Genomic DNA, 69626 nt, shown 5'->3' on the forward strand with positions numbered 1-69626 from the left:
TTTCCATCTTTTACATTTTAAGACAGCCAATCACCGTGGCCCTTTCCATCATTGCCGGAGCATGCGCATAAGTCCACCTCTTATCGCTCACAGCGAATCAATAAATACTATTTTTATTTATAGAGTTATTTTTGGAAATATATATATATATATATATTTTTTTTTAAATAAACTTTTAACTTAACGTTACATTGTTTAGGTAAGACGTTGACGGTGACACCGAGGTAAGATTTCTCTAATTAACCAGCTTTATAGTTTAAAAAAATAAAAATAAACTAGGTAAGACGACCTATGGGTAAGACGTTGACGGTGTCACCGAAGTAAGATTTCTCTATTTAATTAACTAGCTTTAATTCATAGTTATTGTTGTTGTTGTTGTTGTTTTTTAATAAACTTTTAACTACGTTACATTGTTTTAGGTAAGACGTTGACGGTGACACCGAGGTAAGATTTCTCTATTAATATTTAATTAATAGTTTTTTCTTAAATAAACTTGTACATTGTGTTAGGTAAGACGTCGACGTTGTTGCTTTGTTTAGTCTGCTAACTAACTTAACGTTAGCTAAGAATGAATGAATGAATGAATGAATGAATGAATGAAGGGAGTAACGTTAGCATTAGCTGAAACGTATTTTCGACAGAGAGAAACGAATGGTTTACATTGGTAACGTTACAACGTTGGTACAACAACTGATATTGTGTTCACTTTTAACACAGACAATGATTTAATATGAATTAATGAGTTTTGTATTGTATTCAGGTGTTGCACCTGTTATAACAGGAGACTTTGTGTTTACCAACTGATAATTTTGTGTTTACCAACTGATAATAATCTTAAAATGATTGTATTAAATTACTTCTATATCTGCTACTACTATGTATTAATATATTATACACTGAGGTACTATGTATTAATATATAATACACTGAGGTACTATGTATTAATATATAATACACTGAGGTACTATGTATTAATATATTATATGTATTACAGAAATATATAATACACTGAGGTACTATGTATTAATATATTATACACTGAGGTACTATGTATTAATATATAATACACTGAGGTACTATGTATTAATATATAATACACTGAGGTACTATGTATTAATATATTATATGTATTACAGAAATATATAATACACTGAGGTACTATGTATTAATATATTATACACTGAGGTACTATGTATTAATAAATTATACACTGAGGTACCATCTAATGCTATCTACATACAGGAGTTTTATAGTAGTTAGTTAAAACTAAACTACCCATGTTGATATGGTTAAACCATTTACTGAATAGTTACAAATTTAAAGTGAATAGTTACAATTTTATTTACTCTAGTAATAGAAGATGGCATCCAAACACAAAAAGCACAGGGCTATGAGCGAAGAGGAGTGGATGTCACGCCTGCGAAGGTTTGCTGCTGTAGGGGTCTGGCCTTCTGAGGCAGGAAACAGGCCGGCACCCCGCCAGAAAAAGTGGCATGACCTGTATCTGAAGGTAAATTTAGATAAAGTGTTATGTGTACAATAATAAAACATAAAGCTATGTCACATTCTTCACATTCTTATGATTCACTGCCAAACAATATTACAGATTGGAAAATGTCCAGTGCAGTTTAGGGGACAAATGCCTTTGTTTGGAGGGACACAGACATGTAGTTGTGGATTTCATATAGCAAAGGTATCCACAATCTTTTCCTAAAATTATGAAATGTTGGTGTTGTTGTCTCTATTATTAAATTTAATTTTCTTTTCTCTTAACCTGTAGCTGACACCAGGTCCCTCATCTGCATCATCTGTCGCTACAGCGGGTCAGACGGCAACACCTGCTCTCACGGCAACACCTGGTCTAACGGCAACATCTGGGCAGATGGCAACACCTGCTCTCACGGCAACACCTGCTCTAACGGCAACACCTGGTCTAACGGCAACATCTGGGCAGATGGCAACACCTGCTCTCACGGCAACACCTGCTCTAACGGCAACATCTGGGCAGATGGCAACACCTGCTCTCACGGCAACACCTGCTCTCACGGCAACATCTGGGCAGATGGCAACACCTGCTCTCACGGCAACATCTGGGCAGATGGCAACACCTGCTCTCACAACCCGCAAGCCAACTTTGACTATGGCATCAGTAAGTAATGAGTATTTACTGATACTGATATTTAAATTTTTAGCATATTCAAATATATGCATTTTAATTTACAAGGCTCCACTTAAGATGACTTTTTAAAAAACATTTTTTCAGTTTATAAAGCCACGGTTCGGTGGGTCCCACGGTGCCGCTTTAAAGCCAAACTTAGATTTGGGCAGGAAGCATGCAACCAAGGTATTGTAAAGAGAATGACAGTTTGAATTTGATTTTACAATCATACAATAAAATCGTGGTTATATTCTCTCAGCCCATCAGTTGCACTTCCGACTCTTCTGCCATGTCCAGCACTGTCACAAGTGCCATGACAAGGAGGACACCATCGCCTGCCTGCAGTTCCAGGATGTTCATTCAGACTGTCTCTCCTCTGTCTATTCCTCCCTCTCCTGTGTCCACAACCACATCTTCGATACCATCGGTAGCTGCTAGAGCTGTGAGAAACTCTTAATTTAAGTGGTTTTCTTCACAATGACACTTCACTTCAAATAATCATCCTTCATTATTTGCCTTTTTTATTTTTAAAGGAAGTGTCAGCTGCCGCCTCCTTCACTGGTACCTCCTCTGCTCCTCTTGCCACTGCACCCTCTGGATCTGCCACTGCCACCCCTTTTTTTGTCAACTCTGCTGCTCCATCTGTGGTTGGTCGGTCAGCTCACCCCACTGCTGACATGGAGACTGCTCCTGGTTCAGAGCCTGGCTGGCTGCCTGCAAAGCTGATAGGGACCATACCACCTCAGGATCAGAAGTGGATTTCATCTGCTCTGTGGAGGAACCACCGGCTGCGCACTGACCTTAAGCTGTGGTATGATCCACCAGAGCCAGCGCTTATTTATCATCAGGCCCCCACTCCAGAGCATTTTTTTACACACCGGCTTCTCTTGTGGATGCCATACCACCTTTGGAAGGTCAGGCTGTGCTGTCCTGAGTGTGGAAAACAGCTCACAGGTTATGGAGCCCACAAGAGAGCCCGCCAGGTTTTGGATGTCGATAGGTACTACCTGATGATCACGGAGACCCTCTGGTGCAGTGCCACTGGTTGTAAGACGAGTTACATTTCCAGTAGCAAGACCATCTTGGACCAGCTGGATTTGGCACACAGAATGGAGTTCCGACTGATCCTGACACGAAGGTGAGTATACTGAAATTATTTAGCCTGTGTCACAAATGTTTGTCATTCAAACACATTAGAAATTAGCTTGTTTTAATGTTTGCCATTTTTTCACTTTGTTTCTTAATACAGATACGCTTGTGACATGCGTGTGATCCGTTTTCTGAGGGAGAGGACCTTGGGTAATAGCCCCAGCCGCTTGGTCAGGCAGGTGAGGGAAAATCACAGCGAGGAGTGGCTGAAGCGTGTTTGTCGCTACCTTGGCACATGCTCAGACTTTGTTGCCCAGCCAAGCCTGCTCCCTGTCCACGACCCTCCGAAGCCAGTGGCTATTCCTTCTCACAGGTGGATGCTGGCTGTTTATGGCCGAGACATCTTAAGCAGACTGGATCACATCAAAGCCAGCATAACTTCAACCTTTGGCAATATATTAAAAATGGATTCCACAAAAAAGGTCAATATTTTTTACTCTTACTACTGTAGAATCACACCTTACAAACAAAAGTCTAAAATACAACATTAGCATTAAAGACCTGTGAAAAATGTAATTATTGCTTTGTGTAAAAAACAGTATTATTTCAGTGTTTTACATATAAAATAAAAAGTTTATTTGGGCTTTAGGCACTCATTGTCTTTTGTGTTATCACAGATCACCAAGAAGCTATCAGGCTTTGCCAAGGGGACCGCCTTGTGGCTTACATCTGTGAGCAATGAGGTGGGCCAAATCCTCATCAGTGTCCTGACTGCTCAGGAGGGTCCTGCTCTTGACACCATGGCTGCTGATCTCATCCGCAGGTACAGCAATGCTGGTGTGGCTCCTCCTCGGCTTCTCTATGTGGATTGTGAATGTTGTCGGGAGGGCACTGGACAGACAAAACTCAAACAAAGATTTGGTGGGTGGCCAGACCTGGTTGTAAAGCTTGACATATACCACTACATGCGGCGACTGGCATCTGGGTGTACAAAGGATGCACATCCTCTGTACCCCATCTTCATGTCCAGACTGTCAAGCTGCATTTTTGAGTGGGACAGTGGAGATGTTGCCTTGCTGTGTCAAGCTAAGAGGGAACAGCTGAAAGGAGAAGGTGTTCCTGGGATCACTGAAAAATTAGTGGACCAGCAGATAACCAAGGAGGAACTGGGGTTGCACTGCAGGAGGCGGACAAGAGGGGAGCCGCAGACTATCATAATGATTGAACTGCTTCTCAATGAGCTCATGGGGGTAAAGGGCAGAGACCTTCTTGGTGTCCCTCTCTTGGACCACGAGAGGATGCAGCACATCTGGCAAACCCAGAAGAAGCACGTGAAGTGCATTCAAGATGAACCAGGTGTCCTTCTGTACACTGTAACTGGCACCACTACAAAGGGGGGCATTGTCTTGCCAAACTACAGATGTGCGAGAGGGTCCACATCACTTGAATCCTTCCACTTACATCTGAACAGGTTCATTCCAGGTCAGTAGGAATCATTTTTTATTCATCAGCAAGATGAGTACATATTTGGAGTTAAACATTTTATTATTAGTAGTAGTAGTAGTAGCAGTAGTATTGTTATTGTTATCATTATAATTATTGTTATTATCCTGGGAACACTGACACAGTTAATGTCTGTCAATGAACCAAATACAACAAGTTAACCTAACAATATTGCTCATATTTGTACTGTCTTAAGGAACCAGTGCCAACAGCCTGAATTTCCAGCTGTACCTCCTGGAAGGCCTTAACAGATGGAATCAGGACCGTGAAGCTGCATCCCTGGCAGTCAAGCCTCCATCACTGCTCAGCTACTCAGGCGACCTTGTTCAATGTGTTAACAACTACAGTGTCAAGGTGCTTGGAAGGAAACTTGTCCCCTCTTTTCAGCCACCTGCGGTTTACACTGGTTAGTTTAAGCTTTCCATCATGAGGCTATTTTCTATAAAATAGAATTACCTTTTTATGAATTTTATGAAAAGTAAATTTTCCTTCTTGTCTGTCCCAGGGGAGCTAATAGGTATAGATTACCTATACCGCCAGACAGGGAGGGCCTTGCAGGATGTCCAACCTGACTCAGAGGAGACTGAGCAGATGCTGGAAGATGTAGGCACAGAGGAAGAGTTGGAAGATGAGGGCTTTGAAGATGCTGGTTTGGACCCAACCGTTGGGCTACTGGACCCATCCTCTGGTCCATCACCTGCCACCACCAGCTCAGCCGTCATTCCAACTCCCACCTCTCTCCAGGCTACTTCTGGACCTGCTGGACCTTCAGGGCCTGCATCTGTTGCACTTGAGCAACGACTGGTAATTATGCCTGTCACATTTTGTTTTTATCATACCGTGTACTGATAATTTAGACTTTTATTGTATTGTGATATTTATTATTATTGATGTGTAATAATAATAATAATAATAATAATCATTATTGTATAATAATAATTAGAAAATGTATTTGTATATCACTTTTACAAAACATTTTCAAATCACAAAAAAATACACAATGCAATCATGAAATAGACAGAGATGTAAGACAATGAATAGAAATCTGAAGAATACATAAATGAATAAAAGCATAATGCTCTAATTAAAATCCATTTTATAATAATGTGTTTTTAAAAGAGTATTACATTTTGCAGATTGTGAATGCTTGTACCGGCTCTGCTGCTGCTAGTCCCTCCTCTTCACTGCCATCACCCATCACCCCTGCAGCCCCACAACAACTGGCAAGTGTTTTGAGACATGTATCAGTGGCGTTATTGTCTTGCTTGTAATTGTATTATTTTGATACTTATTTGATTATTATTATTTATTTTTATTATTACATTTAACAGGTTTCAAATGAGGATACCACTGCACCCTTTGGCCCAACAGCTGTCCCCACCAGCCTAGCCTCTGCTCCTCCGTACTTTCCCATCGTCCCAGCCTCTCTTCCCACTACTACAACTACAAGTCCCTCTGGGACACCTGCCATGACTCCAGCAGCACCACAGCAAGAGCTGGTAGGTCTTTTGTGACATGTAAAAAGTGTGTAAGATGTGTTATTTTTCTGCCTGTGATGTTGTTATTTTATTTGTATATATTCATATATTTACCAGGCTGTTGATGAGCGCAGTATCCCAGGGATGGACAGAGTGGACAGCCTGGCAGAGTACTTGGTGGGACTGAGGAATGAAATTGGACAAACACTTAACTCCCAGCAGGCCAGTACCATCATAGCTCTGTGGCAGAACCTTCTACCATATGACCAGCAGCGTGTGACGTACTCTGCACGCTACCAGCCGCGCCTGGCAACCGGACGCTTCAGGTGCTCTAAAAAGAAACCTGAATTTACGCCAGGTGTGGAGAGCATGACACGTTGCGTCCTAGGATCGACAGGTTCCCCTGCCCAGTGGCCAGACTGTTGTCGTCTGGTAGAGTGCATTTTTGTTAAACTCTGTGACATCCATAAAAGTCCAAAAAAACAGGGTAAATATGCACTGACTAGATGGACTCTAATTCTCAGAGACTACAGCAAGATCAGACAGCTGGTCCTGGGTAATGGTGCAGTCATGCAGAGCTCTACTCTGCAGTTGTTTGATGTTAATCAAACAACTCTCATTCAGTGGCACAACAAGCGACTGAAGAGGCAGGAATGTAATATTCTGCTGCAAGGGGTCAACTTGCCTGCCTACATTCCTGTTGCTCCCGTACCTCTCCCACCAGTGCAGGTACGCCCCACTGCTGCACCACCACAGCCTGGCCCTCAACATCAGTACCACTTGCCTCAAAGTACAGCAGGACAAGCAGTGGTCAAGAGGAAGTCTGCAGCTCCGGCCCAACGCACAGATTCTCTGCAGTCTGTCTGCACAAGGTTGCCAGCTCAGAGCCAATTGTTCCCTCAGCAGACATCTCCACCTACCCCTGCCCCTTTGCCTACTGTCTCCGGCCCCAGCCCTGCCAGTGACCCTCTTGTGTATGTGTTTTCAACCCCACAAGCCTATGCATCCAAACGGATTACTCCTGCTGGCCCCCTTTCCTCACCACCACCTGCCCGGAGGACTTACAATCGGAAAGTTGATAAAAATAAATGCAGTCAGTGCCAACAGCCCCGCAACAAAGAAAGTGGCCACAGCCAGTATTATGGGTACATATACTGTCCCCAAAATGCTGGTATTACACTTGACCAGTGGATGGAGGAGATGCGGAGGAAGAGGGCAGATAAGAAATAAACTGTTCAATATTAATCCCACATAACAGGTCTGGCATTTCAAAAATAATTAACATAACAGAAATAACATACTGTATATTGCAGTTTTGTGAGCCATGTAAGGAGTGTTGATTTTGTCTTTTGTATATTTTTTACCAGTTGACCAGAATCTTCTACCTTTAGTACTTTTTTATTTGGTTTATTTATTTATTTATTTTATATTTGTGTTTTATATTTAATATTTAATTATTCAATTCATTTGTATCTGTGCCATGCTTACTGTGTGTATATTTTGTAATAAATTGTTAATATATTTAAACAGCAAGGCCTTTATTTATTGTCAACATTCACTCAGAGAAGACAATTACATTGTGGCAGTACTTTCAATTCTCATTTCTTTCATGTTTAAATTAGATTGTATTAATGAATTGGGTGTTTTTTTCTGAAGCAAATATGTAACATACATACATACATACAAACAACACATATGAATATAGTAATAACTTTTTATACATTTAAGTTGAAACATATGGTAATATTTCAGTTAGGGTTTTTGGTTAGAGATATTTCTATCTTTGTGTGTTTACTGCAATCATAATTTATCATCAGACATTTTGTCGTCTTTTATAAATCATTCTGTGAGCCTAAGTCAAAACATTATTATAATAATAATTATTATTATTATTATTATAGACCTATATATATAATATGTATAGTACGTTTCAAGGAACTCCATATTCATATAGGTAATAAATATAAACATGTATCCATACAATGAGAAAAACATTAATAAAATTAACATATGAAACATTTTAAATTCCAGTGAAATATCACTCGCTATCATAATATTATATCACAAAGGCATTGACCTTGGATTCACAATCACCGTAGAACGAATCAGATTTCAGATCGTTAATCGTTATATATATAAGTGCTTATTAATTTACAATTTACTTGATTTATCTTGACCTCTGATTTATCCATAATGTCAGCGTGATGTCAGTGCTCCGTTTATTAATTTACTCAAAAAATAAATATAGTTCAGTTAGAAAAGAGAGTAATTTAAAAAAGATTTATTATATTCAATGGTGAAATGATAAAATAAATAATACATTTCAATAAACCACATATTCATATAATAAATACATTTTAACATGTATCCATACAATGAGAAATACGTTTTTTATAAAATAAGTGTTAAGGCATAAAAGCACATGAAATTTATTCATATGTGTTCATTCATTAAGAAAAGATTAGAAAAGATATTGGGTGATTTCAACCTTGTCCGAGGTGGGACTCGAACCGACGTCGTTCACGTCAGTGATTTTGCCCATGAAATATATAAAAAGGCAATTTTCTATAAAATATGAATACCAATCTACCAAGAATCACACAGCAGTGTGAAGGGTCGGTTTACCTTTTCCCTTTCCTTTAATTTTTTTCTTCAATTTTTCTCATTTTTCCTTCTCTTTTCCCTCTTTTTCCTTCTTCCCCTTCTTTTTCCTTCTCCCCTTCCTCAAACAGACTATTGTTCCCCAGCTTTAGCGGAGTCGGTAGAGCATCAGACTTTTAATCTGAGGGTCCAGGGTTCAAGTCCCTGTTCGGGCGATCAAGCCTCTTTTTTTGTGGAGCGCTACGTTTTGCTGTCGAGTTCTTGCTGACCTGCGCTGGCCTCGGATGCCTTTGAAATTGAGCTCCACGTTACAACCTCTCCTCACCCCGTGCTTCAGACCACTTTCTTTTTTTTTTTTGCACGGTGCGCCCTTGACGTGCTCTGGATGTTTGAGTGAATTGCCACTGGGACCTTCTTTGAGAGCACGAGCTCTCAGGTTTGAACCCTTATGGCGCTTTTCCACTACACAGTACCAGCTCGCCTCGGCTCGACTCGACTCGGCTCTGTTTGGTTTTCCACTGTGTAAAAGTTGTACCTGTACCGGCTTCCAGGTACTTTTTTTCGTACCACCTCCGGCGAGGTTCTAAGCGAGCTGAGACGAGCTGAGGCGATACTAAAATGTGACGTGAAAACACGGCAGACTGCTGATTGGTCAGAGAGAATCGTCACTATTCACTGCGTCATCATTGCACGCGCCAGACGGAGTATCCTGAATAAAAAACAGCAAAAACAAAAATAAAAACATCCAAAAACAGCATACACTCGATTTCCTCCATTGTCCTGTGTGTGTGGGTAGCGGGTGTGTCTTGCGTAAAAGATTAAGTCACGGCAGTTTCCTGCGGCGTCGCTATGACGACCAGGTACTATTGTGGAGGTACTATCTGCAATGGAAAACGGAGCGAAAAGCGAGCCGAGCCGAGTCGAGGCGAGGCGAGTCGAGTCGAGTCGAGTCGAGTTGAGCTGGTACTGGTAATGGAAAAGCGCCATTAGAGAAAAGACTGAAAACGAAACGCTCCCATTTAGTTTGGAAGAATCTTGCTTCAGAGAGAATATATATATATATATATATATATATATATATATATATATATATATATATATATATATAAATTCAAAAATATGTGTGTGTGTATTTATTCTATGTACCCCTGATAGTAAAATAAGCCACAATAAACCTATTTACAGTATACCAGCTCTGTCTGAATACAGGATTCTGATTGGCTGGAAGGTGTTCAATAAACCCATTTAATGTGCAGGTAGTTCCAAGTCATTTTAATCACCGTTCTATAATCAAGTTCCAGTCATGAAAATAAATAATACAGTGATACAGAATGTGTTGGCGCACTTCAGAGTAAGCAAGCTCTGATCTTTCCCTGTCCTCATTGTTTTGGTATGGCACATAATATCTTTTTCCCTCACTTGATTAAGATGCTTAATCAGTTATTGTAATTGTTTATGCTGAGATACGGTTTTATTTTGGCACATATATAGCAGAATTTGTGCCACAATCTTACCAATCTAGTTTAACTGACTAGTGCAATGGATTGATAATTATTAGTGATGAATTCATCTGTCCAGTCATGGTATCAATATTACTTACTCTCCCTGCAGGTTCTGTCTTATTCTGAAAAAAAAAATACACGATGTCAACATATACTTGTTCTAACTGGAGGAGAAAATAGATATTGTTCATTGAAATGTATCCTTTCACATTTCCCTGGGATGCCATTATTATGTGACGCTCATTACCAAATAAAAAAGCACGGGATCCCTTGCAAAACTGCCCCTGCGTAACGTATCGAATCACATCCGGCTATCTTCAGATTCCAATAGGCCATTAACGTTATACTAGCAACTAATTAAAAAAAACTGAGGCCTAGCTAGAGTTATACATACACTAATTGGAAGCCCTTCTGCTGGCGGAGTTCTCGCCACCTTTTGAACGCTTTTCAGATGTAAATTCTGGACTTCTGGACTCCATCCGTTCCTTCTCCTTTTCCCTATTCTTTGTTATTTGTTCATCGGAACATCGTCTCTTTGGTCGTGTGTCGGCCATATCAAAATTCTCAAGAATATACAATTTTAACGTTAGTCGTTGTCAGGACATCTCTCCTGTAGCTAACTTCCCTCTTCATGCTTCTCTCTCCTCCACTCCACACACACCCCCCTTCATGTGCACGTGCACTTACCCCCCAACCCCCACCCCCAAGTCATTCTTGTCGGTTATTGGCTGGAACACTATTTGTTATGTTTCGCGGTCCAGGCTAGGCGCGTTTTTTTTTTTTTTTTTGCCATTTGTGTAGCCTGGGCTGTCTACAGAGATCACGTTTTTTACAGTGTGTTCAGGGGACAGGCAGCGAGTGGATAGTGTTTGCTGGATGTGACAAAAAAAGTTTGGGCCTAAAAAACGTGTGACATCGCTTAGAGCACCTTTAAACGAGTTGACGGGACAGTTAAGGCGTAGTCTGGCAATGTTTCTAAGATAAAAAAATATGTTTTGACTTTCTTTTGGCGTACTTTCATGTCTCGATTCTACCTCAACACAGGCCGTTATTTTGCTTTGCGTTCGAGGGTCAAGCATATCAGTACAAAGTCCTCCCCTTCGGGCTGTCCCTGTCTCCCCGCGTCTTCACGAAAATCGTGGAGGCGGCCCTTGTTCCCCTAAGAGAACGTGTTGTTCTCATTCTCAACTACCTCGACGACTGGCTTATACTGGCCAGTCACGAGAACAGTTGTGCGAACACAGGGACATGGTGTTCAGTCACCTCAGCCAGTTGGGACTTCAGTCAACTGGGAAAAAAGCAAACTCTCCCCTGTGCAGAGGAGCTCTTTTCACGGTAAGGAGCTGGACTCGGTCGACCAGACTGCACGCCTCACAGAGGCACGTGTCCGGTCAGTGTTGAACTGCTTGAATTTGTTCAAAGGCAGGACAGCGGCCCACTGAAATTGTTTCAGAGGCTCCTGGGACATATGGCAGCCGCAGTAACGCAGCACGGTTTGCTTCATATGAGGCTGCTTCAGCACTGGCTTCACAGCAGAGTCCCTAGATGGGCGCGGCAACGCGGCACGCACAAACCTTCCGTCTGTGGTCGGACCCTTCATTTCTACGGGCAGGAGTGCCCCTAGAACAGGCGTCCAGGCATGCTGCTGTCTACAGATGCCTCTATCACCGTCTGGGGGTCCATGTACAACGGGCATGCAGTTTCAGGGATTTGGACGCTTCCACAACTGCATTGGCACATCAACTGCCTCGAGTTGCAAGCAATACATCTTGCACTGGGCAGCCTAAAAAAGCAGCTACAGGGCAAACGCGTATTGGTCCGTATGGACAACACTACGACCGTTGCGTACATCAACTGGCAAACTGGTCTACGTTCTTGTTGCATATCGCAACTGACAGATATCTGACAGATAGAGCTGTTGGCTGGGCGACACCTAACAGGTTCACTAGATTATAGCCTTCGTGTAGAACCGGTATCCTCCTGTGTTCTCACCTCAATCGGGTAGAAACATAGAGAGGCCCCTGCTTAGTGTTGGCTTGCTGCACCAATACATGCACTTATATTGCTCCAGAGCGTTCCCTACAGGCAAACCCTGTTGAGTTCCTCCATCACCCTCATAAGCATTACTGAAACCAGTGCTAGGCTGGGTGCCCATATGTAGAGACCCCGAGGGGATCCCATATGTGTATTCTTCCATGGTATAGCTCCTAATCGGAAGCCTGTGTCTTTCCCTTGGCACAGTCTGCTCTGCCGTCTCTGCCAGGTGTAGCCTCCTCCCTAACTAGGCTGCAGCCTCCCAAGAGACATTCTAAATGTAGCACAGCCCTAGCGGGTAAGTCCATGTATGTAAAATCCACATAATACCTCCCTGCGGGCAGGATGTGGCTTTCGCAGCATTCCTTTTCCAGTGGAAAGGGCACAGTTTCCAAGTGTTATTCAATGTCATCCGAGTCTCACTGAGTGGGTCATGCGGAACAGCAGTGATCGACCATCTTTGCGTAAGCCCTGTCCCATCTTCCGCCCCAATAGGCGTGGAGGGATCCCTGAAGAAGGGAACGGAGATGTCCCGTCCTGTCACCACGGGTGCTGTACCACTGCTGGCTGGCCGGGGTCTCTGGCTCAACTCCTCAGCGAAAACCTGAAGTGCGATAACACATGCTTCCGGATTCATACCTGCGCCATATTTACACTCAAAGTAGATTGGTCTCTCTAGCAATATTGTCTTGATGCTAGATATGTTTTGAAATCCACAAATGTGCGCAGTGATCCTCAAATGCACAAGAAGCGATCCACAAATGTACAGGAAGCGATTCACAAATGAATGCCAGGCAGAGTTCTGTTTGTGACAAAACACATATTTGTTAATCTCTTTACATTCATTTGTGGATCATAATTTGTTTGGAATAAAGGAGCAATTATAACCTCATATTCAGGGCCTGATGATGGTCCTGCATCCAGCCTCCTTGCACTCAACAGCAAGATTTGCGTACTTCTGCCTCTTCCTCTCTTCTGCTCCTCCTACCATGGAACAGTTGACTCAATAAGGAGAGCGGTCTTGACACCACTGGACCACGTCACTATTTCAGGACATAGACTTGAACTGATAATCAATCCTTGCCAGGATTGGCAAGAGAGCTGGTTCAACACGCCTCTCCCCATGTTCCTATCAGAGAGCTCCGCTGTGTACAGTCAGTCTCCCAAGACATCTATGGACTGGTCAGCCAGCAGTGGAATTTTCTCACCACCCACAACAAGGAGATCAGGATGAACCATCAGACACGATGCAAGGAAGCACATAGTAGGCAGAGAGGCACATTATATACAGCCTGTAAAGTTTGTGAGACAAAAAAGGACATTAAGTTGTTTCAAAGGCAGTAAGTTAAATAAGCCTACAAATGACCACAGACATTGAGTCTTGGGTTCCATGTCAGCAACTGAGAAAAGCCTGAGAGAAATTCAAACAAAGATGAAAAAAGATGAGATTCACACACTGATGTTTTTTACTGAACACACTGAAGTTCTCAGTTGAAAAAAAACTTTTCAAACTTTGTTAGAAACAACAAAATGGCCTGTGCTTCCCTCAAAGCTGTGCTTGTTTTCGGTTTCTCTGTCATCTCTACAAATGATCAAATACAACCTTTAAGCATTTTTAATAAAATATTTATTATCAATGATATTTTTATATATTTTTAAAATACCCATTACACAGTAAATTAAACAATCTTAAACATAACAAATGATTCAGAGTCATGTTTTATTTTTATTAAATAAGCATGTCTCACCAATTGTCATAATTGATAAACACATGCACAGGAATAACATCAGTAAAAGGAGCCTGATTTTCAGAAGCTTCGTAACATTATTTGATGATGCTTTTGAAGCTTCTAAAAGTCAGGCTCCATTGACTGATATTGCATCACCTTGTGTTAATATTTAATATAAACATTCATTTTGTTATTCTTCGTCTCAGAGAGACATCAATATGTAAAATAATACATTGACAATTGACATGAACCTCCGGACACTGTAAACACAAATTCTGGACAACACAACACTTCTGGCAAATAAATTCATGATAGAAAGAGAAATAAAATAAGTTTGTTCATTAAAATAACGCAACATATTTGGATTAAAATCTTCCAATGATCATACTGAGTCAAGTCAAGGCTTGTGAAAGTCAGATATACCTGAAATATGTTTTAGTAAAGTAGTTTGGTAACACTTTATTTTACAGTGTCCTTATTACATGTAGTCACTGTAGTAACGACTATAAATTATGCATAATTACATGCGATTAACCAAAACCCTAATCCTACCCTAACCCTATAGTAAGAACATGTTGTTAATTCAAATTACTCATTTATTAATAACTATAATTACACTGTAATAAAGACACCTTTAAATAAAGTGTAACAGTAGTGTGCTGATGTGCTGAACAATCATCACGTCCACATCTGACAGTTATAGGCATAAACAAGTGAAACTTTTGCTTGGTATAAATGTCTTCATATTAACAGAAAACGCCTTCCAACAGAACTAGGCACACGACACTTCAGCGCCTGTTAAATATGACCATTTCTGTAACTTATTAGTTTGGAATGAAGAATCGACTGATGACATGAGGTCAACAGAGGAAGTCACATGTTGCTTTGTGTGAGAAACAGACCCACTTTCACGTCTTTATTCCCCCCTCCGCCAAAGGGAAAACTTCAGAAAATGTTCAGATTCGGACAAGGTTTGTTTGTGCACTGAATGTGTGCTGCACCAGTTCAAAGAAGAGGAATGAACATTTATTCTTCTTTACATGTGTGTGTATATCTGTATTATTATATATTCAAGTGTACATGGATTTGCTATGGTATGGAAGCTTGTTTCCATCACAGAATAAAACATTTTAAAAGATAATTGTGACTTTATTTTTCAGAATTGCGAGATATAAAGTCAGAATTGCGTGATATGTCGCAATTGCATGTTATAGAGTTTAAATTTCAAATAGAAACATGCAATTGTGAGAAAAAAAAGTCAGAATTATGAGATAAAAAGTTGCACTTAGTTTTTATTTATTTATTTGTGGCAGAAACCAACTTCCATCATATGGGGTAAAGAGTGCATTCAGCAGAAAAGTTTGCATTAGCACAGAAATGAAGTGAGCATGTATTTGCATGCATTTGAGAGCTCTAGCAGAGGTTTTCAGGCAGTTCCTTGATACTTTAGAGCTTGACAGACATGGTCACTATCACAGTTTACCTGTTTCTCCATGATTCATGATTTACACACTGTACGTGTTGGCTGGGTTATTTCTTAAGGCAAACCTACTGTTAATTATTGAAAATATTATATGCAATAACCAGGGAAATTAAAACCAACATGACAGATAAAAACAGATCAAAGTGAGGGATAATGATAATATTTGAACAGATTTATATGAGAGAACTGTGTAAATATTCTTCAGAAATTCCTCGGGGGAGCTATACCTTTAATGAAGAAGTGATTGCTTAAATCTGTACCATTCAATTTAAATACAAAGCGTTGCTTCTCCAAAAAATACAGCCTTTTAACATTTTTATCTAATGCTAAAGTTATGCATAATGATAATCGCTCATCCAGTCACTCAGATATCAGTTTGCAGTCCATGGTCACATGTGAAAGCAGATCCGTCTTCACTAGCCAGCAGCTTTGGAGCCTCTCTTTCTGAACTTGATCACCATCACGGTGATGTTGTCCGGACAGCCGCGGTAGAAGGACTGCAGGACGATGCTCTTCGCACCGAAGTGCGGCTCATCCAGACGCTCTTTGATGAAGTGCACGGCTTCCTCGCTGCTGAAGGCGTCCCAGAGTCCATCTGAGGCCAGAATCATGAACTGAGGCTGTAGTTTGTCCAGGTCAAAGTTCAGCACATCAGGGTCAGGGATCAGCACCTTCAGCTTCTTTAGCGGATAGTCGCCGAGTGAACGGGACATGGCAAGAACGCCTTGCACACGCCAGGAGCCGTTGAAACTGATGAAGCCACCTAAATCAGAGAAGCTGATTACTGCTGGATTAAAGCAGGCCAGTCATTCAATATGATAAATCAAGGTGTTTCAAAAAATAACATTTTGTTTTGTTTTGTAGGAAGTCATGAGACCATGTATTTCAGACGCACACACAATGACAGTTCTGCTAATAAATCTATAACAGTTGCAGAACACATTTAACTCATTCCCTGCCACTGATGGAATTTTCCAGCTTTCAGTGTTTCCACTGTTATACAGTAGGCGGCGCTATTACACATCTTTTGAAAGAGTATAGCATCTCCTGATCACAACACAGGTGAAGAAGCAGCAGAAACAAGCAATATCATATGTAATCATATGCATATGTAAAATAACAAGATCATCAAAAATAAACAGCATATAAATAAAAACTAATGTTACTGAATGAAATGTCAACCCAGGACTGAAGCTTTGAGGGTGTTGATGGACTCGATCTACTCCATCTGTGTTTTCATCATCGCTCTGAATCTGATCCAGATGTAGTCTTTGACAAAAACATGATTTTCTCAGCTTTTTGCTCAAAGTGTTAATTTTTTAATGAAACTTATTCAAATGTTGATAATAAAAGGCATGAAGCTCTGTTCTTTCTTTTGCTATATTGCATGTTCAGATATTCATTCAACAAAATATTCTGAGGGCCATGAAACGTTTGTGAAAATGATCAGAAATGCTGGCGGTGGAAAGCAACTTCTTTAGAAAACTGTGGCGAGGAATGAGTTAAACTGCAATTTAATGTCAGCTTCAAAGATGTTTGGCAGAATGTCATGAAGCCAAATTTAACACCTAAATTAAAAAATTGTCATTTGTTTCATGTCAGAACCAGAAATGGTGATTGTATTTTCCTCCCTATTGTGATGTACATTAGAGTGAAACTGCTTCAGGAAAAGTAAAAACAAAACATGTAGGGCGGGGCTTGATTGACACAATCTCATGTGATTGACAGGTTAATGGAGGGGAGGGAAGACTGTGCACATCATCAGAGAAAAAAAATTATGAGGGGGAGGAGACTGAAATATTTCATTACATTATTATTTTTTTTTTTTTGACAATTATTCACTTTTCGGGCCACCTTGATAGCCACCTTGTATGTATATAGCAGGTCTCCTCTCACTTTGAGAGTTGTTGAAATGAGACTATAGCTCACTTCAGACAGATGATGTTCATCTCAATTTCTGGCTTAGGCATATGTGTACTAGGAATTTTGCTTGAAGCATCCTCGCCTTGAGCCCCTCAGTATCTGAGTGTAGGTTCTTTAGAGCTAGAGCCCATCAGTTCATCTTCTGTAATGTCTAGTTTCCCTGGTACTGGCCTCCTCTTATTACAAGAGTCGTCTAGCCTAGGCCCGTCTTTGCACTATCCAGCTAGGCCTTAAGTTGGTTTTCCTCTAGGCTCCTTGAATTAAAACTCAAGTCACAAGGCTGAATGTAGTTGGCCTCATAGTTGAGGCCTCAATTTTCCTTGGGCTTAGCAGTGAAACAAGGAAACTTGTCCTTTAATACAAGATAAATAGGCCTCGACCCAGAATTTGCTGATAGTACTCCCCTTGTTAGGGTCATTGTTAGAGTGCTTTGCTACCCACAGCTCTAGTTTATTCAGCCTTCACCACTGGGGCTCAGGTAGAGACACATCAAGTACTTCCTCCCATTTGGGTCGGTTTTGAGTACACCCCCTTAGAGCCTAAAGCATTGCCATGGGCTGACGCTCTTGATATTCGAAGCTGCAGGCCTTTCAGTAGGCCTCCTTCATAGTCCTGTAGCGTAAGATTGTACTCTCCTTGTTTAAAGGGTCGATAGCACTTCTGCTTAGTACACTGCCTGTTGGCGATGTAAACTAAGTATAACCAGGCCCACAGAAATGTCTGTGAGAGCACCTAAGACATCTGAGGCTAGCTCTGCTAACAAGTATCGCTATCAAGTAGTTAGGCCTTCACAGGCCTCCTTGAAGGCAAATCCCCAATGAGTTGGATGTTTAGCATTAATTATCACGTTGCAGGCTCCCTTGGAGCCTCCCTGATTCTAGCCCAGAGCCTGGTCAATATATATCAGGTTGAGCAAAGTGTTTCAGATACTATCTGAGGTTCGCTCTGTATGAATACTTAGCTCCCTAAAGTCTGGTTGGAAGGTCGAAGGACTCTCATGAGGCCTCCCTATTAGATCAGCCCTAGAGCTGGAGGCGCTCCCCTTATTAGAGTCCCTTTTTTAGAGTGCCCAGCATCCACAGGGCCTTGAAGCACTGTGTAGATCCAGGATTGAGTAGAGTTACTCCCCACGTTTGCAAGGGTTATAAAGTGCTATGCGGAGTTCTACTCTCCAGGATGCCCGTCTCTATGATCCGGTCTGTGAGTGACTACTGTCACTATCTGCAGTCCTCCCTATCGGATGCCTCCACAGGTTAGGCAGATAATGTGAGAGACTCTGTTTAGGAAACAGACAGGTTGTTGGCAACAGTAGGTCATTAAATTAGACCAGGTCAGCCTCCCTGGTGGTATGTGGGGCTGACTTTATGTTCCCCTCAGAAAGTGACTGGACGAGACTCCTTTCGGACCCCCTGTCCATATTCTCTTAAAGGAACCCCTTCCATTGAAGCTGTTGGTACCAAGCCTTTGAGCGGCCTTGGTTGGCCTTCATTGTTTGGAGGCCTCTTTAAGGCTCATAGCTTGGGCAGTGGCTGTAGGGAAGCCTGCATGTGACCCGAAGGGGGAGTGTTTTGGCATTTCAGTGAAACTGCCATTTTTTGTCACAGCCATAATTTGGCATGCACTCCCCTCAGCATGGTGGTGTTAGTATATCATTCCCCAAAGCATCATCTACCCAGTGCGAGTTCCCTTTCGAAAGGGAACGTCTCATGTTACGGGATGCCTGCTGATGGATGTGGAAGTGGATGACATGTATTCTAGGCACCCTTTTTATACTTCTGGGTCGCACCAGTAGTGTCGTCATAGGCTGTCGCCGGTCAATAACGATTGCCGTGATTGGATAAGATTTCAGACACCGGTTCACGTGGAGGCATTCCCTATAGCGTCATCGATGCAGTGCGAAAAGGGAACCCTTTCGAAAAGGGAACCCTTTTGCTGTTTTGCTGCCCTGCTGCAAACGAGATGTATAACCAGACAGCAGCTTCTGGCAGCGTTTCTGATGAATCTGAGCCCATTCCTCATGAGCAATGGCCTCCAGTTCAGTAATATTCTTGGGTTTGCGTCCTGCAACCACCTTCTTCAAATCCCACCTGAGATTTTCCATGGGGTTCAAGTCAGGTGACTGTGATGCCACTGTAGACTCTTCCATGATTTCTTCTGCAACCAAGCCTTGTTGGAATTTGAGGTATACTTGGAATCACTGTCCTGTTGGAAGGTCCAAGCTTAAGCTTCCTCACTGATGGCATGACGTTTTCTCCTAGGATTTCCTGATACTTCAATGAATCCACTTGCCTTTCCAGTGCCAGAGGATGCAAACATGACACTCAACAAACCTAGCCAGTTCAGATATTTCATGTGTTCTAGCTCAAGCACACCTGGTGCAACTAATGAAGCCCTTGATTAGTGAGACAACACCTGTTTGCAGATTTGTGCTGTTGTGAGGGATTATATTCAGGGGATTGAATAATTTTGAGACTGCAGAAGTCATTAAAAGTTGCATTTTCAGTTGAATTTGGGGAAACAATTTAAAAGTGAATTTTGCATAATAGACCATTTAAATCAGTGTAAAGGAAGTATAACTACTACCCTAATGTATAAATACTTTACAATTATCACATTACAGTAATGGGGTAAAATGTTTTTAATTGACAATGTGACGATGCAAAAAAACAATCCTAAACATAATTTAATATATACATGCATGACTGCAGTGGGCTGCTACTCACCTGCTTTCTTGATTCTCTTTCGCTCTTTGACCTGGTAGGGTTTGTGGTCATGTGACAGCGGGACGGCATTACCGTCTTTATCGCACAGCACTGCCCTGGAATCGCCAACATTAGCTACAGTCAAGTCCTTCTCAGACAGCAGAGCCACCAGACACGTGGTACCTGAGCGAGACACAAACCGGATGCGAGTGAGGCTCTGGGCTGAACTTACCCGTTTACAAGACTGAAAAACTTCATAAAAGGGAACTCTGAGCCAGTTATCAATGGAAACCCAGGCCGGTTTCATGCGTGTCTGGTATTATTCTCAGTGCCGGTCAGCATGCATGTGTCATGTATGTATTTCAGCGTGTAGGTGGTGTTGCCAGAAGCGGATTCTCCAATCCTCTAAAGTGGAGTGGCATCATCTGGGACAGTGGTGTAGTCTACGTGATACGCAGGTATACGCCGTATACCCACTAGAAAAGGCCAAGGATTTCCGTATACCCACTTAAAAAATCGTGAGGATGCGTAACAACTTCGTTTTGTGTCAGAACTTTCACTTTCATTCATAAATTCACCCCGTCTGTGTTTGCGAAGCGACACCGAATCGCGGAATCCAGTCACAAATGGAGCTTGCTAAGCAGAACGTCACCGAATTTGGCTATTTTTGAATGAATAAATCAAAAGTAGGGCTGTACAATGAATCAAATCTCGATATGGACTAGTGTCTGTGAATATTAAAGTTGCAATTGTTCTACGCGTCTCTGGGAATGAATGAGCGCTCAATGTGTGCTCCACTACACACACACACACACACACACACACACACTGAAGCACGCGTGATCACGCTCGTGGTGTTTTCAGCGTTTCACTGTATTGAGACATGAGCTACTACATGTGCACTTCATCGCAGAGCTGCTATGAGAGTCACTTCACGAGAATTTCACCATTTCATTTGATAAAAGTCATTCATTCGTTTCATATACAAACACATAGAAACTGTAATGTCTTTACGACAACCTGTCAAAATAAAAGTTCGGTATAACTTGAAGAAATTATAACAGAAATATATTACTATTGCACAGTAGAGTATACTTCAAGTAGGCCTAATAATAATAATAATAGTTTATTAAAACACACAGAAACTCAAATGTCTACAACCCACCAAAATAAAAGTTCGGTCTAACTCAAAGAAATTAAAAAGAAGTAAAAATGATTTTTAAAATAATAATAATAATAATAAAATCTATTAAAACGTTATTTTAAGGGACTATCACACAAGTTTTCATACATGTTTTAATTTAAAGAGTAGCCTAAACTTGTCAAAACAATAACACCATTTTTTTTTTCAAAAACACCATTTCTAAAAGTAAAAAAGGGTGGAGTTGGGGGGGTATATTACAGTATACTCACTACAAAAAACTAGACTACACCACTGATCTGGGATCTCTACTATAAACGCACCAATGGCATTAATGGTCTCTCCCTCTCTCTGTTAGTCTGGTCTTGTTCGCCTCATGCAAGATCCTTCACCGCCTCTCTCCTCTTTACTGGAGCAATCCAGCTCTTGGCCCGATTTACAGTTGAACTTTGTATTTTCGTTAGCCTTCTACCTCTATTGTAATTATTATTATTTTGTCCTTAAATTGGTAATAGGTAGGGGTGTCACAATATATCACAATACAAAAATGCAACAATATTTATCGTGGATAGTGACAGAATGTATTGTGTAGTTCACCCAAAATAAATATTTCTCTGTAAGAAAAAATTCAAGTTTTCAGAGTTATAGGGCCCTATTTTAACGATCTGAAACGCAAGTGTCAAGCGCAAAGCGCAAGTAACTTTGTGGGCGGGTCTTGGCGCTGTTGCTATTTTCCCGGCGGGATCAATGACTCTTGCGCCAGGCGCAAATCTAAAAGGGGTTGGTCTGAAGTAGCTTCATTATTCATAGGTGTGGTTTGGGCGTAACGTGAAATAAACCAATCAGAGCGTCATCTCACATTCCCTTTAAGAGCAGACGTGCTTGTTCTAAAGCGAATTGCTATTATAACGGCGGATTTGCCAGGCACACGCCAGGAGCGGTTCACAGCCGAGGAGACCGACGTTCTCGTCAGGGCCGTAAAACACAGAGAAGTGACGTTGGGGATGGAGAAACACACCCAAATTAGCTTCGGTTAAACAGGCGTATGATAATTTGGGTAAATGTATAAGCTAGATGTATGCTTTTATAATAAACTATCTATCTATCTATCTATCTATCTATCTATCTATCTATCTATCGTAATAATGTATGATTTGCAAAAATGAAAACTGCTGCTTCTGTGTAGATGAGAGAATCAAAGTGTATGCGCGTTGTGCACACGCTACATTGATTATGGCCAAGCATGCGCCCTTAAAATAGCATATGAATAACATGCGCAACGCGCCACTGACTTTAAACTATTTTTTCCTGGTTAGTGGCGGAATTGTTTTCTAAACCCGCAAAATAGCATGAAGGAACGTTTGCGCCAGAACACGCCTCCTTTTTTGCGCTGAACCGCCCAGGGAGCGCAAGTTCATTCCCAAGTTTAGCGACGTGCTTCTGTGGAGGGAAAAGCGCGCTTTGCGCGGGTGCAAAATAGGAATGAAACATGCGTCAGTGTACAAAGTCAATTGCGCTGGGTGCAAGATAGGGCCCTTAATGTCAGTACTACATTAAACTACTATATATAATGTCTTAAACTCAAATAAGAAATGAGAAACACCCACTAATTTATCCAGTAATGAAACAAGTGAAGTATTTATAAGAGAGTCATTGAATCATTAATTTAACCAATTACATTTTTTAAAAAAAAATCAAATTCATTATTTTTTAAACAGACTGCAGCAATGAACATTTTGTCAGAACCTCTAGTAAATCACATGATATTTTGTTTAGTAGTATATTCAGAATCTACTGAATACTGTCAGGTACTTTTTTTAAAGCAGCACAGAGTATGACACGACAGTGCAGAATGACCTCATCACATGTCATTTTTGATTCTCAGGTCAAAGGTCAAATTGTCGTAGACTTGCACTTAGTATATTGTGATTCTGAGCCATCCATCGGACTGTGAGCTCTCACCTGCTTCATCATAGGAGGCCGACAGTTTCTCCAGCATCTCTTTGTCCATGTTGAGGATCTGCTGCCTGAGGATGGACTGAGGAGTACGAGCGCTGTTTTCTTTCTGAAGCTGCTGGCGCAACATGACGGGAAGACGAGACTTGGCGTACTCTGCAGCTGCCTGAGAGACAAACACAGATGACATTTCTCATTCTGGAGCAATACGTCAGGGGATTCACATCAATTTATGAACACACTCTTCTGCGCATGACTGTGGTCATATTGTGCTCATCATACAGTGCATCCGGAAAGTATTCACAGCGCTTCACTTTTTCCACAGCCTGTTATGTTACAGCCTTATTCCAAAATTGATTAAATTAATTACAATTCTACAAACAATACCCCATAATGACAACGTGAAAGAAGTTTGTTTGAAATATTTGCAAATTTATTAAAAATGAAAGACAAAAAAAATCACACGTACATAAGTATTCACAGCCTTTGCCGAGTCCACCTGTGGTAAACTCAGTTGATTGGACATGATTTGATAAGGTCCCACAGTAAACAGTGCATGTCAGAGCACAAACCAAGCTATGAAGTCCAAGGAATTATCTTTAGACCGCCGAGACAGGATTGCAATGAGGCACAGAGCTGGGGAAGGGTACACAAATATTTCTGCAGCATTGAAGCTCCCAATAGTGATGGCAAAATGAGGCTTCCTGAACCACTGAGACCTCGCAGCCCATTGCTTCAGCCAAAGGTTCATTACTCGAAGCTTCATTCAGCATTGCTCACTAGTGACTCCTAGCTACTGTGCAAAGACATAGCAGACAAATTAATTCATTCTGAACCTAATTTCCATGTCTGTAACCTTTCATTTACAATAATAAAAAGACCTGAGCAGACATTTGTCCATGTCTGTTGTCCAACACCGTTGAACAAAATCAACACTATCCAATAACATCATAAGAGAAATCCCAAAATGTTTTCCAACCAGTCAGCATATAATCAAAACTGACCCTTTTCTTCTTCTTCATGCTTGTTACTGTTATTACTGTGAATGAATCATCTGTGCATTTAATTTTCTGGACCTTGTTTGACTCCTTCACTGATACTACTGTCTACTTGATAAACTAACTGGAGGAAAACATAGTTGGCTGGGGTGGAAATGATGCCACAACTGAGGCCGAAGCCGTCTAAAACTGAACAGAAATCATTTATGCTTTAAATATCAAAATGTTTTATAGTTATCTGGTGTTGTATTTGTTCCTTGCACTGGCAGTCAAGTTTTAAGGCTTGCAATGGATTTATCTCTCTTATTCTTGAACTTGTCACTGCTAAATGATCTTTGATAGAAGCAACAAAACTATTCATTAACTGCTTTTTAATCCTGCGCTGGTCTTTTTCATCCATGACCTTCAGCCTGAATGAGAGTAAGGGATGTTCTGATCCTTCCTACCAAACACTGATTATCCGGGGAATGTTGATGTTTTTGTGGACGATACGTGTCTATTTAGGACGGCGTGACCCAGCGGGTGAATAACTCCTGTTTCAAACAAACCCCCAGTGAGAAAACAAGACAAAAACTTTGTTTGCAATGTGACTACAATTACTTCATTATCTCATATTTCACACTTATGAGTATACTTATGAACACATTATATCTACCACTAAAATAAAACATTTTTTACTTACCTTTTTACTTTTCTATTCGTTTGCACGGTTGCCTGCACCTTTTAAAGTTTGATTTCTCTGATTGCATTATGCACTAATAAAGACATACTTTACCTCAAGGAGAAAAAAATAATTTTTAACATCGTACGTATTGTTTATTACAGCACTAACTTGTTTACTAATAGTTTCAAGAGGAATTGAGTTTAATGAAAGCATAAATATGATGTATGAAACGTATGAAATTGCTCACCCAGACTTTGAAGAGTGCCTTCATCAACATTACAAACAGCGTTTCTGTGAACACTGTAATCTTTTTTAATCTAACAGAAGCATACATTACTAGTGAAGGATTCGTGAGGGTGATGATGACTGAAGTCTGAACTATTCTCTTAAATGTTTTCCAACCCAGCACTTCAACTCCCTTCACATGTTATTGATCTTGATCAAAGGATGTCCATCCTCTCTGAACTGAAAATATTCTGCCCATATGATTGTGTTTATCAGCGCTGGAGTAATTCCTGCTGCCTTTCCTTTTAATTCATTTCCTTAGTGATTTCCTTTCACAAGCTACATTTACATGCACAACTTTTGTTTCAATCGGACTGAATCTCTGAACGTAATGTTTATGTGATGCTAAACGTGATCGTCTTGATGTGCGCGTTTATATGTCACAACCTTCGGATCGAGCTCATTCGGATCGATTAAGGTGTTTACATGAAGGCTTTTCAGTCCGATTGAGCCGTCAATCTGAATAACGGATTATTTGGTTGCATGTAAACAATTATTAGCCACTGTCTGACAGTCCGACTGAAAACTGACAGAGAATTTTTTGTAAATATCAACTGTAATCAGAAGCACTCACACACACACACACACACACACACACACTAACTACTACACAAGATCTTCATGTACTGGAGAAAGCTTAACTAATCTCCTCTGATCTGAGTTATCACCACTTAGCACAAAATTTAATTTAATTTAAATTAGCACAAGTTAATTCTTTTTCATTTTAAGTTTAATTTTACAGTCTGTTGGAAAAATTTCCGTCGATGGATGAAATGCAGCTGTGCATCAACTTTCCATCAGACGGCAGCGTCCAAACATGTGCTCAGCAGAACAGACCTTCCTCTTCAGCGAAACACAGATGTGTGGAGGGAAAATAAGACAGAATAACAGTGCATGTCTTAGTTTAGTCCAGAGTAAACGAGAGCCTCAGTGTTGAACACTACACATACTCAAGCATGTGTGATGTGTGTGTTTGGGCTAACAAAAGGTGCTCGCCTATAACTTGACATACTTGCAACCTAAAAACTTTAACCTAGAGCAACAACTCTCATACATCGCTGGCTATGTGTGCGATCCCTGCAGAGGTTCATCAGTGAATCTGACTCACACAAAGTACCCATGGGTGATCCATAGTAAAATGTGGTCTGTTCTTCATTTAAATCACAATCACAGATATGTGAAGCATGCCTCAATCCCAAAAGCATTCACAGGACCTTAAAAACACATTACAGAGCTGGAACAGGCTACAAAAGCACTTCTCGAGACCTGGTGTTCATGAATCCACAGTATTTACAGATTTAGGAGATTCTGGATCATTCTGCATCATACAGAGATCACTATAGGAGCACAACACACAATCCTGAAGCAGACGAGGAACAACACAAGAATAACAGCACCTCCAGAAGACTGAAAGTCTTTGTTCATGCATCTACTATCATGAAAACACTGAACCAGAATGACGTTCACGAAAGGACAACAGGCAGGAAAACACTGCCGACAAAAATATATTGAGGCATCAGGCATATCAGCTGTTTTCCCAAAAAGCAGAAACACAGATATTCTCAAATGCAATGACAGTACAGGCATCAACAAGCACCAACAATTTGAGTATTGGTATCACACTTGCTCTGGAAGAAAGTGATATAGGAAAACATTCCCAATAGCACTGGTGTACTGTGCAACAGCACGTGAAAAACACTCTGGCAATGGCTAAATACTGTCACGCCAATATACCATGCAACACTTTCACATACACACACATTTGCCCACACATCAATCAAAGGCTCACACACAAACACTCACACAAACACGCATGCACACACACACACACATATATAGACACACAAACTCACACACACAGTTCACAAAAATGCTCACACATGCTCAAACACTCACAAGAGATGTGTGACGGTTCTCGGAAAAAAAACGAGCCATGCCAAAATATAATCTGGCCACTCATCCCACCAAACCTGTCCAAACCTTTACCAGTCTCCACCTCAGTAACAAGTGCTTTACACTACAACATCAACAAGTACACCATACCTAACATTTTATTTTACGTGAGTACATAGTAGTTAAAGACACCTAATATAAAGTGTGACCGATTTTTCTTTACTTGATAGTGGCATCTAAAATTATTGAAAAAAAATTAAATATAATTGAAACATCTTTAACTTAAAACTAATATTTTACAATAAATACACAATCTTTGCTTAAATTAATTATTTATTTATCTTAAATAATATAATTTTTTCATGAGTGCTTTGGTTTGGTGAGCATAATTGTATGAATTATATGGGAAAATAATAATTTTAACCTAAATTTACCTTTTGTGAGAATCACCTTTCAGTCTGATGGTTTACTTTGCTGGATATAGCAAATGATAAGAAAATAAACACGTTAAACAAGATAAAGGACGTACGCTTAATTTAATGATAAGTAAGCAATTACAATTTTTAGCTACTGACAGCCCTAAAAATAATATTTATTATAATATTAATATTTATTGAATATACTGAAAACTAAAAGCTCGTATTATTATTTCAACTGCAAATCCTGCCATTTCTACTTGCTTTTCCGGGTCAGTCCGTCTAGTTGTATCGTGTAAATGCATATCGGATATGAAAAAGATGTAAGCTGGTTGTCAAAAAAATCAGATACTCAACACATGTGAATTGGGCATCAAGATCTGCAGTGTAAATGCGGCTCAAATGCTCACACAGACACACACACACACACACACACACACACACAAACACTTACTCGCCCACATCATTCTCCTCCACACGCTCGCCCACACCTCACACATGCTCATCTAAACACATACACTCTTCACACGTACACACACACACACACACACACACACACACACACACACACACACACGGCCTAAACAGCTGTGTTTATAATGGGGTAAGGGTTAGGGTCCATAAACTGTAACAATTCATCATAGGGGTGGGCGATATGGCAAAAATATCATATCACGATTTTTTTTCAGGAAAATCACGATTCACGATTTTATCACGATTCTTTTTCATGTTGGTTTTACAATTTTGCAGGTGACTGAGCATCACAGCCAAACTAATGTCCCTATTTTAAAAACAAAGCCTTAGGTAACAAAATATAAAATAGAAAAGAAGTGCAGACATTTAGGCCAACGTGGCGAAGATATAAAAAAATATTCTGTCATTATTTTCTGTTATTAAAGGAGAACTCCGGTCAATTTTAACATTGAGATCATTTTTTTGTAAATGTGGAGTGCTGTCAGTACAGAGAACAACGACAAAAATCGGTGTTGCCTACACCATGTTATCCTCTTTTTAAAATTTGCACCCTGTTGACTTCAATGGGGCAAGTTTTAATCCTGCTTTTAGCCTCTTAACATCCTTGATGTGTCATTACAAGTGCACAGGTCATGTGAGTGATTCCTTCAGCGTGAACACGGGTGAATCTGACTGCAGTAGATGTTAATTCAGCCAGCGCACATACCTGTATTTACATCCTGTTTTCGGTCGAAGTCCACAGTAGTCGATTGTCGAGTTCACGCGCGTGATCATAGGTAACTAACTAACTGCGTGAACTCGACAATCGACTACTGTGGACTTCGACCGAAAACAGGATGTAAATACAGGTATGAGCGCTGGCCGAATTAACTTCATTTTTATTAATATCTTTCACATCTACTGCAGTCAGATTGACTTCCAGAGCGACGGGTCATCACGTAACTCATAGCCTTTGCACGCTTCGGCGCTTCAAAGAAACGCTCCGTGACTGACTCCACGGCGTCGCCAAAGAGGCCGGAGGGAGTGATTGGAGCATTAAGGAGCGTCTTGCGGTCCGCGTCCTTCATGTCAGCTAGTGTTAACCACAGGTGCCTGTTAAATACGACCACGAAGCCCATGGAGCGACCAATGGCCTGTGCGGAGTGCTTAGTAGCCATGAGTGTGAAGTCCGTTGCCGCAGGCAGGTCTTTTACGACGTCCACGTCCACGATGCCGCCATCCAGGGACTGCAGAAGCTTTGCCTGAAACTCCTGCAGTACAGCCATGGCATGCCAAGTGGATGCCGCTTCGCCTGCAGATGCGTAGGCCTTGTCAGCCAGATGAGCCGTGAATCTGTAGGCTTGGACGGCAAGCTGAGGTCCATGCTCAGAGAAGAAGAGGACGGGCACAGGTGTGCGGCGACGGTCTCCTCGACGGGGGGCATGCGCATATAGCCATGGGCTTCCGCCCGGTCCACGTGGGAGAACATAGCCTGTGTGGCAGAGTGGGTGCGCGCCGATTGGGGTGCAGACCACGACTTCATCACGTGTTCCTGGACGTCGGGGATGAACGTCGGAGTCCTCCTCCTCGAAGCAGCCTGGTATCGGCGGCCCGACTGGAGAAACCAGGAATCCAGCTTACTCTTGGTAGGCTCATCCGGAGTATTCCATGTCAAGTCCAGTTTCTTGACAGCCTTGCTGTCAAGCTCGCGTCCGCGAAAAAGACCGGTGAACGTTGCGGCGGCCCCATGCGGATTTCTCTCGTATTATCTCTTGCAGATTCCTCTTGGATTTCATAAAAAAATATCTTAATTTGTGTTCTGAAGATGAATGAATGCCTTATGGGTTTGGAATGACATGAGGGTAAGTAATTAATGTTTTTTTTAATTAATTAATGAATTTTTATTTTAGGTTGAACAGACCCTTTAATTAAATTTTCCAATAAACACAGAGTATTCAGCAACAAAGCTGTCGTTGAATCCATTAAAATCAAATGTGTCAAAAGTCATAGTACATTAGTGATGATTAGTGAATTAATGATTCAATTCATAATTTACTAATGATTAGTAAATTATAATATCATAAGACGCTACTGAATGAGACATTTGCATGTAACAAGCTGCTTCAAAGGCTAAGATATTTTCTTGGACACCCATGTCCAAACAAAATGTCACTAGAAAGAAAGAGAAATATGCATGCATGCACACACACACAAACACACACAGACACACACAGAGATGCATGCACAGACAGACAGGCACACAAATGCATGCACACACACAGAGAGAGATGCATGCACAGACAGACAGACAGACAGACAGATGCATGGACACATACACAGATGCATGCATGCGCACACACACACACACACACACACACAGAGAGATGCATGCACACACACACACACACACACACAGAGAGAGATGCATGCACAGACAGACAGACAGACAGACAGATGTATGCACACACACACAGAGAGAGAGAGATGCATGCACACACACACACACAGAGAGAGAGAGAGAGAGATGCATGCGCACAAACACACACAGCGAGAGAGAGAGAGAGAGAGAGAGAGAGAGAGAGAGAGAGAGAGAGAGAGAGAGAGAGAGATGCATGCACAGACAGACAGGCTGACAGATGCATGCACACACACATACAAATAGATGCATGCACACAGACACACACACACACACACACAGAGAGAGAGAGAGAGAGAGATGTTTACCTTTCCCCCATGCCCGTCGAAGATGCCGAAGATGTCCGGATGGCTGTTGTTGAGTGTGTCCGTGAGGATGAGGAACCGGTCCTCCATGTGATCTCTCCTGCCCTGGATCGAGTACACCGCGGCAGAGCTGCTCCTGAACTGCCATGTCCTGGAGAAGGAGATCTGCTCCTCCAGCATCATCTCCCTCACCCTGCCCTTCATCATGTTCATCTGCTCATCCAGCATCATCTCCCTCACCTTGCCCTTCATCATGTGCACCGTGTCTCGGCTGGACCGCACGATGGTCTTCACCTCCTCCGTGTGGAAGAAGAAGAAGCTCCAGAGAGCCAGAGACACACACAGCAGGAGCAGGAGGAGGAGAGTCTTGGGCCGCAGCAGCAGAGAGCGCATGATCCGGGCCAGCAGAGACAGCACACTCATGCTCTCACACACACACACACACACTCACACTAATGCACATCAGAGGCTCATGCTCTCCTCCTCCAGCGAGCATGCGCGCACACACATACACTCATGCTCTCCTCCAGAACACACTCACTCTGCGCTAATGACAGCAGAACGACTGCACACATCAAACATCTGTTAATCTTAAGACTTTCCCTTCGAAAAAATAATAAGCAGATGCAACGCTCTTTCCTTTAAAAATGGTACATAAATGGCGTGTTTGTTTAGTCCTCTGGCTCTGTGCAGGTGTTCTGCATACTGTGTGCTCGCAGCTCAGTGCTCGTGTGTGTTTCACAACCAGATGCCAGACAGACAGACAGACAGGCAGGCCTTCGTCGTCAGTACTACTGCTGATTGTTGTCCATGAGACAGACACACGACGATGATCAGTTTCACCAATGTTTATTTTTAATTCTGCTACAGCACTCTTACAAAATACACTAAACCAAACTGCCTGTCAAAATAAAAGTCAGAACTTTGTGCTAGAATAGTTGTCAAAGTTTACCTGGTGGTAAAATTGCCATGTGAGAAAAAATGGATTACTACTTCATCTCTATTATTATTCACCTACCTACAAAATAAATAGGCTAAATTAACAAAATATTAATTTGATTTGTAACTATTTAACTATGTGAGAAATGGGTGCAAATAAGAGAGAAATGAAAGAACTATTTAGGAAATCACTAACCTGGGACTGGAACAGTCAACTGCCCTGTTTACATTTGGTTTATGTGTCTTGAGTGATGATTCAATCACTAGTAGCCAGGTCAGATACACTGATGAGCCAAAACATTATTTCCAATCACAGGTGAAGCAAATATGTTGATCCTCTCCTAACAAGGCCACATATTAATGTTTGGGTAGATTAGATGGTAATCAGTTCTCATAATGTTGGATGCAGGAGAAATGGGCAGGAATAAAGAGCAGGGCTGCATTTCCCCAAAGCATCGTAAGCCTAAGTTGATCAATGCTTTTGGGAAACGCAGCCTTGAGTGACTTTGACAAGGGCCAGATTGTTATGGCAAGGCGACTGAGTCAAAGTATCTCTGAAACTCAATGCTTGTGTGTCGCTTCCGGAGGATCAAACCACAAACCGGAGACAGGGTCGATGCACAAGGGCAATGAAGGCTATACCGTCTGTCTACTGTGGCACAACAAGTCACGCAAAATGTTAATGCTGTTAATGGGAGGAATGTGTCAACACACAGTACATCACAGTCTGCTGCAAATGGCACAATCAGAGAGCTATGATGACCCCTGTCCACCTACAATGGGCACACGGGCATCAGATAGGGTGACGGGACAGTCCAGAAATTGGGAGCTTTAGTAGTGTCCCGCATTTCAGTTATGTCTTTATTATTAAAAAAGCTGCCAAAATTGATGATTCAAAGCATGTAAAGCAAATATTTCCAACTAACATAACAGCGTCACCTACAGAAACGGGAATCTAGAATTATCTTCTCTCCAGGATTTAATGTTGCCAGTGTAGCAAATTAGCTCAAAATAAATATTAATAATCAATCATAACTTGTTATAATTAATTATGAATATTTGTATCAGTTAATAGAATTAATTTAATGTAGTAAAATTAATATAACAGTCAATTAACCTGTTCATCCCATGAACACTCAGTGTTAATTGTTTATTAATTCTAAGAAATGTTCATTTCCGGGGGAGGAAAACAATAGGTTACTGTCATAACCCCAGTTCTCTGAAACTTTGAGTGGAGAGATCCACCTATGGGAAGGGTATCCGTACCTGACCTCTGCAGAAGCATCCAATTGCACCAAGTCTGGCTAGACAGACAGAAGCGCGCAGCCAATGCCAGGTAAGGCCCCGCCCCCTTACCTATGGGCATATAACGCCGGCAAGCGCTGCTATTCTCCAATAAGTATATTCGCTTCTCGTGCCGCAAGCGGGGCAAAGCTGGTGGATCTCTCGACTCGATGTAGAACCGGGGTTACGACAGTAACCTATTGTTCTCTTTCATCATCTCGTGTTTGAGATCCACCTATGGGAGAGACATAGACAGCTCCCCGATTGCCCAATACACTCACAGTGAGGTTCTGAAAGCCAGAGAAGGACGGTCGCCCCAGGGAGGCGGTGCCTGACAAGTCCCATAATCATGAACCTGCAATCCTGACGCACACACATGACTGCTGTGCACATGCAGGACATGAAACATGTATGCAGCACACACATGATAATAACCCCAGCAACACCAATGTGCATATATATACACCCAGAAAATCAATGGAAATGCATGCTTGGTGACAGGAATGTGCATGGCCTGCTGGCCCATTCACTCCTTATTCGTTACTTCCAACGGGGTTGCAGGGAAGATGACCCCACCCCTAAAACCGAATGTGCTACTGAGATTCTGGTGACATCCAGCCGGTAGTAACGCACAAAGGTATGAGGAGAAGTCCAACTGGCAGCGGAGCAGATGTCCTGCAGTGACACTCCCCTAAACAAAGCCCAAGAGGCGGCTAAGCCCCTCGTGGAATGAGCTCTGATGTCCCCTGGGGGCTGCACTCCCTTTGATTCATAAGCCAAAGCTATAGCATTCACAAGCCAATGTGTCTCCTTCCACAATGGTAGAAAAGGAGTTCCCTTTTCCAACTGTTGCCCTAATTCGTCCACAATCTCCGCCTGGTAAGTGGAGAGGAGTGAAGAGACGTTCAGGGCCCTGACAGCCAAGACCGAGGACTTGTATGCGGTCTGAAAAAGGCAGAAAAACGGTCCATCTTGTTGGGCAAGACCGGTTTAGGGGGAGCGAGCAGCCCGCCCTGAGCGGGGTTAAGGCGATGGAAGGCTCGATAGCGGGGGGGGGGGGTCACCCATACCATGAGCTGCCATATCCTTCACCTCAAGGCCCGTGAGACCGTGTTTGAAGTCGAGCGGGTCACTCCAATTGTGCCTCATGTGCTTCGCGCATGCTGGAAGGACGGGGAAAAGTTGTTTCCTCGGACCGGTAGGGGGTCCCAACACTTTCCCGCCGTAAATACCCTCCCCTGGTCGGTGGCGCTCTGTGGAGCCGGCCACTCAATGTTAAGGCGAGCAGCCGCTCGCTCACAAACTTCCAGGAGGATGGACTGAGGCAAGGCCGCGTGGGCGCTAGCCTGGGGAACGCCAGAGGGCGGGATGGCCTCTGAGACCCCAAGAAGGGCCGCGTCATCCTCATCGCCGGAACCGGCCGGTTCGTCGACGAGCGTGAGGTTGCCCGCGAAGATGTCCTCTTCGGGGAATGCGGGATTGGGCTGGTCAGCCCAAATAAGTGAGGTGGCGCCCCGGAAGTCCCCCGGTAGCGCGTCGTCGTCACCGTGTCCCCCATCCGAGTCAAAAAGGCCGAGCTCGGAGCACTGGGTCGCTGCAACTTTAAGATGGCGTCGTAAAAGCTTCTTGTTTGAGGCCCAAGCAGACCACGCAGAACGTCCTTAGCGACGATGAGTGCACCACACGCGGCCGGGCAGGCCCGTGATAGGCTGTTCCCCGGAGAAACGGCAGATTTAGACAGCGACATTCCGGTGAAGAACTCGGAAAAATCTGTGGTGGGCAGCTGTGGAAGGAGGAGCAGGTGAGAAGCTCCGGATGCAGAACACAGCAGAAAGGCTGAAAAGACGACTGTCACATCTGGCGGAGGCTGATCAGGCGATATGTCCTCCTGAAGACATGCAAGTGAGCAGTGTAGATACAACCGAACTGTGTCAGTGCAGAGATCGCGAGAAGCGAATGTCAACTGGAGAATAGCAGCGCTTGCAGGCGTTATATGCCCCTAGGTAAGGGGGCGGGGCCTTACCTGGCATTGGCTGTGCGCTTCTGTCTGTCTAGCCAGACTTGGTGCAATTGGATGCTTCTGCAGAGGTCAGGTACGGATGCCCTTCCCATAGGTGGATCTCGAACACGAGATGATGAAAGAGACCATCTTTCTTACTGTACAGTACTACTAAGAGCCTGTAGTCAAAATCTAAATCATAAAATAAACTTTGTTGCAAGCAGAGAATCAGAACCAAATACGTATTGTGCACAAGTTTTATTACGTAAATCACAAACATAACTAATCTAAACATTTACAGATTTGCACAATCACACATACATGGGTAAAATAGAAAGTGACAGGATGAAACCGTAAACAGGGAATGAAGCTATGGAAAATATTAATCTTAACTATGAAAAGAACCATCATCATATTATTTTCAGAGCACCTCATTAAATGTATACTTTCATGGCCTTTGCAGTGAAAGTATTTCATGAAGTTCCTGAAGAAGGATTTTGATGGTTCCATGAGTTTCAAACGATTTCTTCTGCATTGAAGGAAGAAATGGTGATGAACTCGAATTATTTGTTTGACTCATCAGGTTTTCTCATCAACCCGAAGAAGCAGCAGTAGAAGCCAGAAGAAGAAGAGGAAGAGTCACTGTGAATTTGGCTCTGATAAAGCTTGAGAAAAGTCCTGTCTCTCCGGGTTTGCTTGACCAATGAGAAGGGTGGGATTTCCAATTTATGACTCTGTCTCAAGTGTGGTTAGACATGGGCCTTGCCGTTTGTGTCCTTTTACAAACACACACTGCATTATATGAGAAGGACATGTACACTAAAGTGTGAGTCATTAAATGAGGATTAATTAGATAGGAGACACGATATAGGTGGGGTTACATTAACTAGTAGTTCTCTCATAAAGCATGCATGAAATAAATACAAACGCAAGAGACAGTATACAAGTCTTAAAATTCTCACACACAATGTTTTAAAGATTATTTGTTAATTATAACAAATAATTGTGTCTGATTTGTCTCAGTCGTTACACCAGAAGTGCAACATAGTGTGAGCACCAACCGGCAGAAACATTAATCAGTGCATATGCCAAGTTTGGCAATGAATGTAAATCAATATTTATATAGCATAATTGTCATGACAACCACCACCGATGTTCAGCATCCACCTGGATGATGCGACGGCAGCCTTACTGCGCCAGAACGCCCACCACACACCAGCTTATTGGTGGAGAGGAGACCGAGTGATGAAGCCAATCAGTATATGGGGATGATTAGGAGGCCATGATGGACAGAGGCCAATGGGCAAATTTGCCCGGTATGCTGGGGTTAAACCCCTACTCTTTTCGAAGGACATCCTGGGATTTTTATTGACCACAGAGAGTCAGGACCTCGGTTTAACATCTCCTCCTAAGGACGGTGCTCTTTGACAGTACAGTGTCCCCATCCCTTTACTAGGGCGTTAGGACCCACACAGACCACAGGGTGAGCGCCCCCTACTGGCCTCACTAACACCTCCTCCAGCAGCAACCTGGTTTTCCCAGGAGGTCTCCCATCCAGGTACTGACCAGGCTCAACCCAGCTTAGCTTCAGTTGGCAACCAGTCTTGGGCTATAGGGTGACATGGCTCTGGCTGCTCTTGCTGTAGGGTCCTCTCTCCGATCCTTGGCCAACTATGGACCCAGCAGAGGAAACGCCAATCCGCTCTGCGGTCGAGATGCAAGGAGCCTTGCTGGGCAGACATGAAGAGGAGCTTTCTGTCACCAGACACACATTGGAGAGTCTGTCAGCCCAGGTATCCGATTTAACGAGCCAGCTGTATCATCTTCGTCAGAAGCATGTCGCGCTGTCCATGCCTCGTAGCTCTGTGGAACCCAGGATTAACAATCCTCCTTGTTATGCGGCGTGGGCTAAAGAGCATGGCATCCATCTTAAGGAACTGTGTGATCTTCCTTCTCTCAAATATTCATCTAGTCACCGTAGATGTGAGCCTCACCATCTCTGTTAACAACCCAGAGACTATTTTTATTTTTCATTCTCCTCTGATTCCTATTCTTTTGGGTCATCCGTGGTTAGTGCAGCACAATCCTCAGATTAATTGGGCACAGGGGTCTATTTATTCTTGGAGTTTACCTTGTCATGTCAAATGTCTTGTGTCTGCTATCCCTGATGTCTCTTCTGTCCCTGTTTTTTAGGAGGAGTCCATTGATCTGTCTAATGTCCCAGAGGAGTACCATGATCTGTGAGCGGTGTTCTGTCGTTCGCGGGCGCCCTCTCTTCCTCCCCATCATCCATTCGACTGTGGCATCGACCTTCTCCCGGGCACGACACCACCCTGCGGGAGGCTATTTTCCCTGTCCACGCCTGAGCGCCAGGCGCTTGAGCAGTATTTGTCCGAGTCGTTAGCTGCCAGTACCATTGTCCAGTTCCCCTCTCCCGCCGGGGCAGGTTTCTTGTTCGTGAAAAACCGTCTCCATTGACTTTGCATTGCGAGAGGCTGCCTCCTTGTTATTTATGACTTATAACAAAAGACAGAAAAATGCCTAAAAGCTGCTGTGTGACAAGAAGTACAGCAATCAATCTAAAAAACCCAGAAATAAATTTTTATACGCTTCCGACCGTAAAAGCCAATCTTTAAGGAGACAAAAGTGAATACAGGCAATACGACGTGAAGCATCAGCAGGAAGAATGGGTAAATTGTGGGATGCTGACACTCAGTATGTCTACGTGTGCAGTAAACATTTTGTCACTGGTAAGTCAAATATCCAAATGTCAGTTTTATATATTATATTTATCTAAGCTAAGCTGTAGCATTTTGACAGTATGCAACTTTTAGAATGTGGATAAAGCAGAAAGCTATGCAGTAACGGTTATGTTTGCGAGTGCCTTAGCTACAGTAGTAGGGTTACGTTACTAAGAATAATGTATATATTATAATATACGTTAATAATATAATAGGGTATATAATTACCCATATTAATATTTTCATTAATTATTACTAAGTGCCTTAGTTACAGTAATTGTTAGGTTTGCAAGTGCCAAGCTAACGCATAACTAACACTAGCTTGCTAACTTATTTTAGTTACCGATATCAACTGCACCCCAACTTCCCTAAATATCTGGCTTTATTTTTTGTCCATAAATAATTTATAATTCGTCTACACTAGAGAATCTTGAAAAAATATTATACAAAGAATACATCATTCCAATAAAATGTCCCTTTCTCTGTGTGAGCGAGGCAGAGAGGGGTGATAAACAAGCTTTATTTACCACAGTAGATTGACAATAATCGATGTCAACCTATTAATTTTTTGTTTTAAATTAAGATACTGTTACCTAGATGATTATTGTTGTTTCAGGCTCTAAAAGTGATGATGAGTCTCATCCAGACTACATTCCAACCTTACTGCCTCACAAAAGTGTAAACAAAGCCACTTCACTACTGAGGCTGCAAAACAGAAACAAGCGAAATCTAGGTGTCACCACCACAGCTCTGCCCACAACTGAAAACCCTCCTGAACCCACCCCAGATTTACCCGACCAGCCTACAACAGAACAACTTCACCAAGAGATTAAACTTTTAAGAGAGGAAAGGGATGATGCTAGGAGAGAGAGGGATGACGCACAACAGAGGGGTAAAGCAAGCTTTTTGAAAGAGAATGATGAGAAGTGCAAATTAATGACCGGTGTTTCCTGGACAGTTTTTGTTGTAATTCATAAATTTCTTTCTCCGTTCATTCCATTGACCTCAGAAGACCAGTTATTTGTCACACTGCTAAAGCTGCGCCAAAACCCAACAACACCTGTACTGGCTGAAATGTCTGGGCTTAATAGAACAACAGTTTTACGTGTGTTCACAAAGTGGGTAGATGTCATGTATGCCAAAATGGCATTCCTAATACGCTGGCCTGATAGAGAGTTCATTCGAGATTCAATACCATCAGAAATGCGATTCCAGTTTCCCCACCTGACAAGAATCATTGATTGTTTCGAAATAAGGATCGAGCGTCCAAAGAAACTGAAAGCTCGGTTAAGTAGAACGACTTTTCAATCTATCACTACACCACAATCTGAATTTCTTGCAAAAATGCATGTCTGTTATACAACTTACAAATTTTTCTATGATTTTTGTGTTTCAGTGCCAAGACCTACTCAAATTATAAGAAGTGGACAACAGCTAAATATTTCATCGCCTGTCATCTATCTGAATGCATCACATTCCTTTCAAAAGGCTGGGGGGGTCGGGCATCTGATGTCCATATTGTGAGGCAGTCTGGCTTTTTATCTTCCAGCTACCACAAGCCAGGAGACCAGGTATGTACTAGTTTGTGCAGATGTAGCTGGGAACATTACTTGTGAAAATACCCCTGACCTTTTTTAATAAATGAATTGTTTGTATGTTTGAATTCACTATTACAGATACTGGCTGACAGGGGTTTTACTCTTGTGGAAAATTTTGCTGTTCTCGGTGCCCATTTGGTCACTCATGGCCGGAAACAACTTCCTGGGAAAGAAGTTGAGGAGTCACGTGTGAAATCGAATATCAGAATTCACATAGGTAAGAATTTTTATTTGAGATAATTAATTTTAATTACAAGAACAATAAAATACAACAACAACAAAAAAAGATGAGATATGTCTCTTTTTTTTATTCTTTTTTTTTAAGAAAGAGTGATTGGGGTCCTCAAGGGACGGTTCCACATCCTGGATGGTCCGATTCCGATGCGTTTGGTGAAGAGACTAATGGATGAAAGGCAAAACAAAGAAGAGGCAACAATTGACAAGATTGTTCATGTGTGTGCAGCTTTAGTCAACATGTCCAGCAGTGTGGTAAGTTAACAATAACAATCCCAGATGACAATCCACATACCTGTTGAAGGCAATATTGCTCATTTACAGCTCATTTTCAATTAACTATTGCACCTATATCATGAACTTTAGCATGAAATGTCTGGCTTTACAGGTCTAACTGTCCTATTGGGAAGTACCATCACTCTGCTCCTGCCCTGCTCTGCTGGTCCCTGTCATGATGCCTTCACTGCCACCACTTCCTTTTCTGCTGCCCTTTCTCTTGCCTTTGACTGCACTCTTGTCATTTGCTCCACTACTCCCTGCCTCAGTGCCTGCGATAGTGCCACTACTACAACTGGCAGGGTTGTGCTCCAGTTCCTAATCATAGGGAAAGTACTTATATAAAAAAGCAATGATAGAATTGAAATGAAATGATAGATTAATTGTACATCATAAAATTTGTACAGTGAGACTGATGATAATGTAGAAATAATTTTGTTTTATTGCCAATTTGATTGTTTGTTTTTGAATGGTGTTTAAAGGGATTATAATAATCAAGAAACTTTGCTGCATCATATCATTACGCCTGCTGGACTCATGGTACGGCAGCAAAGTTTCTTGATTATTACGTAGGAATGAGAGTATAGTTCCTAGCCATATCAGCCTAGAAAATCGCAACTTTACATTTTCCGTCGGTCTTAGTACACGATGTAACTACAGAAGAGTCTAGTTTTAAATAGGAAAAATATCGAAACTCTTTGGTCATTTTTTTGAGGGAGATGGTAATGGTCTTGTCCGATTCAATGGTCTATGCTAAGCTATGCTAAAAGTGGTACCGCCAGACCCGGAGATCGGCTGAATGGATTCGAAAATGGTAAGACTCAACTGTTTAACTCTGGGGGAGTTGTAAAATGAGCCTAGTTCCAAAAAAAAGCGAAGTATCCCTTTAAATTAAAGTCCAATGTTAAAACATACTATGTGTATTTGCGGTTTCATAATCTGGCAAGTTCATGCAGATGATAGTACACCGTGCGGTGGACCTGAGTGTTCAGGGTCAGTCTTGGTAGAATGTGGCAGGTCCAAAAGTCGGTGATGTTTCCCACAGCAGAGCAGATGAAGTCTTCACTTCTGGGTACCCGAAAGTTGACGCACAACTGTGTCCATGTTATGAAATCACAGTAGTAACTCTTTGTCACAAACATCTCCATCTGTGCCTACAAAATAATGACACATACTGTACCCATCCATACTGTAAAGAACTTGCCCTTTCCCGCCTCTCTTCAGCCTTCAACATCGGGGAAATATTTTAGAGCATACCTGGGTAAAGTAGGGGTGATGTTTTTCAAAACGGTTGCGCTCTGCAGGTGTCCTCTGAGGTCGTGGAGCCACTGATCTAGACTGCTGCCCATGTCTTGGCCCCAGTTGAAGGGACACTTGGCCTCAACAACTCCTGGCCCACAACAGTCACACATTACATAGCCATCACAAGATGCCCCAATGAATGGTTTGTCCTGTGAGACACAGAACCCAGCCCTCTTCACCTGCAAGTTGACATGTGATGTTCCCACTTGGTCATGCAGATAAATCTGGTTAGAAGTTCCTTGTTTTGGTTGGCCAATCCCTAATGCTATCTTATATGTTTCAAGGGCGTCACTCTCATGATTCCTACCCCAGAGGATACATGGGGTCTTAATGGCTCTGTTCTTAGGTTGACATATGGTATTAATGAGTGATGGAGCAGGAGTGGTGGGAGATGAACAAATGATCCTGTGACTCTGCCAACTCTATGTCTGTTCCATAAGGCACTGCTCGCCTGGTTTACAGTTTCTCTATCAATGCTCAATATATCATCCTCTGATATGCCATCAAGATTGTGGAACCACAGCTTTGCTGATCTTGTAAATTTTCTGTGTGTTTTAAGGCCCACTGCACTGGTTCCTGTGGAGGACAACATCTCCAATAGTTGCATTTGCTGGGCATCTGTAGCTGGAGGTACAGGTCCTTTCTGTTTGCATCTCTTGGCAGGTGGTTTTGCCTTGGCTGAGTCACTATAGAAATCAATGTCTTTAATTAAGCCTGGCTCTACTTTTTTAGTGCACACCTTATTCCACTGACATGCAAGATCAGTGCATGCCACTTTGTTGAAACCAAGACAGACAGATGTCTCTAGCTTAGAAAGAACAGCCCTCACATGAGAACATGTCTCTCCAAGCCTAATAGGGAAAGAACGACAATGAATTGGTACAGGTCTTAAAACAAAGTGTAAAATTCTACTTTGCTGGTATCTGCTTTTATCTTACCCTGCCGTACAGTCACAATGGGCTGCCACAACGGTTCCATTACTCCTCACAGCAACCCATGTGTGATGTGATGGGTCTGTGACCCTCCAGGATGGCTTCACATCAGTCTTAAAAACTACGCAGTCTGAGTTAGTTGGTTTGTGGTGGTACACAACTTGCACCCATCCACTGATAAAAAAGTTGTGGCCATCCAATGAACAGTAGTTTTTCATTGTTGTATGAGTATAAATTCCTATCAATAGGTAAGACAAATAACAAGCAATCAGCTTTAACTCGATACTCTTCTCATGACAAACTTTTAGTAAATCTTTATTGGGGATGTAACTTTCATAAAGCTAAGGCTGCCTCTTGATTATTAATAAATATGTTAGAGGCTAAAGCTAAGCTAAATAAATTATGCATAGGGTTGGCAACTTCAGAAAAGGAAAATACGGGACATCCGTGGTTATTTATAGGAAACTAAGGGACACTCAAAATATTTGTACAGTATCACACAGTGTATGTCATTTCAGTGTCTGCAGGTAAGTAGCCTATGTTCTCAGACATAAACACATTTGTTTTGGTTAACCTATTTATGCACAGTATGTACACTATTTAGGCTACCAATTGGCCCAAGCTACAGCTACTTGCACACATAGCTAATATATATATAGCTAATATAGCTTTCTAATAGCTAACTTGTCCCATTATTTTAGTAACAGTGTGTGTTTTGGTCATAGGTGAAATGATGCTGTTACCTGGTGATTCGATGAAATAGTTGTAGATATCAGGGTATTTCACGTTGGGCCATTCAGTCGGTTAATTTTTCCAAAAAAAGGAAGGTAAGGAAAAGGGGCACTGAGTTGACATAGACCAATAAAATGTAACTTCTCAATATATCTCCTCCTCTCAGGTTCACATAGTGTGGTGAAATAAGCAATCGACATGGTTAAAATAATGAATGTGTTTTTTTTTTTACAATAATGTCGCGTTCCAATGGGCGTAGTTCTCAGAGTAGTTCGAGAACTAGTTGCGCTCTGTCTCAATTGATCCACTTTTATGTCCTTCAGCCTGAAACAACCGTTTTTTGGGGTCGACAGCTTATAAAAATGTATTTCTGGGTTATTTAGCTTGTTTGCTGTACATCTTGTCACATTGCAGCTTTTAGACATTTTTCTGTCTTTTGTTATAAGTCATAAATCACAAGCAGGCAGCCTCTCGCAATGCAAAGTCAATGGAGACGGTTGGATTGCCATTGTCATTACTGAATCCTGACGCTCTAAAGATTAATTCCTATTGTTGTTTTCTCTGTATAAATGCATCCCGTTCATCTCTTTATCTCCAAGGTCCAAGCTTGATTAAATTACATTTCCTGAACATTACTTTTGTTTCTGCTTTACTGGGGTTTGATGTGAGCTCTATGTGTTAATTTCATCGAGTTGCATTTGTATTCCTTCTAATGAAATGTTCCACATTGTTACTCGCATTTACATTCAGGCCTATGACGGGCAGCTCTTCTGGGTCCTGTCACTCTGAGTGACCACGCGTGGTGACGTCATCAGCAGTCGCAGACACATGTGTATGTTCATGTGATGTTCGCGAGGAAATATTGATGTAATTTATTGAATTGGTTAGCGCTGATTCTCCAACACAGTGAGTATTGACTTAGTGTGTGTGTGCTAGTTAGCGGTTTATACTGAGAGTCACTCTTCTAAACAGCACTGTGGTAGAGTGACGGACTCAGACGATCATATTGTCATCTATATTTTAAGCTTTATGAATGACAGCAGAGCCGAACAGAGTTTGGTCTATTAAAGTGATTTCACTGTTATTGTAGTCATCATGGAGTACATGCAGGCCCCGCCATCGAGCAGCCACGGCAACATGTGAGTATTACACGGGTCCTTCTTCACATCTCTCATGATGATAGTGCTGTGATAACAGCGATGACTTATACCAGAGGTGGACGAAGTACACAACTTCCTTACTTGAGTGAAAGTACAGATACTACTGGTCAAATATTACTCCGTTACAAGTAAAAGTTGTAAAGACCTATTTTTATTTAAGTAAAAGTACAGAAGTACTAGTTTTTAAAAATACTTAAGTATTAAAAGTAAATGTCAATGCATTGTTTTATTATTGTTGCATTGTTGTATGTAATACTTAAAGTACCGTATGCCTCTGAATCTATGCCTGCCTACCTACCCTCATATCAATATCACATTTATTTCTAGAACACAGTTCCAGTAGTGGGATTGAATGTAAGATTGAATAAGTCACTCAATAACGTCCACAATGGTTTCGGACACACAAATGGCTGTTCCCTCAAATATTGCCCTATTTAAAGTTTTTTGGCTTTTAGTATGAATATGTTAGCCTTACTGTTATCTATAAGCTAGTGTGCTCCAAAAAAGTGACAAAAGTCGCATTTAGAAGAGCAAACCCAGCGTTGAAAATGAAAATCAGGTTTATGTCAGAATCCAATGTCAGATTGATGTTGATCTCCAACGTTGGACAGACGTTGTATTGTGGTTGTAAATGAAAATCGGGTTGACGTCAGAAAGCAACATCAGTCGGGTTCTGACGTCAACCCGACTTTTATTTTCAATCAATATCCAACGTCAATCTGACGTCGGGTTCTGATGTCAATCAGATGCAGCGTTCTGACGTCAACCCGACTTTCATGCAAATGCAACCCCTGCAACCAAAATCATCCACTGACTGATGTTACTTTCTACTCAAGGATCTTGACAGATTTGTAGTGGAGTAAAAAGTACAATATTTGTCTTTCAAATGTAGTGAAGTTAAAGTAAAAAGTTTCCAGAAAAAATAATACTCAAGTAAAGTACAGATACTCAAAAAGTGTACTTAGTACAGTACTCAAGTAAATGTACTTTGTTACTGTCCACCTCTGCTTATCACAGTGTTCATACAGCGACACCTTAACAGTGTTTTTCACCTTGAGAAACGTGTATACAAATGTATGTAACTTTAGAGACGCTCCTTAACTTGGCGACCTGTTAGAGAAGTGTGTATAATCTCTGTGTGTCTCCTCTGCAGTCTGTGCTGTACATGTGGTGTTCCCATTCCTCCAAACCCTGCCAACATGTGTGTGTCCTGCCTGAGGACTCAAGTGGACATCTCCGAAGGCATTCCCAAACAGGTGTCAGTCCACTTCTGCAGGCAGTGTGAACGGTACGACAACACCAGTCTTCACCTTCACAGCTGACACACACACACACACACACACACACACACACACACACACACACACCCCTATCTATCTATCTATCTATCTATCTATCTATCTATCTATCTATCTATCTATCTATCTATCTATCTATCCCGGATAAATGCCACAGTTTGGGATGTCATTAGGTGTAAATGATGGCAAAATTTTCGTTCCTTGAGATCATTAAAAAGCAGACAACTGAAAAAAACTGAAATCATAGTCCTTTTAAACGTGCACACACTTAAATCTAAAAGTAAATCATCATCAGAAATATATACACATGTAAATATGTATATACTAAATACATACTTGCGTGCGGATACTAAACTGAGCTCTCTTTCACGTCGTCTTGCACTTCAGCGGACAAATTCACATAAAATTGTCAAAAAATAGTGAGTATCCCAGTAAACAGTAGATTGTGTCTTAAGTGAACGCAAACGCGTGTGTATCAGTGTATTGGATCAGTGCATTCGCTCTTAAAGTGACAGCATCCTAATATTCCTGCTACTGTCTATGTTTTCAGTGTTTATCAAACAACAAAGGACTGCGGTCTGCTGTTGACTGAATAACTATTTTAAAAAAAACTTTAGTAAGGATTAATTAATAAGGATGTTTAACTTGTACAGTGAGGACTATACATTATTTTACACTTGCTTACTTTATTACATTTTGGTGCTTGAAGACCTTCCTGAAGAGCACTGCTTATTTCATTTGTATATTTGTTATATTGTATTTATCTGTGCTTTTGCTTGTAATTTGATTATTTGTTCTTATTTCATTACTGATTATTTGCTAGTCTTTAATAATGTTTTAAATGTATATTAGTTATAGGGTTGTGCCGATAGACGATAGTATCGTGTATTGACGATAGACAGAGATATCGCCGATGGCAGATGCCTTTGACGATATCAATACGATAATTGGCTCGTTTTTCCATTAATGTATTAAATCATTATTATTATTATGAAGCTAGTATAGTTATTAAATTAATTAGGAACTACAATTATATTTGCCTTGCCTAAATTCATAACGACATCACCACATAACCACACTTGCGCCATATCACGCGCGTATGAGGACTCCTCAAAGAAAATGTTTTTAAAACAGACAAAACAAAAACTACATCCCACAACGAAATTTCATTGCAAGGTGATCCATTCACAAATTGTCAAGAGTGCTTTAACAGACGCATAATTTTTATACAGAGCCTAGATGAAGACGCGGCATCGTTGTTCGTCAGTATTTTGTTTCCATAGCACATTAACAAAATATTTAATGACACTATTAACACTAAAAACAATACAATTACAAAATATTAATTATAATAATAATATCAATAAAATGATATAGGCCGCCTAGGCCTAATAAAAGTCTTTAGTTCACGAAGCATCTGTGAAACTCTGCCATCTGTGAAAATCACAAGCAACTTCAAACTTGTTTAACAAGAAATATTCTTCTAATTTTTTCTTTGTCAATAATGTAAGTCCACAAGAGAAATATTCAGCCAGTAATTAAGATAGTTGCTGTAGCCTACCGTTATCCACCGTCGACTCTGAGAGAACGTGCTGTTAATGCAGCGAAAGCTCAGTCCGTTTCTGCTTTCGTTTTCAGGGATTGAGCGCGTTTACATGCACGTTATTAACTCGATTATGCTGAATAAACTGACAATGCATGTGGTCATGTAAACACATTAACCCGTTTTCCTTTATCGGAGTCAAGTCATAAGTTTAAGTCGGCGTATAACCGATCGACTTTTAGATTTTTGCCTCTGATTTCTCCTGGCATTTAAAACACCTGCGTTATTGAAGTGCGGTGCGCATGTGAAGTGCATCCAGACAGAGAGAGCACTGGTAGGAGGACATATATCGCAGACTCCGACTCTTTCTTGAATCAAGAAATTAAAACGTGTTCACATCTCGTCAAACAGTCAAAATGCTGCAGATCTGTAACGGCATGAGAGGATAATGTGTGTCCGTAAATTTCCCGCTGACATGTTGAAATACTCCGAGTCAGATACAAGAATGATTAGGATCTTTTTTTTACCTCACTATACCAGGAAATAACCTGATTTAGCCTATTAATAAACACTCCACCTTTGCTAGCAAAATAGAAAAAAGATTCTCATTTAAAACGAAGTAATAAAACAAGCAAATTGATGAGTAAATAAGCAAGTTAATAATCAAATAAGTAAGCCCCGCCCCCTCACGATAATATCGTGTATCGCCGATCTCACAGGCTGACGATAGGACGATATGAAAATGGAGCATATCGCGCAACCCTAATTAGTTAGGCTAGAGGTTTTAGCTGTGGTGTAGAACACTGAAATAGAGAATTGTGAATTTTCAGTGGTTTCATGGCCGGTAATAAACATTTATGGTCAGTGGCAGAAAGTTAGTTTTAGGCCCTGTGTGTGTGTGTGTGTGTGTAAGTAGTGTTCTCCTGTGTGGTCAGGTACCTGCAGCCGCCGGGCACCTGGATTCAGTGCGCTCTGGAGTCCCGGGAGCTTCTGGCGCTGTGCCTGAAGAAGCTGAAGGCCTCCATGACTAAGGTTGGTGACTTACACACTCGTCCCGTCAGGAACGGCTGCAGCTGATGCTCACGCTGTGCTTCATCCCCACCCAGGTGAGGCTCATCGACGCCGGCTTCTTGTGGACAGAACCCCACTCTAAACGCATCAAGCTGAAGCTGACCATCCAGAAAGAGGTACAGTGTGTGTGTGTGTGTGTGTGTGTGTGTGAGTCTGAGGTGATCCCCCAGTCAGAGCAGTGTGTGTGTGTGTGAGTCTGAGGTGATCCCCCAGTCAGAGCAGTGTGTGTGTGTGTGTGTGTGTGAGTCTGAGGTGATCCCCCAGTCAGAGCAGTGTGTGTGTGTGTGAGGTGATCCCCCAGTCAGAGCAGTGTGTGTGTGTGTGAGGTGATCCCCCAGTCAGAGCAGTGTGTGTGTGTGTGTGTGAGTCTGAGGTGATCCCCCAGTCAGAGCAGTGTGTGTGTGTGTGAGTCTGAGGTGATCCCCCAGTCAGAGCTGTGTGTGAGTCTGAGGTGATCCCCCAGTCAGAGCAGTGTGTGTGTGTGTGTGTGTGAGTCTGAGGTGATCCCCCAGTCAGAGCAGTGTGTGTGTGTGTGAGGTGATCCCCCAGTCAGAGCTGTGTGTGTGTGATCCCCCAGTCAGAGCAGTGTGTGTGTGTGTGTGTGTGTGTGAGTCTGAGGTGATCCCCCAGTCAGAGCAGTGTGTGTGTGTGTGAGGTGATCCCCCAGTCAGAGCAGTGTTTCAGTGTGTGTGTGAGGTGATCCCCCAGTCAGAGCAGTGTGTGTGAGTCTGAGGTGATCCCCCAGTCAGAGCAGTGTGTGTGTGTGTGTGAGGTGATCCCCCAGTCAGAACTGTGAGTGTGTGAGGTGATCCCCCAGTCAGAGCAGTGTGTGAGTCTGAGGTGATCCTCCAGTCAGAGCAGTGTGTGTGTGTGAGGTGATCCCCCAGTCAGAGCAGTGTGTGTGTGTGAGGTGATCCCCCAGTCAGAACTGTGAGTGTGTGAGGTGATCCCCCAGTCAGAGCAGTGTGTGAGTCTGAGGTGATCCTCCAGTCAGAGCAGTGTGTGTGTGTGAGGTGATCCCCCAGTCAGAGCAGTGTGTGTGAGTCTGAGGTGATCCTCCAGTCAGAGCAGTGTGTGTGTGTGAGGTGATCCCCCAGTCAGAGCAGTGTTTCAGTGTGTGTGTGAGGTGATCCCCCAGTCAGAGCAGTGTGTGTGTGTGTGAGGTGATCCCCCAGTCAGAGCAGTGTGTGTGTGTGTGTGAGGTGATCCCCCAGTCAGAGCAGTGTGTGTGTGTGTGAGGTGATCCCCCAGTCAGAGCAGTGTGTGTGTGTGTGTGAGGTGATCCCCCAGTCAGAACTGTGAGTGTGTGAGGTGATCCCCCAGTCAGAGCTGTGTGTGAGTCTGAGGTGATCCTCCAGTCAGAGCAGTGTGTGTGTGTGTGTGTGTGAGGTGATCCCGCAGTCAGAGCAGTGTCTCAGTGAGTGTGTGTCCCGCAGGTGCTGAACGGGGCCATCCTGCAGCAGGTGTTCGTGGTGGAGTTCGTCATCCTGCATCAGATGTGCGACGACTGCCACCGAGTCGAGGCCAAGGACTTCTGGAAAGCAGTGGTGCAAGTCCGGCAGAAGGTGCGCGCGCTTTACACCGACCCTCAGACCGACGGGGCCGGGCTGTTAGTATTGCAGAATAGGCCGGTCCAGGATGACTCTAGCTTCTAATATCAGGAGGAGATCCACCAACTGTCCAAACATGCCCTGTTTCCACTGTCGGTCCAGATGATTTCATATACCAGCTGACATCAGCATTAAAGACTTTTACAATGCTTTTAGCTCAGAACTCACTTTCAGACCGCAGTGAGTCTTTGAAATATCCATTACCGTAGTAAACCTGGTAAACATGACAGCTTGAAGACATCAGACACATCATATAGGCTATCACAGTCATGTTTCTATTTGATCTGTCGGTACGTCTCGTCTCTTTATTCCGGACTGTCTGATATCCAGATTTAGCTCCGCATATGTCATAAAATAAAGCAACTGTGGTTCTCCGGGAGCTTCCTCTGTTTCTCTGACTGAAGATTTCCCTGTATTGGGACCGTCACTGGAGAGAGTGCTAAAACTCCTCAGGTCGTGTTTTTGGTGGAAGTGATCATTCTTTCTAAATGTGATATAAACACACTGTCCTGTGACTACAGATACACAGAAACAGATGTGAGTGAGTAAGCTATGAACTTAAAGCAGCGCTAGCCTAACTGAGGTTTGCTGTGGTGTTAAACAGGGCTGTGCACGAATATTCAATTATTTGGAATTATTTTTTGAAAAATAAAATACTATTTGAATTTTACTATGTCACTTTGCTGGGTGTAAATGCAGTGGATCCGTGATAAACCCCAGCACTAACTCGCAGTTATAGCTAAGAGCACTGGGTGGCGCTGTGGAGCGTGTTTAACTCCGCCTCCCGAAGTTTGGAATTATTAGATGACTGATCTTATAAATAATGATATTAAAAAATGGAATTACTGTTAAGAGATGATAACTTCTGATAGCAGAGTGATTTAGAGACACATGCTTCCTTTAAGTTTTGTTGAGGGAGACCCCGATTTAATAACAGAAAACACACAGTGCTGTTAGAAATAGTGATCGACCTAAAATATATATCGATTTATATATATATATATATATATATATATATATATATATATATATATATATATATATATATATTTTTTTTTATTTTTTTATTTTTTTTTTTATCAATATTTAATAAATTATAAATAAATTATAAAACAAATCTTTAAAATAAACATGCATACTTTAGATGGCAACTTCTTGAATCTGCAGTCCTGTTACAGTTTTTTCACAAATAAAGTAAAATATATGAATATGTGAATAAAGAGGAAGTAAACACTGTAACAGGGCACTCAGTAATCTGGTAATATTGTGCGCACTGGTAATCATATTTTTTCAAATAAAGACAAGGTAACGCTAATATTACATACAACACACAGTGAAAACGATATGAATATGACACAGTGGGCAACTGGATATAGCACAGCATATTTTAAAATGAAGGATTTAAGTTTTTCGATCACGTCTCCTGAAGCGGATCTTTTTTAAATGACGTAGATGAGCATTTGCTGAATGTTGACGGTAAATGAGAAAGTATTTTAGCCTAATTGTTTGCCTTTTCTGTTACAAATAATATAAAAGCAACACTTTACTTTTTCGCATACCATTTACTTTCTTTGTTTACCAGCTCTAACAAAGTATTAGATATTACTGACAAAGATAGTAAACTGATGAAGATTGATAATGTGAGTGAGCGCTGTGTGATCAGGCGCTGCCGTTCTCTTCTCTGGTGTTCTCAGCGCCGCCCGTCAAAATAAAAGTCCCGCTTCCAACACATCGGCCAATCAGAAAAACTGATCGGCCGATGCCGATATTTTAAAAATGGCAAATGTCTTGGCGATATATCGGTCGACCGCTGTTAGAAACTTCGCTTCGCACACCGCTATCTCTGAGTCTGACGCGTCTGTCAGCGCAGCGTTCTCACTCCAGCGTGTGGATATTACTGTTTTTCTCAACGTGAAACAATATAAACATGATAATCATGACTCAAAGCTGACTCGAGTGGACGTTCTGGACGATAACTGGCTGAATCTGCTTTATTAGCATTTTTTTTTTTTCGTTTGCGCTGCTTGAGCTTAAATGCTTTTGTTCTTTATATTTTTTGTTTACACATATTGTCCAACTAAAAGAAAACCTTAAGATATATCGTACGCTTGTTGTGTGTATTGCCTAACCGTGAACTTGTGCAGAAAAGGTGACAAAAATATAAAATAACTTAAAAAATAACGTCTTACTTGTTAAACATCATTTAAATAAAAAAATGTAGATTTTTATGAGCCCTAATATTCAAATACATTATTTTGAAAAATGCCCACCGCTAGTATTAAAATTGGTAGCAGGGATTCTGGATTCTGGCTTAAATAGTTTGACCTGTGATGTTCCCTCAGACGCTCCACAAGAAGACGTTCTACTACCTGGAGCAGCTGATCCTGAAGCACAAGCTGCACCAGAACACCGTGCGCATCAAGGAGATTCACGGTGCGTTTCCCATCATGCTCAGTGCTGCGTTTCCCATCATGCTCAGTGCTGCGTTTCCCATCATGCTCAGTGCTGCGTTTCCCATCATGCTCAGTGCTGCGTTTCCCATCATGCTCAGTGCTGCGTTTCCCATCATGCTCAGTGCTGCGTTTCCCATCATGCTCAGTGCTGCGTGTGGCGCGTGACTGGGCGATCTGTGCTCATCTCTTCTTCCTGTTTCAGAGGGCATCGACTTCTACTACGGCTCCAAGCAGCACGGCCAGAAGATGGTGGACTTCCTGCAGTGCACTGTTCCCTGCAGGTCTGACACACACACACACACACACACCGCAGTTCAGTCACATTCACTCACTCAGTATCAGGGCTGATGGCACCTGCACTGTTTTCTGTTTCCTAAGCATTGGAGTCTAAACACGATACACACAATTTCATGTCACTTTAGTGGTTTAAAGGATCAGTTCACTTCAGAATGAACATTTCCTGATCATTCACTCTCCTCACGTCATCCAAGATGTTCATGTCTTTCTTTCTTCAGTGGAAAAGAAATGAAGGTTTTTGAGGAAAACACTCCAGGATGTTTCTCCATATAGTGTCTTCAATGGGGTCCAACGGGTCGAAGGTCCAGATGTGAGTTTCAGTGCAGCTTCAAAGTCTCGACACGATCCTGGAGTGTTTTCCTCAAAAACCTTCATTTCTTTTCCACTGAAGAAAGACAGACATGAACATCTTGGATGACGTGGAGGAGAGTGAATGATCAGGAGATTTTAATTCTGAAGTGAACGACTCCTTTAAATGCACAGTGATTTAAACTCCAAATGAGTGGCTGACTCTGATTCAGTGTGTCAGGATAGAAGTGAAGCATTATGGGAGTTGAGAGTGAGCATCAAACCCTTACTGTGAGGTTCTTGTTGAGATCTGACGGTGAGTGTTGTCTCTGCAGGGCGAAGGCGTCTCAGCGGCTGATCTCTCATGATGTTCACTCCAACACCTACAACTACAAGAGCACCTTCTCCGTGGAGATCGTTCCCGTCTGCAAGGTGGGGTTCACCCCGGGGTCACGGACACAGCCGTCGGTTAATGAGTCTGATTCTGGAGACACTGACGTCCACACAAACATATTGCACTTCAGTTTTATACTTTGCCAGTTTTTATACAGCCTCTATCAGTTTGAGGAAGTTCATGGGTCGCTTACAGTTCATTTCGGTATTTAAGAAGTTTTGTCTGCTTATTTTAGGAAAATGTGCATCCAGTAATTTTAAGATGTACTCAATCTGGACCTTAATTCCTGAATAAATGTCGGAGAGCCTTCTGTGTGAACGCAAGCCAGAGCCAGAGTGCTGGGAAATTCAGTCCCGGGATGAGGACCGGGGTTTAACGTCAGAGTGGGGATGTGATTTACTGGCGGAAGGAGGAGGACATTAACACACACACTATACAGTAACAAGCAGGACTGCCTGTGAATGAACACACTCCCAGTTATCAGAGTAACGCTGAGAAAGAGGAGTGCGGAGGCGCTGGGGTTATGTGGTTCTTGCAGTAGTTTGGGTCAGAGGAGCTGTGAGAGGCTCAGTGGAGCGAGCTGGACAATCAATCGCATCCAAACAGTTCGTTTTTCATAATATATGCGTGTGTACTGTGTAATTATTTTGTTACATATACACACACACACATACATGTATATATTTCAGAAATATTTGCATGTATACTGTGTATATATTTGTATTTTTATATATTAATTATATATATAATTAAATATATACATGCATGTGTGTGTGTTTATGTATACAAATTAAATATACACTAACACAGTACACACACATTATGCAAACAAACTTTTGTTTTGTGATTAATTGTTCCACAGCCCTAGTATAGCCATTAGAATGAGTTTTTCACCTTATTCTGTCCTGTAGGTCCAGCTCCACACACACACACACACACACACACACACGCACACACACTCACTCACAGGTTGATTTCACATGTCGTGCATAACTTGAGTGTGTGTTTGGTGTGTGTTGCAGGACAGTGTGGTGTGTCTGTCTCCACGGCTCGCCCAGAGTCTGGGTAACATGGGTCAGGTGTGTGTGTGCATCCGGGTCTCCAGCTCCATACACCTGATGGACCCCAACACCCTGCAGGGTGAGTTCTGCCCGGATACAGCCCGTTCTCCTCACAGCACTCCTCGTGTAGTGTACAAATAAGCCAAATACATATTCATTATAGTTGCCAATATTATAACATTTGTCTCATTAAAATGCTCGTCGTACAGTGAATGCAGATGTAAATGAATCAGCTGTTGATCGTATTGCGTGTCACTTCAGTCTTCCCTGATCTCCAGTCTTCCCTGTTCATGACTTCACCAGTAAAGAGTTAGAAAATACACTCGTTCAATCAACAAGACTAGCGGTCGACTCATATATATATCATTTTTTTTTATTATCATTTTTTTTTCTTTGAGATAAATCACCTTCCTAAAAATTGCAGAAATTAAATTTAGATTTATTTTACATCATATTTACTCATTTAGAAATAAATAATTTGAAAATTAATTATATGGGAAAAATGATGTGAACTTGATAAATCTGTAAAGTAAATAAGTCATACTTTAGCTGGCAACATTTTGATTCTGTTTGACCCATTATAGTATTTATATTAAAATTATGAATGTATCCATATTTGTGCAGCAGAAATGCATCTGTACAGTATCGGTCAAAAGTTTGGGGTCAATACGATTTTCTTCTTTTGAAAAGTTAAGTTTTATTTAGCAAAGATGCATTAATATGAATATGATAATCAGAAATGTTTCTTAAAATCATTATATTAGAGTGATTTCTGAAGGATCATGTGACACTGAAGACTGGAGTAATGATGCTGAAAATTCAGCTTTGATCACAGGAATAAATTACACTTTACTGTATATTCACATGGAGAACAGATGATTTACACTGTAATAATATTTAACTGTTTTTACTGTATTTTTGATCAAATAAATGCATCACTGGTGAGCAGAAGAGACTCTTACAGATAAATATTCCCGACTCTAAACGGTTGGAAATGTGAGCGTGCTTGTAGATGTGGTTTATGAGGACTCAAATGTGTATAATCACACGGGTATTACAACCGACGTACACTTTTAATTTATTTTATTTTTTTAAAGAATAATTTTTTTTTTTTTATCAAATTGCTTAAATAAAAAATAAAAAAAAGATTAAATGACAACATACTTTTTTTAAATGTAAAACTGCAGAAAGTTGTGTGTGATGGGTAGGGTTAGTGTACGAGAGAGAATATACAGTTTGTACAGTTTAAGAAACATTACGTCTGTGGAGAGTCTCTGCGGCAGCAGCGTGTGTGGCAGATCTAATCGTCACCAAATGCATTAGCATAGTTTTAGCATGTTAATGGATATATGATCGTGACAGAAATATGGTTGTAATCAAACTGAAGCATGATGGCCAGTTCTGTTGAGGATGGAGTCACACACACTGTATTTATTAGTGTGTAACGTGTGGTTTTCAGTGGCTGAGGTGGACGGGAGCACGTACTGGCGTCACCCGTTCAACAGCCTGTGCAGCCCTCGTCAGCTCGAGGAGTTCCTCGTCATGGACATCGACGTCATCAGAGACCAGAGGCTAGGGGCTGGCGCTGGCCTCACCTCCAATAAGGTGAGATCTCCCACACACACCTCCAATAAGGTGAGATCTCCCACACACACCTCCAATAAGGTGAGATCTCCCACACACACCTCCAATAAGGTGAGATCTCCCACACACACCTCTGTTAAGAAGCCGCCGTGAGCTGCTATCGGTTCGGCTTATTGCAAGTTGTCTTACTGAAGTGATCAAAGTATTTCTCACATAAAAATGACTAAGATTTAGAGACTTGGGTTAGTAAATACAATCAAAAATGCATGAAGATGCAGTGATATATGTGTGTGTGTGTGTGTGTGCAGCACACGCTGGCTGAGGTCTGGGTCCAGAAGACATCAGAGATGGACTCGGGTCAGCAGTATCACTGCAGGACTTTCCTGGGTCACCTGCTGAACATCGGAGACCTGGTCATGGGGTCCGTCTACACGCTGCACTAATTTCACACACACAACACCCAATGCCTTGATTGTAACACACGTTTGTTTTTATACCTCAGCTTTGATTTTGCCAATGCCAATATCAATGATGAGTTCCTCAACAAAATGAACCCTCACCATGTTCCTGATGTGGTAAGACACAACTCTTCATCACAACTCTTCATCACAACTCAGAATGTGAAAAGAAAGAAATTAACACTTTTATTCATCAAGGATGCATTAAATGTATCAAAAGTGACAGTAAAGACATTTATAATGTTAGTTCAAAAGATTCTATTTCAAATAAATGCTGTTCTATTGAACGTTCTGTTCATAAAAGAATCCCGAAGAATTAAATGAATGACGGTTTCCACAAACATATGAAGCAGCTCAACCGTTTTACACACTGATAATAATCATTAGGGCTGGGTATTGACACAAATTAAATAATTCCCCATCGTAAGTACACATTGATGGCCTAAGACACGAAACGAGCGGTTTGTGTGAGAAAACGAACAGTATCGTTTTTTACCTCTTGTAAAAACTTCCGGCGCTTGCGCAGACTAAGCCAGAACGCGCGCACACGTCACACACCAGGAAGCGCCCGCGCCCTCAGATCACTTGGACGTGGTTGTGTACAAGAGGTAAAAATGATATAAATACTGTTCATTATCTCACACAAACCGCTTGTTTCGTGTCTTAGGCCATCAGTGTGTACTTACGATGGGGAATTGTTTAATTTGGACTCTATGCATGCTCTTTGAGGTAGTGACCATAGACCTGCATTATATGACTGACAGACAAGAACGGTTTGACCTAAAAATATCAAAATTGGAACTACTGCGGAAACAAAGACTTCTTGGATGCCCTTGAGGTAAGCTAAAACATACCGAAATTTAATTTCAAAGTGAACTATCCCTTTAAGAATCAATATCGTTTCGTAAAAATGAGGATCGATTAAAATCGAGAAATCGATATTTTTTTTACCCAGCCCTAATAATCATAAATGTTTCTTGAGCATCAAATCATCATATTAGAGTGATTTCTGAAGGATCATGTGACACTGAAGACTGATTGTAATGAGTAATGATGCTGAACATTCAGCTTTGATCACAGGAATAAATTACACATTACTGTATATTCACATAGAGAACAGATGATTTACTGTATTTTTGTTCAAATGAATGCAGCCCTGGTAAAATATTCAAAAAACCTCACACTTGAAATCTGAAGATAACGTACGTTTTCAGTCACTTTATCATGCTTTTACCCAGAGTGAGTTGTGTTGCATTGAAGATCTGCATGAACTGGTGTGTTTGCTGAGCTGTGCTGTTTGAGCGGCAGGAGAACATTAAGCGTGAGCATGTGCTGCCGGTGTTCAGGTGCTGATAAAGAAGAGCTACGACCGCATGAGGAGAGCGAGGAACCGCGTGTGGAAGCTGAGGGAGCTGGAGCGCGAGAGAGACGCCGCAGACACCGACGACGAGAGGTCAGACACAGGCACACGGGTTAACACACTTACACGCACAATCAGGCTAAGAGCACTCACTGTTAGTTCATGTTAGATGATGCATTAACTTATATTACCAAATGACACCTTACTGCCTAAAAGTTAATCTGCAGTATTGACAAGAAATAGAGAAAATCACTTGTTGTCTTGATAACTTCAGTAACTTTAAAATACTGACAAACGGGAAGCACTCTTTCTTCTGTTGCTTTTTCATTTAATTCATTTAGTTTGCTTAATTATTTACTGGCATGTAGCCTTAAAGGGGTGGTATAATGCCCTTTTCACAAGATGTAAAATAAGTCTCTGATGTCCCCAGAGTGTGTGTGTGTGAAGTTTTAGCTCAAAATACTCCACAGATATGTTTATATAGCATGTTAAAGTTGTCACTTTTTGAGGGTGAGCAAAAACACACCGTTTTTGTGTTCCTTTAAATGCAAATGAGCTGCTGCTCCCGGCACAGGGGGCGGAGCTTCAAGAGCTCGTTCTTAGCAGCTTCGATTACCTCACACAGACACACACTGAACATTTCAAGAACTTTTAGCCTTTTATATTCAAACAAAGATGGAGAGACTCAAGAAGAAGTGTCAACATGTAGACAACACTTCTAAATGGTTAGTTGATGAATTTATGTAGCTTATCTTCTAGTCATTGATTAGCATATTCTGTCATGATAATCTATAAATCGTGTTCAGGGGGCGGGGTTTATGTAAATTCTAGAATTAGTGATGTCACTAACCCAGGAGGAATGTGGTGTAGTCTCTACCAGCCGTTTGTTGTAGTCCTTAAACAGCGATTACTGTAAAAGCAAATATCTCCCTTTGCTCTGAACTTTGAGCGTTGTAACTTTGCAGATGTTGTTTATGCTCAAACAGCAACATTACACACTAACTAAAGTTAGAAAAGTGAAATCAATCAACCACCCCTTTAAAGTATTGAATAATATTCTTTAGTAATATTTTAATTAAACCTTTGATATAACTCAGTCGAATAAAGTGAAGTCTGTTCAGTAGCAAATTAGTTTTTCCTGTGGTGTTGAAATGATCAAGTGTATAGAAATACATCTGAGCTATAACAAAAACATGGAAATCAATCATTATTCTTTCCTAATCATCTTTTGTTGCCCGTCTGATGATGACTGTTTCTCATAGACAATACAATGAATTCCTGGAGGACCTGGAGGAGGACGAGATCCTGAGGAAGAACGTCAACATCTTCAGAGGTGATGAACCCCGTCAGCCCTGACCGTACACCTCCTGAAGTCATGTTCTCACTGTACTCACATCAGTCATGTTCCCTGTACTCACATCAGTCATGTTCTCACTGTACTCACATCAGTCATGTTCCCTGTACTCACATCAGTCATGTTCTCACTGTACTCACATCAGTCATGTTCTCACTGTACTCACATCAGTCATGTTCCCTGTACTCACATCAGTCATGTTCCCTGTACTCACATCAGTCATGTTCCCTGTACTCACATCAGTCATGTTCTCACTGTACTCACATCAGTCATGTTCCCTGTACTCACATCAGTCATGTTCTCACTGTACTCACATCAGTCATGTTCTCACTGTACTCACATCAGTCATGTTCCCTGTACTCACATCAGTCATGTTCTCACTGTACTCACATCAGTCATGTTCTCACTGTACTCACATCAGTCATGTTCCCTGTACTCACATCAGTCATGTTCTCACTGTACTCACATCAGTCATGTTCCCTGTACTCACATCAGTCATGTTCCCTGTACAGATGCTTCAAAGATCCCTGTGGAAAGCGACACGGAGGACGACGGCGCTCCCAGGATCTCTCTGGCCGAGATGTTGGAGGAGCTGAGCCTGAGTGACGCCACCGGTGGAGAGGGGGCCGACATGATGACGGATTCATGAACTCATGAGCTAGATCACCACACGTCAGACGGCTGTGAAGGAGCAGTTCTCACTGTCTTCAAGAGAACTGCATTTCCTGATAAACCGGCGCAGTCATGAAGTTCCACAGTCAATAAAATATCTTAACCCAGTGTCTGTGTCTATATGACCGGTGTTTGAGAAATAAGAGGGATGGTTGACCCAGAAATGAAAATGCTTTCGTTTACTTTGTCATTCAAAACTGGTAACACTTTACAATAATGTTCATTAGGTTTATTAGTGAACATTAATGTATTAACTAACATGAGCAATACATGTGTTACTGTATTTATTATAGATAATCAAAATAAAGCTGTTTGTTTTATCCACAGGACATTAACCAATGTTAACAAGATTTTAATAAAGTATTAGTAAATGTTGAAATTAACATCAACAAAGATTAATAAATGCTGTGTAAGTGCAGTTCATTATTAGTTTGTGACTACTAATGAACCTTATTGTAAGGTGTTCCCTCAAAACCGAATGACTTCCTTCATGTTGTGGAACAGAAATTAGATGAATGAATATCCAGTTGGTTGAGTGCAGAACACAGTGACCGACTGAAGCACTCAAGATTGTAACAAATGCTTGCAATTTGTTGATCATTTTCCTAGTGCTCTGATGGGTTCTGATAACCCAACACAGAAGGAATTGCACAGTGTAATTGTGGCAGTCGCCACTACTGTCCTGTGTGCCTGATCCATTAATCCCAATGGCCTTGGAAACAAGTGTCTCTAAACCAATTATATTTATATATTGTTACATTATTCACACTTCAATAGTCTGTACAAAAGTGGTAGGAAGGTTTAGCAATGCTTTCAACCATATATCTCATTTCACACTCGAGATGTCATTGCTTATCCGAAGAAACATGCTGGCTTATTGTATCGGCAAAATCAAATTAGTGCGTGAAGGGAAATCTGAAATTAAATATAGCTGTTCAACTTGAGTAAGGCATAGGCCGTACAGAGTTTTCCAAATATGTGAGCGTTTCAGACCTAAGACAGGGCTGCAAAATGCAGTCGTTGGTGCTTTAACATCTTCAGCACAGAAGAAGCCACAGCCAGGGCCTATGGCGCCAATGAGCGCATCTCTGGCACTTCAGCAGGGGTGTGTGTAAAGGGTGTCACAGCCACCCTGAAATATGATTGCCACCCCCACTGGTTCTCCCAGCACTATTGGGCTAGAGTCCTGTCAATCTGACGATTCCTATGCGCCATTGGATCAGAGAACTGTCAATTACTGTCTGACTGTTGCATGTGAAGTTTGGAGCGCTCAACAACACCATAAGATCACAGAGCTTGGTCTATGCTTTGGCAAGGTAACGTGTTTTTTTAATCTACAATAACACTAAATTCAAAAGCCAATTAAAAAAACAGGTACAGTAAAAAGTTAGAGCAGTAGGCTTACTTGTGATAGTCTAGAAATCACGCTGTGAAATGGCCAGATAGCGTAATATTGTTCAGTGTGTATTTTAGAGGCATAATAAACTGCACATTTCATGATGAATTAAGTGTGCAGTTATATTTGGACTCTATAAAGCATTCACATGCTGGGTGAGTGTTTTCCGCTCACAAGTTGAAATCAGGTCATTTTGGTCAGAAAACTGGTGTACTACAGTATATGGACCTGGAGATTTTGCACAGAAAGGAGAAGTGAGAAGAGTCAACAGAGCCAAATCTGATCACCTGGGCAAAAAGGAAGAACCTGTTTCGATCAAACATTTTCCTTTGTTCAGATATTTTCTTTAACCATTTGAACAGCTAAGAATAGACATCTGAACCCATTAACACAAACTCTGAGGTGAGTCAGCCTCATCCTGAAGACCATCATGGAGAACAGAAAGTGGTCCACATACGTTGTGACCAAAGACCATGGCTGGATTTCCCGATAACGTTGTCTCTAGACTCTAAAGGTGTAACTTAACTAAAGGTATACCATTTCTAGGCATGTTCCCCAAACTATACCTTAGGAGGCTGCTTAAATACCTTCTTACGTCCGACGTTACTCAGTGCTGAATCTGCTAATATCGACGGCTCGAGAATCAATTACTCACTCATACAGGGGCTGTTTCACTGCGTTATGTGAGAAAGCGGTGTTCTTTATAAAGGAAGCACTTCAGAAATAGTTGAAATTGCATTTATTAGGATATTATATAAAAAAAAAATCCATTTTACAAACTAAATCCAACCCTGGATATTTTATACAATTTCGGAATGAGTGCGCAAACGCCCAACCTGATTCCCAGATGTATCATGCGTCTACCCGCGACACTAACTGGCAGTAAATGCTTTCACTGGCCATTAGGGACTACGGAAGCAACGGCATCCTGGCGTTCGACTTTAACTGCTACTTCACAACGTTCTCCTGTAACCGCCTACTATGGGAGAACAGCTGATTTGCCGTAGTCGCTACAACGTGAGAGATTAGGTATGTTTTATGGCATATGACATTGTAATTGCATCAGTGTATGATTGTACCACTAGCTGGCATAACTAGATCTACCATAAGGGTAATCTGGGCAATCCCTTGCGCAGAGAGGGGCCCTCCATGATGGGAGTTTTATTTTGTGCTACATAAAAATAGTATACACAAGGCTTGGCCTCGATCTTGATAATTATCCAATCAGAATAAAAAAGAAAAGTTGTTTACAAAAAATGTTGGAAGTGGCCGCATGCACTGTGTAGATTGGCTAATGATAAAGGTGGGCGGGCGTAGAGCAGGTTATTTACATCATACTGATTCAAGATCAGTTTTTTAAGAACGAGTTAAGATTAAAAGAGTGGAATTAATTTGTAACAGATTCATGGTCAGATTGGGTTGTATCAGCGAGTAAAAGTGTGGGGAAATTATCGGAAAGTTGGTGTTTGCAAAAAATGGACAGCAACCAAAAGCCCAGCGGGGCTGCCAAGAGAAAAGAAGAAAGAAGGAAAAGGAAGAGAAAAAAGCGGCTACTATTAAAAATGTCCTGCGAATAAATAGCTTTTTTAAAAGAGCTAAGAATGATGAAGAGGAGGATGTCAAGGAGCTAACCACCGTTAGCTTGGAAGAATCGCTGGCCTACGCTTAGCCTCAGCTAACGGTAGCTTAGCTTTAGCGAAGCCAGAGATGAGGCTGGTCATCATCAGCAAACAGAACAAGGTAACGACACCTCAGGTACCATCATCTCTGAAGACCCTGCACTATGGGGACCAATTGCAGAGAGTGTCCTGGAGGAAATATATATATATCCAGCATCTCGGAGGGGGAACGAGGCTGACGGCGGAAAGACACGCTCTCTCACCAACGAGGCACTGACCCGACACCTTCACAACGGTGAAATGCTGTTTGCATATCGAATGTGAATTGCATCATGTTGTGATGCTGCTATAGGCCTGTTTGCAGACATGGGCAGTATTTCAATTAAATGTATTTTAAATACGTATTTAATTACTTTAGTGTATTTTGTAATTTGTATTTTGCAGGTGTGGAAAAAATAAAATGTAGTTTGTAACAAAATATTTTGAGGGAGTGTATTTAGAGTATTTCAAATACTTAAATACTTAAGAAAAATCACCATATGCTTATCACCATAGTAAACGATTTTGCCATATTTTCGGTCTGATGTTGGCAATGGCAATGTCCAGGTTAGATGCATGAAAATCACGTGACACCCTGTAGACCGGGCTCTCTCCAAGAAGTGAATGAGTTTTGAACACAGGAGAAGAAGTGGCGCTGCTCCTCTTAAAAACGGCATTAAAGGGTTAGTTCACCCAAAAATGAAAATTCTGTCAGTAATTACTCACCCTCATGTTGTTCCAACCCCGTAAGACCTTCGTTCATCTTCGGAACACAAATTAAGATATTTTTGATTAAATCTGAGAGCTGGATCACTGCTCCATAGGCTTCTAAGACATTATAACTTGCTGGCCCAAAAAATGCATTAAAGACATCGTTAATATAGTCCAAGTGACTACAGTGGCTCAATCTTAAGTTTATAAAGCGACGAGAATACTTTTTGTGCGCAAAACCCCCCCAAAATAACGACTTTATTCCACTTTTCATTTCCTTCTCTCTGGGCCTCGAGTTTTTTCACGTAGTATAACTGCGCAGCGCATCTGTGTTGCACGTCACACGTAGGCTCACTATTGGCCGACGCTGGTCATGTGTGTGATGCGTGTGACGTACAACACAGACGCGCTGCGCTATTACACTACGTGAACTAACTCGAGGCCCAGAGAGAAGGAAATGAAAAGTGGAATAAAGTGGTTATCCTCCTATGCAGTGTTGTGCGTGAACGAGTTCAAAAGAACGCGTTCATTGAACACGCTAATTTTTTCGTGAACGTTGAACTGAACGCAACACATTTTTTAATAAAGAACTTGAACGTGAATTAGTTCACATTATGTGTCATGAACGGCAGACATCACTGTAAATGAACGTTGGAATTTGTTTTCCATTGAAAACTGAGTGACATCTGTTTTCTCTTTTGAAACGCAACGAGAGAAAGTTCCTCCCTCCGGGGTAGGCATAGCAACGCCGCGTAGCAGGCAACGACGAGAGGGCTAGAGGAGCGAGAGAGAGAGAGACAGACCAAAGACGAGAGTGAGAGAAAGCGCTGCAATTTAAAAAAAAATGGCTAGTGGAAGTGATGGCACGGAGACGGACACCGATTCTCCTTATGAACATTTAAAACAATTTTACACTCTTGCAAACCAAGACCCCGACGGCAAAAATCTTACCTTTCTGTGTAAGATATGTCCACCTGCGCAGCAAAAACAAGTTAGGACATCAACAACGTCCTTCTCGAATTTGAAACGGCACATTGAGTTAAAACATCCATCCAGTGTAAATGCATATATGCACGCCCTCGAGGGTCATAAGGGAGGAAAGGGAAAAAAGACCCCCTGCCAACCCCAAACGCAAATGACACTGCCAGCAGCCTTCAAGAGGTCCGTGGTGGTCTCACAGGAGCAGGTAGATAAACTGACTATCGACTACATTGTGGAAGATTTACAACCTCTAAGCAAAGTTGAGAAACCCTCGTTCATCAGACTAGTGACAGGTTTGCAACCAACCAGACATGTGCCTTCAAGAAAGCAAGTGCAGGGACTACTGAATAGAGAATTTAAGGAGGTTATCAATAAATTAAAAAGTGAACTTGCCGAGCTTGATTTTGTTTGCACAACAGCTGATTGCTGGTCAGCTGTCAACAAGGGATTCATGGGCATTACAGTTCATTGGCTTGACAAACATGATCCATCACTCAGGAAATCAGCTGCACTTGCATGCCGTCGTGTCAGGGGGTCACACACATATGATGTACTGGCAAAAGTACTGGCAGAGGTGTACAAGGAATTTAAAATCCAGAACAAAATTGTGTGCACAGTGACAGACAATGCCTCAAATTTTGTTAAGGCATTTAACTGTTTTGGAGAGGGTGTTGCTATTACAGCTGCGGCTGCAGCTGCTGATGAAACAGTGGAAGAGGCTTCTGTCCAGGCAATTGACAGTTTGGATGATGGTGATGGTGATGATGATGATGATGATGGGCTTGAGCCAGCACCCCTCTCAGCGTTAGAGGATCCCTGCCTCCCCCCTCACAGAAGGTGCATGGCCCACACCTTAAATCTTGTTGCTGCCGACACAAAGAATGTAACTGACAGGCAGTACAACACACTGGCGAGGCCTGTGTTTTCCAAAGCATGCGCTCTGTGGAACAGAGTTAAACGGAGCTCAAAAGCCTCAGATTTGGTTGAGGAAAAGCTAAAGATTGGCTTTGTCACTCCAAATAACACACGATGGAACTCAATGTTCCTCTCCATGCAGCGCCTGAGTCACATAGCCACATTGACTCCACAGGCCAGCGACCTGATAGCGCCAGGTGATCCAGCTCCTGAATATGACAGGCTGCTTCTGCACAACGTCTGTGATGAGTTCGGCCTTCGGCGGTTTTCCCCACAGGAGATTGATTTCATCCATAACTTTGTGAGTGTGATGCATCCCTTAGCCGCTGCACTAAACATTCTTCAAGGGGAGAAAAACACATTCCTTGGGTACCTGGTGCCTACAATTGTGCAGCTGAAAAATGACTTGAGAGGGCTGCTGGATGAGAGCTCAAAGCCTACAGCTACAGAAGGTCTGGCTGCATGTCGTCCTCTCATCCAAACCATGATTCAGGCAATCTGCAAAAGATTGGATGACAGGCTTGAAGAAAAAGAGAACATCCTGGCAGCTGTACTACTCCCAATGTTCAAGTTGGACTGGGTGTCGGATGACATTCAGCGCTTGCAGTACAGAGTGATGCTGAAGCAAGAAGTGCAATCTATCTCTGTGGTGGAGTCTGAACAAGCGCAAACCTCTGCAACAGAGAGAAAAAACAGTGCTTCCTCCTTTTTTAAATTCAGTCGAAGCCCATTAACAGTCACCAAGTCCGAGGTGGACATGTACCTGGATGCCCCAACTGCTGACAACTTCAATGAGTACACAGTCCTACCCAAGCTGAAAAAGCTGTTTGTGAAGTACAACACAGCAATCCCGTCAAGTGCTCCAGTGGAGAGGCTGTTCAGCACTGGTGGCCAGATATTTAGGCCCAGGAGAAACCGATTGGGAGATGCCAACTTCGAAAAACAGTTGGTGTTGAATGCAAACAAAAAACTCTTTGGACTGACCTGAGGGGAGAAAGAAGTATCCAGGGGGTGGGGTTCAGTTTTCAGTTCGCACTAGTGTAACCATGTTCCTGTAGATCATGTCCCCAGCACTGAATTGAAAAGGTCACCAACTACTGTATGAAAGTTGAAGTTACCTACCTAAAGTTGCATAAAGTTCCATCTTACACAAAGTTACATCTTAAAAATCACTGTATCAACCATAAAGATACGCAGTTTCCTTAAAAATAAAGTTTTTTGTGCCTTTGAGTTTTGCCTTCATTACCTTCATTCAAGAGTTTTGCTCATTTCATACACACACATATGTATATATAATATCATATATATCAAATAATATATACATATTTCATATTATATATTCTTTTTTTAATTAAATGCTGGTAGATTTCATTGCACTAAGTATAGAACTGGTCTACCTTGTCTGTACTGCTGCAAGTTTCATCACCTGGTAAGAAACCCACAATTGCAGTGTCATGAGCAAATGTCTACAATGAGCAGCTTCAAAGAACGTATAGTGATTTCTAGCTCGTAGTGTGAAAAAAAGTATTTATTTGAATATCTCACGAAAAAAGTAAAATGAACTGAACTTTGAACTAGTTCAGAATTAAAATTGTGAACTTTGAACGTGAACTGTTCACTTTGAGCATGTATGAACTGAACTTGAACTAGTTCAGAAAAGCTGTGAACTGGCACAACACTGCTCCTATGGAGGAGTGATCCAGCTCTCAGATTTCATCAAAAATATCTTAATTTGTGTTCCGAAGATGAACGAAGGGTGTAACAACACGAGGGTGAGTAATTACTGACAGAATTTTCATTTTTGGGTGAACTAACCCTTTAAGATTATTGTGGGAGTATTTTTGTATTTTCAAAATACTAATTACTTGTATTTTATTTAAATACATTTTTCACATCAGTATTTTGTATTTTATTTTGTTACATTTCATGAGCCAGTATTTGTAGTTTGTAACAAAATAGTTTTTGATGTATTTGTGCCCACCTCTGCCTGTTTGAGACTTAGTTGTAAAGTGCAGTATCTGTTTGCTTCTGCAGTCTGTGTGTGTGTGTGTGTGTGTGTGTGTGTGTGTGTGTGTGTGTGTGTGTGTGTGTGTGTGTGTGTGTGTGTGTGTGTGTGTGTGTGTGTGTGTGTGTGTGTGTGTGTGTGTGTGTGTGTGTGTGTGTGTGTGTGTGTGTGTGTGTGTGTGTGTGTGTGTGTGTGTGTGTGTGTGGAGTGGGTCTGGTGGTGTGAAGGTCAGCTGCCTGCACTTTGCTGGTTGTCACTGCATGGGAGCCCATGAGCTTCAATGCCAAGGGGCCCCTGGGGTACTAATCCAGCCTTGACCACTAGTCTTAATATAATCTGTGTTGAAATGTTTTAAAATTAAGATCATTTTAACGATTTTTCCATTTCTACAAAGATATGTCTGTCTGCTGTTGGCAACAACACCTCAGGTAGCATTGAGATTAGAGATGATGTGAAGCTAAGTATCGCGTAAACATCCTTCTCAAAATCCATGTTAAATTAATTACTAGGCTATGCTATTAAAATATTTTGGAAACACTTTATGATAACTGCACACTATTAATCATTAGTTAAGCATTACTAAACAGTTAATTCATCATTTATAAAGCATTAATAGACATTAATAAGCAGTTTATAAATACAGCTATAAATGCTTTATTCTTGATTTATAAGCATTTCTATAATGTGTTTAATAATTGTATTTTCATACTTTATTAATGATCAATTTATCATTTCTAAATGAAGTATTACATAAAAAAAAAAATCAGAATAAAATACGAAATAATCAGATTTGGACTGATCGACTGGTCTGAACGGTCTGTCTGGTCTGGTCTGGTCTGGTTTTAAGATATGACAAGGTTTTTTCAAGGAAATTTTTTATTTTAAATATGTTAAAGCCCCGTTTGGTACACAACTCTGTTAGCTGTCGATATAGGGACACTGCCGGTTCCTAACAGATTTTAAGCAGTCATCAACTTTTGCTTGATTGTGCTTATAACATCATCTGAATAATCCTGATTAGCATCTGCTGTCTTAAAGTGTCATGCTGGTTCATGTTTAGAGCACTAGAGTATATGAAATATGTCCATAAAAACTTGAAACACGCTCGCTCCGGTCCGTATATGAATGATCTAATCCCCGTGGCGCGTGTTGTTAAACTCATCGCAGCGCTTCCTCTCAGAAACCGCTCTCATGCTCCTCATGTTGTTTGAATTCTCCGCTGTAATGTGATGATCTCATGAGTAATCCAGCGCAGTGATTGGATTGGACAAGCTCTTTCTCATGAATAAATGCAGAGAGTCGCTCGAGGGCCAGCTGACATAGGATCGTGCCTGCAGCCAATCACACACTCCGAAGGCACGCTTCTACCTCACACTCCCTGACCTTACTCCGACGTCGCTTTTCAACCCAGAAGAATGAAATTGCTCAGAAAAATGCAAAAATAACAAATTTCCATTGTTAATAAAACTTATGAGTGTTTTCAGTGATGTACAGCCTGTATATATCTGTTCACATCTCAAAAAGTGTGTTTTGGGGTTTCATGACCCTTAAGAAGAGCAAATGTGGCCCAGCTTGGGGACGATACAGCTCAGATAATGTGTACAAGCATTGCAAGCTCTGCATTGATATTTCCATCTGGCCACCACAGAAACCGTAGAAAGCTGACGTTCATACGTCTGTTCTGCAAAGTCTTGGTTATACTGTCTAATTAACAGCTCTTCCAAGTTAGCAATGATATTCAATATTATGACTTGAACTGTTGGCACATCCCATACATCACCATCCACACTGAGAATGCACCAGTAATGTCCCACCCAAGTGTTCGGTCCACCACCCTCGCTGGTAATCACTCCAAGGATTCAAGGCTTTCTGAGCATTTACTCCAATAAGTAACCCAATGCCTACATCTAATGTTGTTAAAAGGTTTAGTTCACTCAAAAATGTAAAATTCATCAACTACTCGCCCTCATGTTGTTCCAAACCTGTAAGACTTTCGTTCATCTTCGAATCACAAATAAAGATCTTTCTGATGAAATCTGAGAGCTTTCTGTTCCTCCATTGACAGCTACACAACTACCACTTTGATGCTTCACAAAGATCATAAAGAGATCGTAAATCTAATCCACCTTTTACAGGTCTTCCATTTTGGGAACGTTAATTTTGGTGACTGGGATTGTAAACATCAGGAAATGTGTCACAAACTGTCAGTTTAGTTTTCATTCTCATGGACTTTTGGTTTGATTGTCATTATTTCCTGTTGTCTTTTTTCACGTTTCCTGATGCTTGTTTGTTACCATGTATTATTTAATCATGGCTGCTGTTCGTATTTGTTCCTGTGTTTCCTCTGTTCAGTGCAGCTACTTCAAGTCCAGAGATTTTGTAGCTAGAAACTGTTTTTTCCTGACCCGTTGTTTTTAAAAGTACATTTATCTTCCTTCCAGGAGCGTTCAATTCTCTCATCAGTTGCTCAGTGCAAAATGTTGCCGGGCTGCCTAGATCAAGAAATGTGAAACTGATGCTCATGTGCCCCTTAAACTCCCGCTTTTCTTAACTGGATTTCCTTTTGTACTGTAGTGACTGCTGTGGCAAA

General features: G+C 41.6%; 3 protein-coding genes and 1 long non-coding RNA gene across 4 annotated transcripts; 3 read left to right on the top strand and 1 right to left on the bottom strand.

The window, feature by feature from the left end:
• Window positions 1–1066: 1066 nt before the first annotated feature.
• Window positions 1067–7835, top strand: LOC311091079 (uncharacterized protein). The gene is made up of 13 exons (XM_084126819.1): window positions 1067–1510; window positions 1607–1693; window positions 1781–2149; window positions 2264–2344; window positions 2418–2600; window positions 2692–3296; window positions 3408–3729; window positions 3925–4729; window positions 4947–5156; window positions 5256–5554; window positions 5887–5973; window positions 6082–6249; window positions 6346–7835. Exons 1-13 carry the CDS (start codon window positions 1361–1363, stop codon window positions 7456–7458), a joined length of 4479 nt encoding a protein of 1492 aa, XP_083982945.1. The 5' UTR covers window positions 1067–1360; the 3' UTR covers window positions 7459–7835.
• Window positions 7836–14033: 6198 nt separating this feature from the next.
• ppm1lb (protein phosphatase, Mg2+/Mn2+ dependent, 1Lb) lies at window positions 14034–31509 on the bottom strand. Its single transcript, XM_084127623.1, has 4 exons — window positions 30734–31509; window positions 23307–23466; window positions 20225–20386; window positions 14034–16341 (listed from the first exon to the last, which is right to left on the bottom strand). The coding sequence occupies exons 1-4, from the start codon at window positions 31151–31153 to the stop codon at window positions 15995–15997; spliced, it is 1089 nt and encodes a 362-aa protein (XP_083983749.1). The 5' UTR covers window positions 31154–31509; the 3' UTR covers window positions 14034–15994.
• A 7188-nt stretch (window positions 31510–38697) lies between these two features.
• LOC311091124 lies at window positions 38698–40183 on the top strand. The gene is made up of 4 exons (XR_014608000.1): window positions 38698–39264; window positions 39370–39508; window positions 39617–39780; window positions 39914–40183. It is a non-coding gene; the product is annotated as an uncharacterized lncRNA (long non-coding RNA).
• A 3351-nt stretch (window positions 40184–43534) lies between these two features.
• nmd3 (NMD3 ribosome export adaptor) lies at window positions 43535–59478 on the top strand. Its single transcript, XM_084126530.1, has 16 exons — window positions 43535–43673; window positions 43858–43906; window positions 45081–45215; window positions 47704–47800; window positions 47875–47955; window positions 49276–49404; window positions 51792–51882; window positions 52105–52183; window positions 52823–52919; window positions 53904–54021; window positions 55402–55547; window positions 55835–55947; window positions 56029–56101; window positions 57331–57437; window positions 58607–58677; window positions 59211–59478. The coding sequence occupies exons 2-16, from the start codon at window positions 43863–43865 to the stop codon at window positions 59345–59347; spliced, it is 1518 nt and encodes a 505-aa protein (XP_083982656.1). The 5' UTR covers window positions 43535–43673; window positions 43858–43862; the 3' UTR covers window positions 59348–59478.
• The last annotated feature ends 10148 nt before the right edge of the window (window positions 59479–69626 follow it).

The sequence above is a fragment of the Abramis brama genome (genome assembly GCF_963993115.1).
Source record: "Abramis brama genome assembly, chromosome: 10".
In the NCBI taxonomy this organism is placed as follows: Eukaryota; Metazoa; Chordata; class Actinopteri; order Cypriniformes; family Leuciscidae; genus Abramis; species Abramis brama.

What these genes read in the sequence shown, in the direction of transcription:
- nmd3 (XM_084126530.1), top strand. Translation starts at nt 43,863, where the DNA reads ATGGAGTACATGCAGGCCCCGCCATCGAGCAGCCACGGCAACAT. An exon ending in AGCTGACCATCCAGAAAGAG is followed by an intron (nt 47,956 to 49,275) that starts GTACAGTGTGTG and finishes TGTGTCCCGCAG; the next exon opens with GTGCTGAACGGGGCCATCCT. An exon ending in CTGGCCTCACCTCCAATAAG is followed by an intron (nt 55,548 to 55,834) that starts GTGAGATCTCCC and finishes GTGTGTGTGCAG; the next exon opens with CACACGCTGGCTGAGGTCTG.
- LOC311091079 (XM_084126819.1), top strand. Translation starts at nt 1,361, where the DNA reads ATGGCATCCAAACACAAAAAGCACAGGGCTATGAGCGAAGAGGAGTGG. An exon ending in AAATGGATTCCACAAAAAAG is followed by an intron (nt 3,730 to 3,924) that starts GTCAATATTTTT and finishes GTGTTATCACAG; the next exon opens with ATCACCAAGAAGCTATCAGG. An exon ending in CAGCACCACAGCAAGAGCTG is followed by an intron (nt 6,250 to 6,345) that starts GTAGGTCTTTTG and finishes TATATTTACCAG; the next exon opens with GCTGTTGATGAGCGCAGTAT.
- ppm1lb (XM_084127623.1), bottom strand. Translation starts at nt 31,153, where the DNA reads ATGAGTGTGCTGTCTCTGCTGGCCCGGATCATGCGCTCTCTGCTGCTG. An exon ending in TCGACGGGCATGGGGGAAAG is followed by an intron (nt 23,467 to 30,733) that starts GTAAACATCTCT and finishes TTTGTCTCTCAG; the next exon opens with GCAGCTGCAGAGTACGCCAA. An exon ending in GGCCTCCTATGATGAAGCAG is followed by an intron (nt 20,387 to 23,306) that starts GTGAGAGCTCAC and finishes TGTCTCGCTCAG; the next exon opens with GTACCACGTGTCTGGTGGCT.